This window comes from Carex rostrata, chromosome 14, assembly GCF_964058835.1.
Source record: "Carex rostrata chromosome 14, lpCarRost1.2, whole genome shotgun sequence".
NCBI lineage: Eukaryota > Viridiplantae > Streptophyta > Magnoliopsida > Poales > Cyperaceae > Carex > Carex rostrata.
Window position 1 is genome coordinate 3560932 of NC_135931.1, and position 57058 is coordinate 3617989.

At 35.1% G+C, this 57058-nt stretch overlaps 6 protein-coding genes and 1 long non-coding RNA gene across 13 annotated transcripts; 4 read left to right on the forward strand and 3 right to left on the reverse strand.

Moving 5' to 3' along the window:
* Positions 1 to 760: 760 nt before the first annotated feature.
* On the forward strand, positions 761 to 2459 carry LOC144565422 (putative B3 domain-containing protein Os04g0346900). The gene is made up of 4 exons (XM_078315175.1): positions 761 to 885; positions 1081 to 1420; positions 1511 to 1728; positions 2203 to 2459. The coding sequence occupies exons 1-4, from the start codon at positions 781 to 783 to the stop codon at positions 2428 to 2430; spliced, it is 891 nt and encodes a 296-aa protein (XP_078171301.1). The 5' UTR covers positions 761 to 780; the 3' UTR covers positions 2431 to 2459.
* A 4021-nt stretch (positions 2460 to 6480) lies between these two features.
* On the forward strand, positions 6481 to 7951 carry LOC144565550 (putative B3 domain-containing protein Os06g0632500). The gene is made up of 4 exons (XM_078315341.1): positions 6481 to 6576; positions 6744 to 7086; positions 7177 to 7388; positions 7709 to 7951. Exons 1-4 carry the CDS (start codon positions 6481 to 6483, stop codon positions 7949 to 7951), a joined length of 894 nt encoding a protein of 297 aa, XP_078171467.1.
* Positions 7952 to 13005: 5054 nt separating this feature from the next.
* Positions 13006 to 15081, reverse strand: LOC144565298 (E3 ubiquitin-protein ligase RZF1-like). 6 transcript variants are annotated; one of them, XM_078315011.1, is made up of 3 exons: positions 15000 to 15073; positions 14555 to 14636; positions 13006 to 14076 (listed from the first exon to the last, which is right to left on the reverse strand). In XM_078315011.1, exon 3 carries the CDS (start codon positions 13995 to 13997, stop codon positions 13185 to 13187), a length of 813 nt encoding a protein of 270 aa, XP_078171137.1. In that variant the 5' UTR covers positions 13998 to 14076; positions 14555 to 14636; positions 15000 to 15073; the 3' UTR covers positions 13006 to 13184. The 6 variants fall into 6 exon arrangements, with proteins under 6 accessions (XP_078171137.1, XP_078171138.1, XP_078171141.1 ...); XM_078315012.1 differs by having other exon boundaries at positions 14555 to 14629; positions 15000 to 15068; XM_078315015.1 differs by having other exon boundaries at positions 14342 to 14629; positions 15000 to 15048.
* Positions 15082 to 23222: 8141 nt separating this feature from the next.
* On the forward strand, positions 23223 to 28320 carry SAC3C (SAC3/GANP/Nin1/mts3/eIF-3 p25 family). 2 transcript variants are annotated; one of them, XM_078314507.1, is made up of 9 exons: positions 23223 to 23499; positions 23852 to 23952; positions 24115 to 24336; positions 24822 to 25043; positions 25628 to 25713; positions 26287 to 26383; positions 26500 to 26592; positions 27548 to 27692; positions 28077 to 28320. In XM_078314507.1, the coding sequence occupies exons 1-9, from the start codon at positions 23310 to 23312 to the stop codon at positions 28091 to 28093; spliced, it is 1173 nt and encodes a 390-aa protein (XP_078170633.1). In that variant the 5' UTR covers positions 23223 to 23309; the 3' UTR covers positions 28094 to 28320. The 2 variants fall into 2 exon arrangements, with proteins under 2 accessions (XP_078170633.1, XP_078170635.1); XM_078314509.1 differs by having other exon boundaries at positions 23225 to 23499; positions 27548 to 27702.
* A 1112-nt stretch (positions 28321 to 29432) lies between these two features.
* LOC144564924 (Translation elongation factor EF1B/ribosomal protein S6 family protein) lies at positions 29433 to 32063 on the reverse strand. The gene is made up of 6 exons (XM_078314510.1): positions 31853 to 32063; positions 31354 to 31470; positions 31003 to 31075; positions 30694 to 30808; positions 30287 to 30400; positions 29433 to 29846 (listed from the first exon to the last, which is right to left on the reverse strand). The coding sequence occupies exons 1-6, from the start codon at positions 31936 to 31938 to the stop codon at positions 29683 to 29685; spliced, it is 669 nt and encodes a 222-aa protein (XP_078170636.1). The 5' UTR covers positions 31939 to 32063; the 3' UTR covers positions 29433 to 29682.
* Positions 32064 to 44841: 12778 nt separating this feature from the next.
* On the forward strand, positions 44842 to 45988 carry LOC144565004 (uncharacterized). Its single transcript, XR_013514813.1, has 2 exons — positions 44842 to 45389; positions 45510 to 45988. It is a non-coding gene; the product is annotated as an uncharacterized LOC144565004 (long non-coding RNA).
* On the reverse strand, positions 45094 to 55285 carry LOC144565002 (PHD-finger and DNA binding domain-containing protein). Its single transcript, XM_078314615.1, has 10 exons — positions 54230 to 55285; positions 53401 to 53994; positions 51708 to 52569; positions 50636 to 50930; positions 50222 to 50349; positions 49496 to 50004; positions 49091 to 49119; positions 46460 to 47008; positions 45549 to 46366; positions 45094 to 45392 (listed from the first exon to the last, which is right to left on the reverse strand). The coding sequence occupies exons 1-10, from the start codon at positions 55012 to 55014 to the stop codon at positions 45336 to 45338; spliced, it is 4626 nt and encodes a 1541-aa protein (XP_078170741.1). The 5' UTR covers positions 55015 to 55285; the 3' UTR covers positions 45094 to 45335.
* Positions 55286 to 57058: the final 1773 nt, after the last annotated feature.

The window sequence follows — 57058 nt, forward strand, 5'->3', positions numbered from 1 at the left end:
AATATGTTATTAGTATTTGAAAAAAAATTAACTCTTGAATTTATTTTTTTCATTAAATAAATGTGTTATTGATACATGTAAAGTGCTTATGTGTTAAGAAAAAATAAGTATAGCGTCAAAAATTAAGTTAAATTAAGTTTATTTGATAAGTTTAATGAGTTAAATAAATTATTTTTAATAAATTATGATATATATACATAAATTTAATAAAAACATTAAAATGTCCGCATAATTCCGATTAATCGCTTCACGGTACCATATCCGTCCGAAGACCGCATACCGTTATTTACAACACTGCTTCGGATAGATTATTTCAGATTCATGAACGGTCCCGATTTAAAATCCAATCTTTAAGTTACTTAATTGTACTTGAACTCGACTCACCCTGTCCATCCGATGACATTACAGCCGGATTAAAGAGATATATACCGAATCCCCACTCGGTACTTGTCATTTTAATAAAGCCGTCTGTCATCAACCTCTTTGTCATAAATATTTTTAATTCCGAAATATCTTTTTTTATATATAAGCTGGAATTGGATAGCCTTGTCTGCAGCAGCAGAGTGAAAATCCATATGATCTCTTTGATTTCTTCTGAACGAATCACACTCAATTAATATTTACTACGGAAGACACGCAGTAAGCCAATTTATGACATTTACCTGCACAAGCTTTATTACTTGCTCCGAATTCGTAAACTTCTACCAACCCATTCACTCAGGTAGTGAGGCTGTCAGCTACTCATTTTCATCTTAAGCAAGCGGGAGAAGGAGAGAAATCATGCGATCGATGAAGCAAATGGAGCAACCAAAAACGAGCTCTTCCACCCCCAACCATAAGCCCCATTTCTTCAAGTTTCTCTTCCCTGATCCCTTCGCCAACCTGGTCTCTCTCCGACTCTCCCTCTCTCTTTCTTTGTGTGTGTTGCATAAAGTATTGGTGTTGTGTTGTGGTGTACTGTAACAGTTTACAAGTGATAGAGAACCTATCTAATGCAAAGCTAGATGCGCCATATATGAGATTCTCTCATCTAAACTTCTTTTTCCTTTTTCATTTTTTTTTTTTTTTATCATGGCGCAGCGTATTCCAAAGAAGTTTTACAAGCATCTCCCGGCATCACCTCCCAAACAGGCATGTCTTGTAACCCAAACTGACAAATTTTGGAGGGTAGATGTGTGTCATAACGAAGAAGGCATATGCTTCAGCAGAGGCTGGCCTGAATTTGCCAAGGCGCACCATTTGCAAATAGGATATCTTGTAGTATTTCGCTACGAGGGAAAGATGGTTTTTAGTGTTGAAGTGTTTGATACTACTAGTTGTCTCAAGAACTATTCTTTAACACCTTGCAAACCCCCAAACTTTAAATTTGAGTCTTCAAAGTTTGTCGATCTGACGTCTGATGTACAAGTAAAATCAGAGGGTAAGCTCTTTTGTTGATCCCTTATTAAATTTTTAGGAGCATATCTGGTAAATCTACTGAAACCGTGTTGTTTGTTTTTTTAATCATAAGGTGAGATACAAATTCCAGTTGCTTCTGGTAGAAAAAGAAACAATGCTACAGGCAGAGCTCAGTTAGTTGGCGAGGAAGACAGCATAGAGGAAAAGCCTATTATAAAAAACAGGGTACCAAAAAAACTGACCCAGAAAAGTAGGCTTAAAATGCCCACAGTTCCACAGTTTGAGAAGAAACTTGGTTGCACCAGCGCAACTAACCACAGACAACTTCTGGTAATTACACATCTTTTTTTTTAACTAGTACAAGAAACTGATACAACTTGCCAAAACTTTATGCTATTACTTGTGGGCATCAGTGATCAAATATGGAAATAAATCTGCTGCGATTGGGTCCCTGCTATTCCAAATCAAACCGTGCATTGGTTTGGGGATTCGTGCATTCCAAAAAGTTAACGGTTTGATTTGAAATAGCAGGGACCCTGCGATTCTATAGGATCGCAGCAGATTTATTTCCGATCAAATATATATTTTGGAAAGTATAGGCATCTTTATGGGGTTTAGGGTCACGTGTCAATGACTTCAGAGATTTTTGTCTACAGAGAAGCAGGTGATGCGGTTCTCTAAAGAAGTAGATATATCCAATACCTAATGCAAATTCCCGTCCATTAGTTCCAATTGAATAGTACTTAAAAGGCGTCGTATTCTTGTCTCCTTTTTAAATTATTTAACTTTGGGAGCTATGTGCAGTATATGCCAAAGAGGTTTTGCGTGGAGAATGGCCTTGTGTCGGAACGAACAATGTTTCTCAAGAACTCCAAGGGAAAGAAATGGCGAGTGAAATTCACGATTAGGCGAAAGGATAGAATGTTAACTGTGGGATGGCGTGTTTTTTCGACAGAAAATAGGCTAAGAAAAGGAGATAAATGCATCTTTAAGCTCATTGACAAAAAGACTTTTCTTGTCAATGTGGTATAATCAATGACTAATGATGTTTGGTGTTGTTGTTTTCAAGAATTATCTCGGCCTATCAATCTTGTTCTGCACCTAATTAGGGTACTACCAAATTCATTGCTCTCTTTGAATCATTTAGCTGAAACTAATATTTTGAATTATTTTGTTAATGCTTTCTATGCTTTTGTGAGAAACACACCAGGGAGTTGTTTCCGTGGTTGCCAACTGGTATCTGTATTTAATTGTTTCAGAAATGAAATGAACTTTCAGTCTCTTTTAGAAAAAAAAAATAACATTTTGAATCACCATTGACGGTCTTTCAAATGAGCAGAATTTTACAATTTAAAATAAAATGGGCTTTCAGCCTCTTTTAGAAAAGAAAAATTACCATTGACGGTCTTTCAAATGAGCAGAATTTTACGAGTTAAAATTCTAAAAAAACAAATTAAAATAAATTGCATTATAGATGAGTGAATTAAGTATGAGAAAAATTGAATTTAGTATGCTATGCAGTCAAGTCGTTGATTGTTCTAGAGATAGAATAGCATTCTTATCTGCTTCTGTTTTCAAAGCTCGCACCTTACCAAACGATATAATCATACCAACATCTCTACACAGCATAATTGTACGTCCAGCTATCTAAACTCTCTGCTCCCATACCAATTTGTCTCTCAACCCAACAAAATATCTTTACAAAAATCACAAATACTCAACCTTTTACAAACAGAGCACACTATCCCCTCTCCTTCTTCATACACACAAGCAGCCATGCCTAAGAAAAAACATACATATATGCATCCAAGTTGTCTGACAAATGTAAGAAAAAACATACATACATACATACATACATCCATTTTTTTTTTAAAATCTTTAACGAAAATATCCCTAATTTAATTAAGATGTCTGACAAATCTATATCTATTAATACATTCAAATGGCTAAACATGGTACTTCAAAAAATTAAGTAGTAAGTACAGAATACAGTAGAGTAAAGTGAATGCAGTGGATTGAACACAAGTTTTTATATTAAATTGTGAACATGAACAAATTACAAAAACGGAAGAAGACAGTATGGGGTTAATCACTCTCTTATTTTAATTTTTTATTTATGTATAATTTTGTATATAATTTAGAACAAAATATCATAAAACGGTAAAATTGACCTTCATTCTTCGTGGAATTTTTTTTAATATAGTTAGTTTTCATATATTTATTTGACTTTTATAGTTTGAAAGTCGGACTCCACTTCTAAACACATACATTCAATATCTACATTTAAGCTGCTTGTTATGTATTTGGAAACTTCTTCAAAAAAAAAATTCAACGGTCACTGCGTTTGAGAATTAGCTAGCATAGCTGCATAGGTCAAACATTTTAAATTAATTGTATTTTACTAATAATTTAAAAACGAGACAAAAAGTTTTATTAAAGCAAAATTAACTTTCCATAAAAAAAATATAGAATCATGTTGTACTTCTAGTTGGTGTTCTTCAGAAAACATGAATATTAGGGCTTGCACTTTATATAAACCCGGGATGGAAAGAGAATTCAAAGTTTTACTATGTTTCAGGGGTCTGACTACAGACAATGACATAACAATGTGGCAAAAAACTATCAGGATTTATTTATTTATTTTGGTAATTAAAATTAATAATAATAACAAAAGAGATTGATCACAGACAATTTTACAAAAATAACTAAAAAAATCGGTACCTCCTAGCTAGGTGTACCAAATCTTTGGTCCGGTATCTCTCCTTTCACGCGAAAACAAATCAAAACAAAAAATTTACTACATAAGATTCGGTACATGCATCTCCTTTTTTATTTTATTATTTCCAGGTGTAGTATAGAATTTTTTTTTTTAGAAAAAATGTAGCCTTGTGTACATAATATTTTCTCAGGTGTTCTACAGAATATTTTTATTTATTTTTTACAGGTGCGTATCGGATATTTGATTCCACATTTTTTACAAACTGTGTAACCTTATGTACAACCAGATGAATGAGATACACATATATCAGATCCCCACGAATTCAGATCTAGTGAACACAATTTTGGGTTTTAGTTCGGGACCATCCGATTCGAATTTGCGATAATTCATTCTGAAATGGAGCGCACACATCTTGAGCGACATATTTAAATCACTAGACAATCCCGAGCGACAAATTTGAATCAGACGGTCCTGATCTAAAACTCAAAAATCGGTACTTATAGGAGTGGACATACATGGTTTCAGGGGGTAGCCACCCTCCTTAATTTTGAGTTTTAGTGGTGATCTATCAGTTCCGATCAAGCTTCTAAATAGCGTTTATAGCGGTGTAGCGGGGAGACCAAAAAAAAAAGCTTTAGCGAATAGCGGAGCTATAGCGAAAGCTATTATAAATAGCGTTTTTTTATTTCAAAAATTATATTTTATATTTCTACTAATAGTAAAAAGAGTGATGCTTCTATGGACATAAGGGTCTATTTGTAAAATGAATATATTTTTATTTTCAAAGTTCAAACAGCCGATCCGAACCGTTCATCTTGTTCTCCATATTAATATGTGCTTGGAGACCAAATTTTACATTTTTTTGATTTTTTTTACTATTTATTAAGATGGGTATAAAAATTATCAAATTCAGACCATTGAATTTTGTACCCATCTTAATAAATAGTAAAAAAAATCAAAAAAATGTAAAATTTGGTCTCCAAGCACATATTAATATGGAGAACAAGATGAACGGTTCGGATCGACTGTTTGAACTTTAAAAATAAAAATATGTTCATTTTACAAATAGGTCCTTATGTCCATAGAAGGCTTTGCCTAGTAAAAATGTCTCATCAAGAAAAAAAATATCAAATTAATTAAGAAGTTCTAATATTATTCATATTAAACCAATACAAAGTTCAAATTGTCATTCAAAATATCCCTAATTCAAAAACTATCGATATATTTTATATTCAAAATATACCACTACCATATATTAATGCATGATACAAAATTTAATTGATATAGCGGTATAGCCCGCACATGTTCCATTGTATTGATATAGCTTAATAAAGTTAAAAAAAAATCAATCTAGATATTAAGGCCCATTAAAATTGCAAAATCATGTTTTCAGAAAAAAAAAAATTGCAAAATCATAACCCATTTAGCATAGCGGATCGCTATTACCGCTATAGCGGTCGTAGCTTGATTAGCGCAGTTTTAGCCCGTAGCTTAGCTTTCTGGGTCCAAAACCGCTATAGCGGCGCTATAGCTAGCTATTTAGAAGCTTGGTTCCGATCGATTTGACCCCTCTTTGAATTTTTTTTTGTCCCCTGTGGATGTTTGATTTGTAATTCAAGTTAATTTAGAGTTAAAATCAAAATAAATTTCTTAAATTATGATTGATAATTATAATTATAAGTTAGAGCAACATAAATTTACAAGTTAGAATATTAGAAAGTATAAATCAAAATATTATTCTTTTCTCGAGTATCTAATTAATTAATAAATTTAAATATGTTTAACTATTTGAATCTCATTCGACAATTTTGTCCCATCTCACAAAAATCTTGAATCCGCCCAATTTATTTATCATTTTGATAAAGCCGTCCCCGTCTGTCATGAATTCGTATCCTCTGAGATATCTCAAACTTTGCGTGATTTTATGGAAAATCTCAACCATTTAAATGCGCTCTGCACGAATCTCAAAGCACCCATAATGCTGACCCCTACAACGTCCCGAATAGGCACCGGACACGTCGGTCACGCAAAAGTTGAGATATCTCAGAGGATACGCACTCGTCTGTCATCAACCTCTTTGTTATAAATAATTTTTAATTCCGAAATTGTTTTTTTTTCTTTTCTTCATAAGCTGAATAGCCTTGTCTTGTCTGCAGCAGAGTGAAAATCCGTATGATCTCTTTGATTTCTTCTGAACGAATCACACTCAATTAATATCTACTACGGAAGACGTGTTGTACACGCAGTCAACCAATTTATGACATTTACCTGCACAAGCTTTATTACTTGCTCCAAATTCGTAAATTTCGACCAACCCATCACTCAGGTAGTCAGGCTGTCAGGTACTCATTTCATTTTGATCGATGAAGCAAATGGAGCAACCAAAAACGAGCTCTTCCACCTCTAACCATAAGCCCCATTTCTTCAAGTTTCTCTTCCCCGATCCCTTCGCCAACCTGGTCTGTCTCCCTCTCTCTTTCTTTGTGTGTGTTGCAGTATTGGTGCTGTGTTGTGGTGTGGTGTATAGAGAACCTATCTAATGCAAAGCTAGATGCACCATATATGAGATTCTCTCATCTAATTAGTTACTTCTTCTTATTTGTTCATTTTTTTTTTCATGGCTCAGAGCATTCCAAAGAAGTTTTACAAGCATCTTCCAGCATCACCTCCCAAACAGGCATCTCTTGTAACCCAAACTGACAAATTTTGGAGGGTAGATGTGTGTCAAAATGAAGAAGGCATCATATGCTTCAGCAGAGGCTGGCCTGAATTTGCAAAGGCACACCATTTGCAAATAGGATATCTTGCAGTATTTCGCTACGAGGGAAAGATGGTTTTTAATGTGGAAGTGTTTGATACTACTAGTTGTCTCAAGAATTATTCTTTATCACCTTGCAAACCCCCAAACTTTAAATTTGAGTCTTCAAAGTGTGTCGATCTGACGTCTGATGTACAAGTAAAATCAGAGGGTGAGCTCTTTTGTTGATCCCTTATTAAATTTTTAAGAGCATATCTGGTAAATCTACTGAAACCGTGTTGTTTGTTTTTTTAATCATAAGGTGAGATACAAACTCCAGTTGCTTCTGGTAGAAAAAGAAATAATGCTACAGGCAAAGCTCAGTTAGTTGGCGAGGAAGACAGCGAAGAGGAAAAGCCTATTATAAAAAACAGGGTCCAGAAAAAACTGACCCAGAAAAATAGCCTTAAAATGCCCACAGCTCCACAGTTTGAGAAGACACTTGGTTGCACCAGCACAACTAACAACAGACTGGTAATTACACATCTTTTTTAACTCGTACAAGAAACTGGAATAACTTGCCAAAACTTTCTGCTATTACTTGTGGGCATCAGTAATCAAATATATATTTTGGAAACTATATGCATCTTTATGTCAAAATCCAACCCAGACCCACATATCAGTGGCTTTAGAAACAGGAATTTCCTGCCTACCAGGGAGCAAGTGATCCGGTTCCAAAGGGAACCGATATATCCAGTACCTAATGCAAATTCCCATCCATTAATTCCAATTGAATAGTACTTAAAAGGGGTCGTCTTCTTTTTAAGTTATTTAACTTTGGGAGCTATGTGCAGTATATTCCAAAGAGGTTTTGCATGGAGAATGGCCTTGTGTCGGAACGAACAATGTTTCTCAAGAACTCCAAGGGAAAGAAATGGCGAGTGAAATTCATGATTAGGCGAAATGCTGGACTGTTAGCTCTGGGAATATTAACTGTGGGATGGCGTGTTTTTTCGATAGAAAACGGGCTAAAAAAAAGAGATGAATGCATCTTTAAACTCATTGACAAAAAGACTTTTCTTGTCAATGTGGTATAATCAATGACTAATGATGTTTGGTGTTTTTGTTTTCAAGAATTATCATGTTGGCCTATCAATCTTGTTGAGTAATTGAGTTTATTGTACTGCACAGTGTTGTAAAAAACATCTGTTTAGACTAATTAATCGTTTATGATAATCAAACTGTCACGGATTTTTCTGACTAATCGACCAATTATTTTTTATTATGACTGATTATTTTCGATTAAACACCTGGCGGTATCATGTCCGTTCGACGACCGCATACCGTTATTTACAACACTGATTCTACACCTAATTGGGGTGCTACCAAATTCATGGCTCTCTTTGAATCATTTGGCTGAAACTAATATTTTGAATTACCATTGACGGTCTTTCAAATGAGCAGAATTTTACAAGTTAAAATTCTAAAAAATCAAATTAAAATAAATTGCATTATAGATGAGTAAATCAAGTATGAGAAAAATTGAATTTTAGTATGCTATGCAGTCAAAGTCGTCGATTGTTCTAGAGATATATTAGCGTTCTCACGTATGGGGTTATCTGCTTGTCTGTTCTCAAAGTTCGCACCTTGGGCAAATATATCGTCCCCTCTTTAATTATACGGTGCGAATCACAAGGCATTTGTTTTGAATCCAAGTAAGTCTTGCACAAAATGAAGAGGAATTTTCTGTGGAAGGGGAACAAATATGTAAAGCAATTCATTATTTGGTTAACTAAGAGAGAGTGTGTACATTAAAGTCGAATGGAGGATTGAGAATAATTGACTTGACATGTGAGAATGATGCACTCTTGACCAAATGGATATGGGCACTTGAAAACATATCACAGTGCTTATGGGCAATGGCTATAAGGTCGTTGTATGGGCTAACCTTGGCTGGTCAGTTGAACAGAGAAGAGCCGAAACATCCTTATTCTTCGTTAACAATTTGGCCATTAACCGTTCCTTCTATCAATGCTCAGTAGAGATGGTGAACGGACAAAAGAAATGAAGATGGACACTGTCAGGTGATTTCTAGCTCATGTGCATCGCCATACAGGATGATGCATAATGGTGGTATTTTCTCTCACTCAAAAGCATCTCTGAAAAATTAAGGTACCACAAAAAGTGAGGGTTTTTATGTGGTTAATGTTGGACGAAAAAATCCTGACTAAACAGACATTGCTAACAAGAGGTGGTACAATACAAACAGGATGTCATTTATGCGAGACCGATCTAATAGAGACAAGGGATCATATTATGTGGGATGTATTCGGTCAGATTTTGATGGGACTTGTTGGTACATTACAACATCTCTAGGTGCGGTGGGAAGCATATATAACAGGTGTGGCTGGAAACAGGAAGACTAATGACCTCAAAATGAGATCCTCTGGAACGTTATTTGATAGGAGAGGAACAAAATATTTTTCTCTAATAAAAGGAGACCGGTTCATCGTCTCAAATTGATACACATTAGAAATTGAGTCTTGGAGAGCCAATTGTTAAACGAAATCAGACAAATCCAGGTTTATTGTTTTATGTTCTAAGAGATACTAACCTCATTGTATAAATAGGAGAGTTGAGCATGTTGTAGTATTTTAGGCGTTTGTAATTAATTTTTTTTGTATCAATATATCTATTGTCGGTAAATTATCTTCAACCATAAAAAAAAAAAACAAAATTGGAAAGATAAAGTTCTTTAGTTCTCTAATGATTTTTTTTGAAAATTAAAGACAAAATGTGAGAAGAGCCGTTGACAAGTCATGGACATAGTGTAATTTGAAGTGTATTAGTTCAACGAGTTATCTAACTTAATTCCAAAAACACATCTCGATCAGACTTAGTCGGAGTTCGAAACATAGAGTTTTTATCTTGATCAGAGCATGACGGTGAGTAAATCTGGTTGTCAAAATGTAGCGGCCAATCCCTATATAGAATAACATTTATGGTTGTCTGCCAATTGAAAAAAGATATAATGTGCTATCACATCAAGAATCGTGTTATCGCATCAAAAGCTGTGCGATCACATTGATATCCGTGTGGTTTGCATAGTCCTCTACAAAGGCAGTTTTCTAACATCTGAAAATGTACTTTTCTGAATTTCAAATTTCAGAATCAGTCTATCAATAATTTAAAATTTGTCTAAATTATTCTACACATTCATGAATCACACTCTATTAAATACATTGATTGTCTAATAACTTAATTGTGACAATCATGTATGACAACATACAATTCATAATTATATTACATATATGTTCAATATTAGATTAAGATCCAACAGTTTTTACCATCAAGTCCATCTTTTTTTTTTTTTTTTTTTTAGAAATGATGGCAGCTGCTTCCAGATATGTACTGAAACAGAATAATCAGAATATTTACAACTCCATAGGAGCACGCCTATCAGCATCACCATGCACACACTAATCACTATCAATCCAAACAGCAAAAACTGAAACGCTGAATTAAGCTAATTCAAAAGAAAGCAAATTCCTCCCAAACTACTCACAAGTCAGATCAGATCAACTGGTAATTCACTTATGAAACGGTAAAATGACACACATGACAACATTCTAATGGCTACCAATCGAGGAAAGTTCTTAAAATCTTTGGGTTTCGGAATTTCCCAAACAAAAAGAATCTCAGCTGCACGATATTAAAAGAATCCATAATGCGTTAATTGATTTTTTTGTACATTTTAGGAAATGCTGAAATGCTAAATCGATACCTGGATTAACTGACATGCACATGCCACATGGCCACATCACACATGGGGACTCCATGTGCTATTATTCTCTTTAAAGTTCAAACCATTAATGCTAAGTTGCTAACCTATTCAAAGGACGTAACGAAAAGCAAGCAATCAGCTATGCCACTTGCTGTATATATATATATATATCTCCAAAAGTACACAATATGAAACAAAATTACCGATTCAGATTTTTGAAAATTAATTTGAATTTTTTTTTTTTTTTTTGGTATGTAACGCATCACTCGTAAGATATAGATGAATTTCAACGATTCAGATTCGTTATTTAAAATCAATCCGATAAATTTTAAGTTGAGTTTACAAAGAAATTTAATGAACTTAGAAACACCTTAGTTCTACAGGTCTACTCCTTTATTATTATATTATGTTTGTTGGAGCTCAATCCAACATCTTTTGAAAATCATTATTTTCTATTAATTTAGGGATAACAAAGGCTGACCTGACCTAACGATAGAGGTGGAACTAGAATATTGATATTGAAAAGGTTAAATAAATAAGTATTTTGTAATTTTATTTAGTAAGGACAATAAAATAAAACAAAAAATTATTGGGGGGCTGTCCCTTTCTTCCTATTTCATTTTTTTTTTAAAATTTTTGCAGAAGTTGTGAAGTCGTAAAAAAAAATCGAACTCTCAATCTTTGCATAATCTACAATTTTAAAATAATTTTATAATCAACTGTACTACATCCTCTTTCCTTTCTTCCTATTTCTCTCTATCCTTCTTTGACGGATCAATCCGACCGACCTGACTCGATAGACAAATGGGTCACATAAAGATCTAGTATAAATGTATAATCCGAAATAAGTCAGGTTGAATCAGATTATGATTTATATAACCTGATCCGATATTTTTTCATCTGGAAGTTTTTAAATGAACTTGCATGGACAGATCCATTAGTTGGATGAACTAGAAAAGAGGAATAGTATTTGAAAATAGGAAGATACAAAAAGATACGAAGGAAGTATGCATGGGTAATGTGACATTGTGACTCATGCTTGAGTCTTTTCTGTATGAAGCTATCGACTAAACCATCCAGATTCCAGACAATTTATTTGTACCATCCTCTTTTTTTTTTAATAAATATAGAAACTAATGAGCATTAAATGTAGTGTCACATGTGAATTTAATTTGTCATGCATGAAATTAGAGGCAGAGGTAGTAGTGTGGAATGTGGTCAATTATGAATATGGAATACTCCATATTCAAAAAAGAAATTTTGAAATAGATTTCATTACTCATATCACTTAGGTTTTATTTCATTTTCTTTTTTGGATTTTATTATGCAATCAATAATACCATGATCTTGAGCTTTTGTTGCCGACATAAAATAGTCTCTTTTCAGATCCTTCTGTATAACATCTACAGGTTTACCTGTGTTTTATGCATAAATATCCGCAATTGTGTTACGAAGTTCAAGCATATTTTCTACTTTCATTTTTAAGGAATGTATATTTCTATTTTTCTTATCCTTAACACGGGCACTGCTTGACCCCCATTTTTTTTTTTTCAAAAACTAGTAATAAAGTAGATTTTTGTTCTGTAATTTATAGTAAAATGCTACATGTACAAGAAATTGACCCTCATATTTTTTTTTTTGTGAAATTTTATACTATCGATCTCCATTTTTATAAAAAAGAATGATTTGTGTATAATTTGAGAGATTTCTTTATTTTAGAACTTTTTTAATTAAATTTTTTTAATTAAAAAAAATCAGAAGATCGCATGTGACACTTCTTATTTTATATTATTTCTCTCTCACTCACCATTCTTATTTTAAAAAAAAATGACCCCCATTCAAAAAAATTCTATCCCTGCCCCTGCATGAAACTATTTATGAATTCACATTTTATTACACAAAAATAGGTGAATTCATCTATCCAAGTATTATTAATTAAAGATATGAAATTTACAAAAATCGACCTATGTTCTAGTAGCAAAGGATAATGTTTTTTTCTGTGTAGGAGGTCGCATTTTTAAAATCTGAATCAGAGTTTTTTAAAGATATTGAAATTTTAAAAGTTCAGAATTCTGTCTCTCACCAAAAAAAATAAGATAGCTGAAAGTATATAGCGCAACCAGCATCGGATAAAAATCACATAAGAGTGCTCCCACATTAAAATATTTGAAAAGGAAATACTGCAAAATCCAATGCTTTCAGTTCCAGGTAAGTAAATACTGGCAAGCATGGGATAAAATGATTTTAACACCAAGTTCTATATTGTTGTCATTTGCCAAAACTTGAGGCAAGATAATATTAACTGAAATAATATGGAACTCTTTAACTAGAGATTTTCAATAAGAATAAAGCAACCTGCCAATCAGCTACACCAACAGCAATATATATAGTTATCATAGTAATATCAACAGTAATTTTATGCAGCATTATAGAAATTACCACCTTAATTCACTGATAATAAGAGCTGAACCAAAAAAAGTACCCTGAGAAAACTACACGAAAACAAACATGTCATGCCATGATGCCCCTTCATTATACCATCAAATTCAACGTGATCTATTTGATCTGGACGAACGAAAAGGCCACAGGTAAGACAACAGATTCCTGCGCCTTGTTCGACCACTGCTACTATTACTCCTTCCACTACCCTCTGTCCTCGAACAACTGGCCGATGCAACTGATCCCTGAACTGGTAATTCAAATCTGCAGACTGGGCATGAGTTGTGCTGTTCCAGCCAAGGCACAATACACTCCGAATGGTACATATGCTTACATGGCATCTCTCTTGCTTCCATCTCCAGTTCAAATTTCTCTTTACAAACAGGACAATGCGAATCCCCATTTAAGTGCATCCGATTTATTTTCACACATGGCATTGCTTGAATTGAAGATTCTGAGGCTGGGGGTGGGCCACGTCTATCACTTTGCGACAGCTGTTCAATGAGGTCATCCAACCCAGGCCCCACAAAATAATCAGCTATGTCGGCTCGCTGCATCCAATGAGAATCGGGAATGTGGCGAGGGAGCTGGCCCCGAAAGAGGAGCCATGGGCCAGACCCAAACTCCATCTCCAAGTCTGAGAAGATTCTGGGTCGGGTTCTGAGATCAGTCTCACGGGAAATACCAATCATGCCCCCCTGGCGCATCATGGTGGAGATGGCCTCCATCAGGCCCAAACGTGGGTCAAGATGGAAATCAGGATCCATACCCGCACCAACAAAACGGCCCATGACAGAGTCGATGTCATCCAGCTCAAGAATGAAGCCAGAGTCACAGTTTGGGCACACCATGTCACGGCCACGTGGCCGAACACGTTGTCGACACTGGTAGCACCAGTGGGACTGATTGATGATTGACATAGTAAGTTATTTTGAAATTTGATTGTTTCTCTCTCCAATTTATTTTTTGTTCCAAATACAGGATGTGTTTTATCCCAATCTGCATATAAAAAAAAATAGTATATTACAAAGCATTGAAATATACTCAGTAGTATCCAGACGTTGAACCAGTAATGATGATTGATTTCATTTGCTGTTTAGGCAATTGATTCATTTTCTTATAGGTTTCAGTTTCTATTACAAAAAAACTGAAACACAATTGTCAGTTTGGTCAGGTACCACATACCAGGTTGTATGTTGCTAATGGATTTCTTCTACCTACTTTATTTGACTTTTCCATTTTGATTTAGTATATAAGCATATACCTTATTTTAACCAAGAAAAGCCATAATTAGTCATCAAGTATCATGAGAGAAGATACTGTCTGGTAAGGTACTGGTACAATCACGTGTCAGCACTGATACCGCAGTAGTTTTTAAGTGAAATGTTTATCCTATAATTTTTTTATTTAAAATGAAAAACAAAGATCGATTATTAAACTGTCCTGGTAGGGAACTAGGGATTAATAATTTGCTAACATTTAAAAAGAATCTCGGTTGCTTATATTCATGAATTGTAGGGATCCAGTTGTAATCTTCCAAGGCATAAATAAACTGTGAACTACCAAAATAACTTAATTAAGTCATCAGATAAAAAAATCCCGATTAACCAAACTAGGTAGCTCAAATTAGAAGCAAAATCTACTACTAGCATACCTCACTAACGAACTTTATTTAGCTAAATTAACAGAAAGCAAAAATCCTGAAATATTCCAAAACCAAAATACGAGCTCTTTCAATAAGGAAACAGAAATCTCCAAATGATCCAACTATTCTCTGATTCAAATCTCGAATCTTTCTAAAAGAGAATAAAATAAGAACCACCCCCCCCCCCTCCAAATAACCAATTAATAAAACGCATCTGAACCCAATTAAAAATGAAAAATTAAAGAATAGAAGCTGAATTAATTTTAAGAAAGATTACTTGAGTTGGGATGGGAGATGCCTTGGTTGAGGAGGAAGAGAGAGAGAGGAGGAGGAGGCTGGTTAGAGGAGAGATAAAAACTGGATCTGATAAGGTTTTATATGATTTATTTCCATATATAATAATTGACTTGAGTGGGTCCTACAGTTTACTCAGAGGACACAAATTCGTTGTTTAATGATTTAGCCGTGACTGAGAGGAACTGAAAATTGGGGATAGATTTAGTTTTGTTATGAAATAAAGATAAACAAGAATAAATAAGAAGGATATAATGTAAAGAATGACTATCTCTTATTCATATATTTCTCATGTGTACAATACAATATTGCAATGTCTCTATTTATAGGCTACTAATTGTAAATGAAAAGTCATTACAATAATAAATATGAAAATGAATTCTAAATAGTAGTGGGATATAAATTCCAATGGTAGTGGGGTAGTGGGGATTAATATTAGGAGTTACAAATGAATGGACTATCCACTATATTCATAACACTCCCCCTTAGATGTCCATTACATAAGAATATGCCTCATTAAAACCTTACTAGGAAAAACCCTATGGGATAAAAACCTAGTGAAGGAAAAAGAGTACATTATTCTTTTAATGCGTATTAACTCCCCCTCATGACAAGATCTTTAAGTCGGCGAACTCCAATATTATGAACTAGTTTTTTGAATATTGTAGTAGGGAGCGCCTTAGTGAATAAATCTGCTAGATTTTCACTTGAACGGGTTTGCTGAACATTAATAGTATTTTCCTTTTGGAGATCATATGTGAAAAAGAATTTTGATGAAATATGTTTCGTTCTATCTCCTTTAATGTATCATTCCTTTCATTGAGCAATACATATAATATTATATTCATATATGATCTTCGGGATCATTTCTTTAAAAGACAATCTACATGTCTGACGAATGTGTTGAATCACAGATCTTAACCAAACACATACTTGACTTGCTTTTGTGTATTGCTAAATTTTCTCATAGGTAGCGAAATATATTTTTATTTATATGTCAATATCTTTGTGTGATAGAAGAAATATATCTTGCTAATAAATTTGCTATAAATGATATATCATGTATTGTATGCCCATCAAGATAAGTGCTCATATTGCACTAAGATATGGTACTTCAGGACTAAATAGTTCTTCATCATTTTCTCGAGGTCTAAATGATCTTTATTCACATCTAATGATCTTACAACCATCATAGTGCTTAATGAATGTTATTTATCCATATAAAATTATTTCAGCACTCTTGCAATATAATTTTCTTGATGCATAAAAATATCATTTTTAAATGTTCAATTTGCAATCCAATGCAAAATTTTGTTCTTCCTAGATCTTTCATCTCAAATTCTTCATTTAAATAATTTATTATTTTGGAAGCTCTTCAGGAGTTCCAATGATACTTAGATCGTCAACATAAACTGCAATTATAACAAAATAATTTCTATATCTTTTTAAGAAAATACATGGATAGGTCGTATCATTCTTATATCCATGTTTCAATAAATATTCACTTAAACGATTATAGCATATGCGTCCATATTGCTTTAATCGATATAAATATTTATTCAATTTAACTAAATAATGTTCTCGAGAACCTAAATTACATGCTTCAGGCATCTTAAATCTTTCAGAGATTTTCATATAAATATCATTATCAAGCGAGCCATTTAAATAGGCTGTAACAACATCCATTAGGTGCAAATTAAGTCCTTCATGGACTGCCAGACTAATTATATATCAAAAAGTTGTTGCATCCACCACAGGTGAGTATATCTCAAAATTTCACCTTTTCCATTTTATTTTCTCATAAATATTCATTTATATCCTACTAGTTTTATACCTTGAGGTACAAGGACTACATGTCCAAAAAATTTTCATTTTTCAAGAGAGTTTAACTCTACCTCAATTGCACCATTATATTTGTGGCCAATCATTTCTTTGTCGACATTCTTTAATAGATTTCTAGTCATGATCCTCAATATTTATTATGTTTAGCGCTATATTATATACAAAAATATTATTGATATCAATTTCATCTCGGTTCCATCTTATTTCATTCATGATATAATTTATCGAGATCTCATTATTTTCATGAATTTCAGATACTTGAGTTTCTGCTGGAACTCCAATATTACTTATAATTTTATTCTCTTCTGGAGTTTTATTTGAAATTATCATATCCTCGACTTAACCATTTTCATTCTTTGCTCCTTTTATTTTTCGAGGATTTTTATATTTTTAATCTTTGGAACCGATTGCTTTTCCACGCTTTATGCGTGTTATAATTAGTCTGTCCAACAGGGACACCAACTTTAATTGGAGCATTAGCAGCTGGTACATGTGATTTGGTCACTTTCTTTGAGTCTGTGAATGTGTCTGGCAATTGATTCACTAACATTTTCAAATGAATTATCTTTGAACATTTAGTTCACATTCTTTAGTACGAGGATCAAAATAAAACAATAATAATTCATACTAATATATTTTTTTCAGCTGATAGTTTTCTCCCCCTAAGGTTGGGAATTTTTATTCATTAAAATCACAACCGGCAAAATTAGCCATTAATTAATCTCCCATCAATGGTTCTAGATACTCTATTATATATGGAGATTCAAATTCAATATAAATTCCCAACTTTCTTTGATATCCCATTTTAGTGCATTGTGGTGGAGCAATTATAACATATACCGCACATTCAAAAATTCTTATATGGAAAATATTAGGTATGTGACCAAAAACCAATTATAAGGGAAAGCTTTATAATAGCTAGTTGGCATGATGCGAATTAATTTTGTTGTATGTAAAATATTATATCTTCTTTTTATATACGAACATCTACAGGATGTTCAACATTAATTTCGATATTGTCTAGACGTATTTTCATAATTGAATAATCATAAAATTATGCTCTTTAATCAAATCTATTGAGCAAGTAATTTCGCAAACGCCAGGTTGCGATTTGATAATAAATATACATGTGACCATCTTGTTGATGCATCAATTAAAATCATAATATTTTCAAATGGTTCACATGTTGGATATAATGTTCCACAAATATCATATTGTATACGTTCTAGAAATAAAACCAACATAAAAAAAAATCATCAGATTAAAGAATCTTCTAGTTCTTTGATGAATGTTCTATTATTTTTCGCATCACTATTGATCCGGAATGGTCCAACCGGTCATGCCAAACTATAAATATATTCTTGTATGTAAACTTCTGGTTTACAATAACATGTGTTTCAATTGCACTAATATATGTGTAGTACAAGTCAGAGGAAAAGATATGCAATTTGTTTTCAATAAGCATATATTCAACTTTATTTGTCTCAGCATAATTTCCATTTCAGCGGATATTCTTAAATCTTAATAAATTTCTTTGAGACTTACAATAATATAATACATCATAAATATAAATTTGTATTCCTCCATGTAACAACAAAATAGCTCTTCTGGAAGTTTCAATCAATATTACAAAAATAATAATAACAATTGTAATTACCTTTTCTTTATTCTTACCCTCATTAATTTTTAAGGAATAAATTTAGAAAGAAAAAAAAAATTAAAATGACCTTGTCAAGTATAATGTGTGCATTTTAATGTACATCATGTTTGAAAACTGATGACTTTAAATGAGTTATTACTAAAAATTATTATCAAATCTTTCGAAGAACAACAAAATTTAACAAAATTAATTTGTAAGAGTAGTATTCTAGTATCAATTTGAGTATTTTTTTTATGCTTCATGAAAAGTATCTATGTGGCATACATAGCATGGTAATATATGTTGTATAATAATAATAACAATTGTGTTATTTGTGTGTGATGATATGGAACTAGCATTTATAGGGTGTATAACAATACGTGTCTTTTGATGGCCTCATATAACTGATTTTTTTTTTCAAAAGTACCCACATATTCATAAAACTAATAATTAAAGATAGATCAATTATCTTTCCAAATAAGTATATATAAGTGGTATCCTTTTAATAAAGAGAGATGGTTAAAAAAAATTACATGACCTTTGAAAGCAATTTGACTCAGAGGAGATAAAAAGATAATCTGAAAGAAGATTAATTTTAATGATCCTTGATAAAGATCAACATGATTTTATTTTTATTTTTATTTTTTGATGTATTACAGGTACGTTGACGTACGACAAGTACGTGACCAATGATAGCATGAATTCTCTTGTTTGCTATTTCATCACTTTTCTTTTTCTCATATTCTTTTTATTTTCATCATTATTTTTCCACTTCTGGTGAAAATATGTATTTTTGGAATAATCACCATGATAATAATCTCAATTTTGTCCACATGACTAGTTATCCATCATATTATTTTTCACTTCTGGTGGTAATACATTTTGTTGATTATTTTTTTCACTTCTAGTGGAATGATGCGTTTTTTTTCTTCATTACCATGTCTATATAACAATAATTTATATTCATATGGCTTCGGGCCATTAACAATATAATTAGATGGCTTCGGGCCATTTTATTAACATAATGTAATGTAAAAGATAGTATATGAACTCGGAATATTTCTTGAATCTTCTTCGGAAAGATTACATCATCATATAAACTTTATTGAAATCTTCTCATATTTTTTTTTTAGTCACATAAATCTTCTTCAGGAAGATTACTTGAAATTTTTTTTTTCTAAAATCTTATTCCTTGAAATTTTCTTCAGGAAAATTTCTTAAAATCTTCCTGAACAATTATATTTCTTGAAATCTTCTTCATAAAGATTAAAATTTTAAAAAAAATATGAACATCACATGAACTTTTATTTTAATTTTCTTCAGGAAAATTTCTTAAAATCTTATTCGGGAAGATCAAAATTATAGAATTGTTCTTAAAATCTTCTTCCGGAAAATTGAATTATTGAAAATTATATGAACATTTAAAAGTTGAATTATGGTGACAGAATGGCTTCGGGCCAATTTTTAATAAATTCAATTTCTTATTAATCAATTTAAAATTGAAATCAATACTATGATAGAATGGCTTTGGGCCAATTTTCAATAAATGTTAAAATTCAAAAATATGATATCAATTAAATTGAATTCCTTAGAGGTGAATTGGCTTCGGGCCAATAATATGAATTGAAAAAGTTGATAAATTGGCTACAATGGCTTCGGGCCAATTGCTCGGTGCATTTTATAAAATTGAGAATTTTCGTAATATCTCTTGAAATCCTCTTCAAGAAGATTCAATTATTGAAGAAAAAAAATATGAACCACTATACAATATTTATACATCATATAAATGTTCTTCAAGAAGATTTTTCTTTTAAATCTTCTTCGGGAAGATTAAAAAAAATGCACTTCATATAAAATTCTATGAATCATACTAAACATCTCAAAATAAATATAAATAAATTGATAACTTATTTCATTTAGCAATTACTAGGAAGTATTATTTATATAAATGAAATTAAAATAAAAGTTATTAAAATTACCTCAAATCTTTAACTAGTAGAGCTCTCGTGCTGATAACGTGTTATGAAATAAAGATAAACAAGCATAAACAAGAATAAACAAGAAGGAGATAATGTAAAGAATGACTATCTCTTATTCATATATTTCTCATGTGTACAATACAAGATTGCAATGCCTCTATTTATAGGCTACCAATTGTAAATGAAAAGCCATTATAATAATAAATATGAAAATGAATTCTAAATAGTAGTGGGATATAAATTCCAATGGTAGTGGGGTAGTGGGGATTAATATTGGGAGTTACAAATGAATGGACCATCCACTATATTCATAACAAGTTTAATATTTTAATTATTAATAATTCCAGAGCAACTACTAGTAAGCAAAGTAAGTGGGAGTAACTAATTACCGTCCATGTCATAATCAAACGGACTAAATTATAACTTATGGTATGGGGTAAGCGAAGCATCCCATGCGAGATAGATTGTCAGATAGCGTAGAATGTTAATTAAGCAAGGAAAGAGGAAGGAAACGAAGTGGTAAGATCGGATCCGTTCATTTGCTTCATCAGAGAGAAATCGGAGAAAAAGCAAGGAAAGCGGAAGGAAATAAACGTGAATATGCATATTACGATTTGATGTATAATACGGATTAATATTTTTATTTTTAAAATTATATCAGTTGATTTGAACTGTTCAACATTATATTCATATGAAAGAATTTTATATTTTTACATTTTTTTACTGTTTTTTAAGATAAGTAAAAAAAATCATTGTTTTTAGATGGTCTCAAATTTTTAGATCGAGTGATTTTCTATCTAGCTTAAAAAGTAGTAAAAGAAATTCTAAAAAAAAATATAAAATTCGGTTTGCAAATACATATTTACATGGAGATTATGTTGAACGGTTCGGATCCACCATTAAAATTTTAAGAACAAAAATATTAATCCGTATTACGAACCAACCCATAATATGCATCAGAATCCTAAACCCTAAACTAAATGGGGGTCAAATACATACTATACATACTAAAAAAATTCAATAACAATTTTTTTTTTATTTACATTAACAATTTTGAAAATCCATAAAATACCACTTGTACAATTTACTAATATATTTTTAAAAAGTATATAATATAAGATTAAGTGCAGTAAGAAAATTGAAGAATGGAAGTGAGAAATGTACTGTATCTATCGCTGGAAGAGAAGGAAATTGAGGTATATTTGCTGGGATAGAGAAGTTGAGAGTGGGAGAGAGTCCCACGTGAATAATTGGTCAGTTGCTCATTCTTTTTCAGAAAAAATTCTCTGAGTCCCCAAGTTACATACATAGAACAATAATCAGTTATTTTCTTAAAAAATAATGGAGGTCAAGCATGCAAAATGTTAACAAATATATGGGAGTCAAATTTAGATTACTCATAGCAGTTACTCTAAACTACACGACTTTTCCATATCTGTCTGATTTTGAAAAAAAAATGGGGGTGAATTAACCCCCCATTGTATTCATTTGCCTCCGCGGCTCCGCCCCTGGTACTGACAAAGATCGGTAGTTTTCAGCGATGTTGATCACATTCAAATTGGAGTGGTTATATTCAAATCGAAATGTGGATAGTAATTCAACGGTGGTTATTTTTTTTTTCTTTCGTTCATTGTTTCTCAGCAGTACAATTTTGAAATACAGTTTTAAAATCTACATCGAGAAAGCAACTAGATTGCTAGAGGATGGTTCATGAAGTTATCAAATCCAACAAGCTGACGTGGATGAATCAGGACTGAAAGTTTAACTCGGAATTTGTTCCATAATAGAGAAAGAGAAAAGAAGAAAACATTAAAAAAAAAGCCAATAAGATATAAAATTTCTTAAACTAGAAAAAAATATTTTATTAGAAATAAATTTAAGCATTCTATCTATTTTTTTATTTACCTCTTTTCATCTCATTTTTTTTAAAAATAATGATACTATCTATTTTGATCAAAGTTACCGTGTGATGTGCTCACCAAGAAAGATTAATGAGCACAACTCTAAAAGTTTATCAAAATGTCATTAAGCGACTAATTCAAGTTGTTAAAATTCATCTACTTCACGAGTAACGTATGTACATACAACTTTTTGAAATTTTTGAATTCATTTACTATAAAATCAAGTGGTAAAAAAATTGAACATTTAATAGGTTATTTTATAAGTTGTTTTATGTATTTGTTCTTTATTATTTTTTGACTGCTTGATAATGTACTAAATTAATTCGAATCTTTCAAAATTTTGTATGACTTATGAAATAGATAGATTTCAACGGTTTGAATTTGTCCTTTAGAGACAATTCAATAATTTTTTGGAGTTATGTTTACAAAATCTTCTTAATGAGCATATCATACCTTAACTTTGCTCATTTATTTTTATTTATTTTAAAAAACAGTAAGAAAGTATACAAAGATCAAGCCTTATTTCATCATGTATAATTAAACTCCTTTTGACATGGTGAATTTCATTTTTCTCTTGCTTCTCTCTTGTTTCCATTCATCTTCATTCTTCAATATTCAAAATTCGGAAGCATACTCTTAATTGTTTATGATTTGCTCATGTCCGATTTAAATCTAACTTTGATTGCGAATTTAATTTTAAAAATATTTGCTCAAAATTTGAGTTCAACCACAATTCACTTATTTCACAAAATAGTTGAAATGTTTTTAATTGTATCTTTTTAACTTGATTCGGAAAATGTTGTTTATTCGTGATAAATGAACTTCCAAATGGTCTTCGGGCAATCGCTATTCAACAAAAAAATCACTTGAACTTGATTCGAAATCGGCTATCGTTTCCGAGGATCTGAGGCCGAGAGAGGGTGGGAGAGGGAATGGAGAGGATGAAAAAGGGAAGAAGCGAGAGAAGCTTTGGAAGAGAAAGGAAAGATGAACCTTATTACAACCGCCATAACCGATTTAAAGAGGTTGCCTCTTCCTCTTCTAATTCTTCACCTGCTTCCGCCTCCGATTCTCCTACAAATCCCCAAAACCTAGTTGGAACCTGCCCTGACATGTGTCCAGGTACTAATTCTCGTTTGATCCTACTACTCGGAATCAAATTGGGACGACTTGAGGAATAATATATACATTATTTAGTGTAAATCATGTGATATTTGGGTTGTATTAGGATAATTTTACTTTAGTTAGTTCCTACTGTATCTCATCAAATCAAGATAGTAGAGTTAAGCAGAGATTGAGGTTCAAGGAAAACACTGGTCTGGCATAACACCATTCAGCCACAGATTATATATATGGCTGTATTTTGCACTGAAGAAGCAACCAATAAAGAAGTAAAATAGAAAACTCGGAATCGACTTGCTGCAGCACTTTAGCTATATTTTGCACTAACAAAGTTAACCATGTCTTATTTCAGCAAAAGAGAGAGCTCAGAGGGAGCGGCTAAGAGACCTGTCCATCTTAGAAAGGCTAAATGGAGATGCTTCTAAAACCTCTGCTGCTCTGGCTGTTAAAAAGGTGCTCACAAATAATTCACCTTTTCATTTTTGCACGTACCTCAGGAATTAGGAAACTACATGCTGAAGGATAATAACTGTACCATATGGTAAGTAAAGATAATACATGTGAATCCTTGATATATGAAGAATTTATCTGTATTTTTTTTTCCCTGGAAGCTAGTTTTGCAGAACAATTTCCAGTGCTGATTTAAATCTGGCAGATATACGGCCCCTTCCAGTCTTGAAACAGACACTGGACTATTTGATGAAGCTGTTGGATTCGACAAAATTTCCATTTGAAACCCTTCATGATTTCATATTTGATCGTACTCGATCAATCAGGCAGGACTTGACTCGGCAAAACCTAGTCAGTTTAGAAGCAGCTCAAATTTATGAGGATATTGTATGGTTTTTTCCTTTTGTTTACATCCTTATTATTAATTTTATCTTGCTTGATTTTTATTACTTAAAACTGTTTTGTTTTATATGATCAGATTAATGGAGCACCTAAGGTTTCTAGGACAATATTTGTTATGGTTCTACAATATTCGATATTGTTCTATAGAAGCCCTTTTTGTTAGGTTTAATCTGTGTCTATCAAAATTCTCTGGGGGGGTTTATTTGCAAGTTCCACTAAGTATTTTTATTGCCAATGTGGAGAAGACCTAACATGTCAAATGGTGGTTCTAACTTGAAACATCAGAAATGTTGTGCATCATTTGCAAATAACTAAACAATGGCTTTGTACTTGTACTTATTTTGATTTTATTTTTCCTTTGTTTGCGAAACACTAGCTGTAGTGTTTTTTTTTTTTTTTTTTTTTCTTTTTTTTGTAATTCAAGAGACTTCAAACTTTTCTTAACCTAATGCATGTGGAATCATTTTTAGGTAAAGTTTCATATAATATCTCATCGAAAACTCGCCAAGTGTCGGGAAAGGCCTGAAATATCTTCACTTTGTCATCTAAATGTAGAGCAATTGATCAAATGCTTGCTCTCCTTGTATGACATTTATCGATTAATTGGAAAAGGAAAAGGTATAAGCGATAATGAAGCTGAATTTTATTCGCTTTTTGTGCTTCTTCATTTGGGCAATAGTTTGCCTAATATGGTATGTCCTTGTCCTGTTTTGTGTTATCCTATTAAAATATTGGATTTGGTACACCATGAATCTGTTTTTTATGGTTAACTTTTAGCATACTTTGTTTGTTTTATGATTTTGCATGACTGAAATGTGTTTAATTGCACAACTTGTGGAGAAGGATTAGGAGTATTGAATGATGCAACATAGTGAAAGCTAGGGATGATCGAGTTAAATAAAGTTGAATTGAAAACTTAAATTGTGGAATTGAGGGGTCTGTTTTGAGTGCGTATCCTCTGAGATATCTCAACTTTTGCGTGACCGACATGTACAGTGCCTATTCGCGATAGCGCAGGGAGCCAGTATTATTTTTGCTTTAAGATTCAGGCATAACATATTTGAACGGTTGAGATTTTTTAGAAAAACACGCAAAAGTTGAGATATCTCAGAGGATGCAAATTCGTTTGTTTTAGCCTAGTTTAGAGGTTTGAAGTAAACTTATTTGATTTTGCCTTTATTTACTTCTAGTATTATACCAGCAAGGGCTTGACCTTTAAGTGGTTACTGTAATTATACTTATTATTCATTTAACCTTTATATATTTTATTTATTAGGGAGAAACACTCTCACTTTGGTACCGCCAATTAGCTTATTCAGTTCATATGACAAAGGAAGTACGAGTTGCTAAAAAAATATTGAGGTTTGTTTGTGAATTATTTTTATATTATTTGCTGCTCGAGTCTAGATAAAAAATGACAAGAACCCTTGCAATATTTGATAAGTGCATAATTGAATTTAACATAGTTAGTCCTATTTATTAATAAAGGTTTCTACAACATGAGAGAACAAATTTACCAAATCATAACGAGGCACCATCCATATTTTAATAAGGTATAAAGAGTCATATGTAAAGACTTAGCATTGGTGTGTAAGACTCATTTTGTAAGTGTCATGTAACTTATTGTTAAGCATACTACCTGAAGGTATTCAGATCCAGTCGCGTACCTGACCTGGTAGAATGAGATCTGGACCGTTTATTTTAATCTGGCATGAATCTCAAAGACCCCTGTTAATCTAAGGCAGGCCCGAAAAAAAAAAATTGCTCGGCTGGGATCTCCTCAGGTGGGGATACTCCTACCAAAAGTACAAAAAGATAACTCAAAATGGTGTAATTATTGTTCCCATAAAAGATAGTACAATTATATCAGTTCTCTAATAGCCTTATATATTTCTTAATTTCTCTTTTTCTTCTCATTTTTTAATTTTGTTGTAGGTATGCTGAGATGGGAAATTTTAAACTATTCTTTAGCACAGTAGCAATGGACTTGACTAATCTGCAAGTCAGCCTTATAGAACCTTTCCTTGATGAGGTTCTAGTCTACAACTAAATTTTGCTCCTATGTACTTCTTGAATTTCTCTACTTCCCTGCTTGTTGCGATATAATTATCCAGTTGAGACTTGATTGTTTTCTTTCCTTTTGTAAAGGTTCGTGCAAGAGCAATAGTGCAATTCAATCAGAGCTGTTACAAGCTTCAGCCTTTTCCACTTAGGCACTTGTCTGAACTTCTTATGGTAAAGGTATGCATATCCTTTTTCTCCTTTTTATAGCGTCTTTAATATAACTTGGGTGAGTAACGGTTGACGTTCTTTTGTAAATTGCACTCACTATTTTACAGATAGTTGTTGATTGAGGTCTTAAAGTAGCAGGGTTCGGTCAATGTGTGTTCTGGTCATTATACATTTATTTCAATTACTATCTTGGTCATTCAGCCTCTTAGGTAAATTTGAGTCGGTGCCATCTTCAGTTCAGTCATCTTGGGTGCCAATTGTTGCTTGATTCAGTTTGGATGCCATTTTCAGATCATGTGGGTGAGTTATTTTCGGGTTTGTACCAGTTCAGGTCTGGATCTTTGGGTACTGGTTTATATTGGTTCAATTCTGGGTTTGGTCTACAGGTTAATGCACACTGAATTTGTTTGGAGTTGTTTTTGAGCTTTTCTTGATATTAGACCAGTTTCTCTTTTGTAGTTTGAGAGTTTTGAGTTTTCAGGTAGCTTCAGATTATAACTGCCCACTCATATTCTAGGTTTGGCAGGTTTTTGGTTGTTCAGGCTATGGTCAGGTTGGCTTAGAATTATACCAATTGTTGGTTGATTCAGATTTGGGTCTGCTCTAGTTGAATTGTGGTGTTTTATAAGTTTTTTATCAAAAAAAAATTTTGGTTTGAGAAGCCTTGTGTTCAGTCAGATTTTGCCAGTTCAATCATTGACAACCAACACAGAATTCGTCAAAATTAGAAATTTAGGTGGTTTTTGAAATTGGTGCAATTTCAAAATTAATTGATCATCAATTGGGCAATTTGAAAAATTAATAATTTAGATTTATTGGCATTGGATTTGGATTTGGCAACCAAAATCAAATTGGATCATATTTCGATAGATGGTCTATACAAATTTTGAAGGACTCCTGTAACTTAGTTTTTCTATTTCGGTGAATTTTGATGCTGATATCTGTTCCCTCTTGTTTAATTTAGGAAGATGAACTGGAGCAGTTATGTAAAAGTTGTAGCCTTGAGACCAGCATGGATGTGACTGGCATCAAATATTTGCCATGTAAACAAGCTACCTTTTGTATTCCCAAAATAGGATTGCCGTTTAATGGTCTTTCAACTAATCAGAGTATGTAAAGGTTTTTACATTATTTTAATTTTCAACTCCATTTATAAATATAACAAATTTCATTATTTCATTTTTATTTGATTCAGTATCAGGTAGTAGGTATTGGAAATTTCTGATTTTGTACTGATAGTAAGAATAACTAAGAACACCCAAAATTGGATAGTTGATTTGTCTGAACTAGTATTGGTAGTGTATTGACTATTGAGTACTAAGTACTACATGCCAGTCAGTCAGTAGTTCAGGCACCTGCCTGAATATCAGTACTGCAATTCTGTTGGCAGAGGAAACCTAGTTTTTAGCTTGTATACATAATGATTGTGTTTTTAGAATTATTGTGTGCTCTCGAATGGGTTAAAAGTATTGCATACTATTATCCTTTTGCAGTTTGTTCTGATACATAATGGTTACAGATGGTAATCACGAAGACTTGCAGAATATTATTGGCTTACATTTCTTCTTTAGTACAAATACCATTTCATGTGCGCCTGTAAGAGGTAAATCATGGTAAAGTTTGTAAGGTTTTATCATATTATGTGGTTGATTTTTAAAAAATGTGTAGAATAATTGTGGAACTACAGTTGTAGGAACCAAGTTCTAGTTTTCTCATATATATTTTTGTGAATTCAAATAGTTTCTTTGTACTTAAAATGAAGACAGAAGGTGATTGTGACAATATAGGAACCAAACTGAAAAGTGTGAATTGCAGTATGAAGTGTGAATGCAAACCAAACGGAAAACAATATTAGGAACAAATATGTTCACAGTAGGAACATATTTAATTCGCAATATTCGTAAATGCATTGCACACTAAAATTTAAAATAGTCGTAAAAACTTTAAAAATTTGTAGGTATGCATTAAATTAATTAGATTTGTCAAGTTCAACATATAACCGTTGACACGGATTTTGCATTTTTTTTTTTACTATAACAACAACAAATGATGAATTCAACGCCGTCTCTTTTACAAAATAAAAGTGTTTCAAGTTTATGTTTACAAGTTCATACATTCACAAAAAGATTGAAAACAATATCATATCAACCGCTGCTGACGTAAATGTAATATCAAGCAGCTCTCTTGTTATAAAAAAGATGTCATTTCATTATTTGCCTTTTGGTTTCAATTTCATGACTTTCAGATCTAAATTCCTTGTAACTTGGCTTGTTAAAAATTGTCAAACGTTTGCAAAAAAATAACCAAAGCCAATAGATTAGGTGCGTGAACGCGCCAGTATAAAGTACTGCAATTGGCTCTCTAAGGAGTAAATAATTTGCAAGCTTAGCCAAGTAAAATGCAATTCATAAAATTCGCAACTAAAGCGACAGTCATTTTTTCTCGTTTGTAGGCTGTAGCTGAAGCAATTTGTGTAGCAGGAAATTCTCTCCCCAGAAGATCTCATGGCATTATTCGATGTCACTATATGGACATGCACAGTTCAACCATTCATGTAATACAATTCGAAGATATCCATCGGACCTGCACAGTTAAACCATTCATGTAATACAATTGGAACATAATCTTTGTTTGTTGCCAGTATTAGCCACGGCCAGTTAAGATTTTTTTTAAATCCTATAACGGAGGTAATTAATTAAGATTTTTTTAAATTCTCTCCCCAGAAGATCTCATGGCATTATTCGATGTCACTATATGGACATGCACAGTTCAACCATTCATGTAATACAATTCGAAGATATCCATCGGACCTGCACAGTTAAACCATTCATGTAATACAATTGGAACATAATCTTTGTTTGTTGCCAGTATTAGCCACGGCCAGTTAAGATTTTTTTTAAATCCTATAACGGAGGTAATTAATTAAGGTGAAGAAATTTAATGTTTATCAGACATGCAGTAACAACTCATTACAACAAAAATCAAACTCTTTCCCCAACACCAAACATTAAATAAGTCTAACAAAAAACACACTAGAAGGCTTTTCTTCGAGAAAAGCCCACTAAAACACCAAAGACTAGTGAATTTGCCTCTAGAAAATTAGATCTTGTTGAAGGCAGCGATGTCACAGCTCTGGACAAACTCGTTGATTGGCTCAACAGTAAGACGCTCCTCGATAAGTGTGTCAACTGACACAAGATCGTCTACAATTGTCATCATGATTTGAAGCTTTTTGATACCATAACCCACCGGTACAAGCTTAGCTGTAAAAATTTATCCATAAAAGCAGGAGATTAAACACAAGAGATATGTCAGAGGAAATTGCTCTTTTAACGAGCAATTGCTTGCAGTTGAGAAAGGTATTTTGGTGGTGAAACAAAATGAAGGCAGAAGAGAAGTGTCTCCAGCTTAATATTTGTAAAAGGAGTTGGCCTATTAGAAACTAACAAGAAGTAGGGTCTAACCACCAGTTCATTAAGATTGTTTCACCTATCCTATTGTAAACTTGTAATCCAACAAACACAAGTGACCGAAATAGTATCACCCATAAACAAATGCAGGTTTTTAGGACCAAGAGAGGGACGACAAGACTTGTTGCACAGGATCAGTGAACATATAAATAAGAGTACTGTTTTTTACTCTCATTGCAAATGTTCTAAATAATAGGAAAAAGAGGTGAAATTTAAAGAATAAGATTTATTACATGCACCCCAGTGAAGACCAGGCATCTCAATAGAACGCACAGCCTCCTCGAGCTTCTTCATGTCAGTTTCATCATCCCACGGCTTGATATCCAAGAGCACCGATGATTTCCCACCTAAATCATATTTGCTCGTGATTAACTACTACGAAGTTACAAAATACTTGTAATAAACATGTCACTACTGAATAGCAAAAGGGATAATCAGTAACCCTAGAAAAACACAAGTGATGAGACATGGGAGCAAAATACCAGAACCATTCCCAATTTCTTCAATTGCATAGTCAATATGCACACTTTCAATCCTGTGCCGCAGATGTGCATGATATTTACAATTTGCTATGAGTATCAGAGGTTCAATGGAGATCGATGCGAATATTGTAATAACAAAATTGTAAATTTTGACTTACTCTCTTTCTTCTTGGTAGAAGCTTTAGCAGCCTCTCTTTCAGCAGCTACCTTCTTGTCCTCCTCTGTCTCATCACCAAAGAGGTCCAAGTCATCATCATCATCATCGGCAGCTTCCTGTGTTGATCAATTAAGGAGAATTAAAAACATGTACAGAAATTAACACAGATTTCTCCAGTCACTGACTCCCTACATAAACTGGAGATATCCTTTGACAAAAAAAAGTGCACCATCCAGATTTCTGAACACAAATCTCAACAAATAACAATTTCTCTGAAAAGAAATAAAAAATACTTTATTGAGAAATAAACCTTTGCAGGCTCAGCAGGAGCAGGAGCAGCAGCTGGGCTACCGAATTTCACTCCAACAGCTTTACCAGGAAATCTGCATAGTTGTTATATATATAACAAGGTCAGAAAATATAATTTTAGTCAATATAAAAAGGATAAAAATCACATAATCTTAAAATAATTTCAAATTATCACAAACTAGTTGAAAGATTTCTGTCTAATGGCATTGATATTGATCAAATTTCCAACTAATTACAAAGTAGGCAATACTACATGCATTTTCTTTATAAGAATGTATTGTAATTGACAATCACCAACATCTCATCAATTAAATTAGCTACCAGAATTGATGAGAAAAAACGGAGAACAAACCTGGAAGCAAGCACAGCAGAAATGCTCTCATACCAGCAGCTTACATTTTGGAATTCAGATCCAGGCTTTGTTGGAACAGCACCAAACACCTTAACATCATCCTTGGAGATCACATCACTAAAGTAAAATATATTTAGTACAAATAATCTTGTCTTGTAGGCTTATATTTTTCATGAATTCAAAAAGAACTACATAATTGTAAACCTGGGAAGATTTTGTCAACTAATGGGATCCAAGATTATACTATCTGATTGAACCAGCATATGCTATGATATGATATAATTATCATAATCAACGTTGTTCTGGATACAAGCAGTGAAGAAATAAGCTACTAGTTTTAAGTTATTTCACTTATAGATGCAGAATAAGAATCGGAATTGTAGTTAATCGACCCATATGCAATGAAAAAATGTGCAAATCTTCGAGTTAAGCATTCAATACTGCACACTAGACAAATTCAATCCTTAGAGATGAACCAAATCGGTGAAAATTACAATACCCAGAGATGTAGGTCTTTCCGGAGAGGGCCTTCTCGAGGCATTTGAGGCCAGATTCGGTATGGAGATCGGTAAACACAGCTGCCATTGGAGAAATATAGAGAAAGAAGTGAAGGATTTACAGATACTCGGAAAACCCTAGATCAGGTACTGAAAACCCTAGCCTCAGAGAGAGGAGGCGCTGGAGCGGAAAGAGCCTATATATACCTGGAAGGAAAAAAAAAATCGTATCTTTTCTCTTAACAAGGGAATCACGAAAAATCCAACTCGGAAATGTAACTTTGTGTAATACGGTTACTAGTTACATTCAAAGTGACGAACTATTGAGGAGTTCGGATTCCATTGGCAAATAAAAAATTTGTGTTTCAGGTATAATTTGAAAATAATTCGGTAATATTCGGGTTTTATTTGCAAATAAAATGTATTATACGTTTTTTTTTTGCTTTATTCGGAATTCAGTTCGGTAACGTAAAAAAAAACGAATTATACATGAATAAAACGCAAATTTCTCATGAGTCTTGTCACTAAGGTTACATTAGGATCTTGTGTCGTATTATAACGTAATCAAGTTAAATTATGATGTGTTGTGGTTAAAATTATAGAAATGATCATGAAAATATAGGAGAGTTTTAATACCTCGTGTTTTTCATACTTCATTTTATTTTATATTATATATGTTCGTTTTTAAAGTCCAAACTGTCGATCTGAATCGCTCAACGTGATATTCATACTAAAATATTCTTTGGAATGAAATTTTATAAATTTTTTAAGATAGGTACAAAATTACTGTATCTAGACCGTTCAAAAATAGTGATTTTTTGCTTATCTAAAAAAATAGTAAATTTTTTTTCAAATATTATAAATTTTTATCACCTAGCATATTTTAGTATGAATATCATACTAACTTAGTATTACTAAGTGGTTCGAATCATTACATTGAACTTTAAAAATAAATATACAAAATATGAGGTATGATGATGTATGAAAGACATGAGATACTGAATCTCATCAATGACATATTAGTTGCATCTTCGTCAAATTATCAATGATTAAATGTGACATAAATTATCAAGTATGATCGTGTATATTATATTTGATCTGTTGAACTATATCTTTCTATGAATTTTGAGTTTGTCTGAGAAAAAAAATAACAAAAAAATATTGCAAAATTATAAAAGTTATAAAATATAGAAACAATGTGTTAAAAAAATTTATGTGGATAAAATATATTTAGAGTTCGGAATTTGAATTGTTGTTTGGATAAATAATAATTTAGATTTTACATTGTTTTGATAATGTGCCGTGCCACACTTTGTTGTAACCAGAGCAGTTTGTGTGTTATAATCACCATAGTAACATAATACGCGATAAATTCGCGAATAATTCATTTTTTATTCATTTTTTGATGTTTTCGAACCGAATTCCGAATTAAACGCAAAAAAACGTATAATACGTTTTATTCGCGTATAATTTTTTATATTTCTTAACTATTCTTTTCTCATTATTTTGTATTTAAATTATTTAAATAAATATTTAAAAATTTGGAAACTTTGCAACTAAATTCGATATTTATGGAATAATCATTGCAAATAGTTCCTACAATTTTTTTTCTATTTTCTATTTTCTATTTTTTTTTCGATTCTTTCGAATTTTCTTTTCCAGTTATAAAACATAAAATTAATATACTAACACATGTCATGTTGAATCGTGCTTTGACACGTAACTTGCCGTGTCAGAATGCACATCAAATTTGTTTGACACGGCATAACATATATTGATGTCTTGCTTTAATTTGTTACTTATAAATCTCTTACTTGTACTTCTTGCGAGCGTCATGTGCTAAAACTATTTAATTGAAAGTGGGATAAAGATATTGATAACGTTGTTTTGATTTTATACAGTGCACAGTTAAAAACAGTAAAGTTAAATAATATAACTCGTGTACTGCATAAATTCAAATCAGTGTTTGTCAATATTTTCACTCAAAAAACACTATGCCCCTTCATTCTATGTCCGGATATGAATGGATAGCTTTCTAATAAATTTCACACAAGTTAGAGCAAATTTTCATAACTCGTAAAAAGTTGCTAGGACACAGACCTATCAACATAAACACAGGAATTCGTATCCTCTGTATTAACTAAAAAAATAAAAAATCTTTTGAATTAATGCATCCGCTTTAAAATTCGTGTGGACTAGATCCATACTAATATTAAATATCTTATGAATTATAGATTGTGACTGAATTAGTTTCGTTTAAAATCAGACGGCTAAAATGCGTTAACTCAAAAGATGTTTTTGCGGACTCTAAACACAGTCCTGCAATAGAACTCCTTGAATTGAGTATCGTAGGTTGGTTCGGTCATGACTCGTTCGACTCGCTTTTTTGTCAATTTTTTTTCTGATGAAAATATGAGGTAATGGACGTATCCAGTTAACAAAAGAAACGGAGAAGAAGGTAAATACGCGAGTAAATCTATAAGATTTGGAATGATATTTTGGATCGTGTAACTTCATTTATGTTTTCCTTTATTTTATGGATTAATGAAATTTTCTTAGGATTGAGAACTAAATTCCTTTACATTTCCTCCTCTCCTCTCCTCTCCTCTCCTCTCCTCTCCTCCTCTCCTCTCCTTTTCCTCTCCTCCTCTCCTCTCCTCCTCTCCTCTCCTGCCCTTAGCCAATGATTCCATAATCATGGCAAACCAATTTCCTTACTCCACCCAACCAATCATGGCTGACGACCACCCACCCACACAGGTCTACTTTCCAGTGACCTCACACAGCACCTTGCTCCACCATGACAACCAACAAACCCTGCTCATATGCTACCAGCGATCAGCGACAAATCTCAACCCAATAATAGTCCAGAACAAGCTTGTGCAAAAGTATGAGGGGGTTTTAACCCACTACCCCCTCTACCGATTATCCACAACTATGTACCTGCTAAGGCTGCCAGAGCACCTCAATCGCCATCAGGTGCTTCACGATGCTGAGATGCTCACGTGGAATGTAGACAATCACCTATCACTCTGGCCTTGGGGAGAAGATAATAGCTGGCGCAACTCCCCGTCTACTTACCGAGTTTATCTCAAATTCCACCACTACCCCACATTTCTATGGCACCCGCACTACTTCCACCTCCTGACCTCCGGCTTTGGAGAATCACTTTATGTAGATGAGGCAAATCTCAGAAAATCAGATCGCTCCTCGCTGAGAATAACAATAGAATGCATTGATCCAAGTCTAATTCCACGTACTGTCTTGATTATCCATGACTCAAAGTGGACTACTTGCAAGGTCAGCATGCTGGGGTGGGCTTACAATGGTGGCAATCTACCACCTGACTACCAAGGACCGTCAATGGGAGGGCACCAAACTGAAGTAGACTGGACAACACAAGTCCCTCACTACCAGCCCCAGCCAGACCTAGCGCTTAGAAACGATCTACACAGTTTCCACTCGGCTCTTACTGGGCGGCCGGACAGGGGAGCACCGGAGCAGCCAAACCTAACCCTAAACATTGGTAATCAATTGCCAAGGCCCATAGCCCATTCCCATGAACCAAATCTATCAACAAATTCACACCAAAAACAAAACCACACCTCAGCCAAACTGACAATCCACAGCGTACCAACGGGAAAAGCAGCTCATCAAAAAGGCAGTATTAAAACCAAACCCAACACTATGTTGCCAACTATGTGTTTCCTCAAAAGCATGCCCAAAATAGCTATACGCAAAGACAACTCATCAAAACTGCCACGATGTATCCTACAACTATCTCTGAGAATGCAACGCCAATTTGCATGGCCTCCTGCAAAAAAGGACATCCTGCCACCTGTCCTTTGTCTTACAGGAAAGAAAATCAGAGGAACCTTCTATCCTATAACCCGAAATGAGGCAAAAAAACCAAACCCTAAAATCATTCCGCTCCCAAACAAAAAAATCAAGCACCTCACTGCACACGCTCAATGTGCACCGGCCCAATCCAAACACCAGGCCTCAATCCTTGGCCCATACCTTAATCCAAACCTCCATATAAACCCTGCCCTCCACATAACCGTGCCTCTACATAATTCACCTACACAACACAAACAAAAAACAACATTCAGTACCTCTCATATATCCAAAAAAGAAACCATGGACCCGGCAGATGAAGCTCTTATTCGCAAGTTCTCTCAACTGCAAACTAAATCAAACAAGGTCATAATCTCGGCAAGTGGAGCTAAATCAAAGAATTGGAATCTGTGTCTCAAGGTGACAGTTCATACAGACAAAATGGTCTTCTCAAACCAGTTTGAGAACCAAATGCGCAAGCTGTGGGATGTGCAACCAGAGACTGTTTTCAAGCAGACAGCAAAAGGTGTATATCTCATAGAGCTGGTTGATAAGGAGGAGTATTCAAGAGTGCTCAATGGTGGACCGTGGATCTATAGACAGGATCTTGTAGCAATAGAGCAGTGTGCCTCACCTGAAGCTGCGACTACCGAAATCACAAAAGGAGAACTCTGGGTGCAATACCATAACATACCTTATGATGAGCTTACGGAAGAAGGGCTGAAAACATTAACGGATCAAATAGGAATCCCCATATCGGATCCTATAACAGGCTTCATCAATAGTAAGCATTTTTTCAAAATTAAAATGCAAATCCAATTAAAAAACCCACTGAAAGATAAATTCGTTGTTGCGCATCCAAATCTGGGAGATGTCACGGTCTACACTGTGTATGAAAAAGTTGGTCGGGTGTGTCGATTTTGCAGCCTCCTGGGTCATGAGATGGATAACTGCCCAGATCGGATTGCTCTGACTAGGCTCAAAAACGCACTAGAAAACCAGGGTCGAGAAGATCTAAAAAACATTTTGAACCCAACTCTTGGGCCTTGGATTCTAAGCCCAACTATGATTCCAAAAGGAAACAGCCAGGAAGAAAAACAGACACAAGAAGAAGTATCTAGCGGGCCTCATGAAACGGGCTCGAAAGAAAAATCGGGCCTAAAAAGGCCCCTGGAATTCATAGATTATGCTCTCACAATCTTGTCTACAGATCAAAGAAATCAAAACGGTGACCCAAAAATTAAAAGATATACACGAACAACACCACAAAAGGGTGCTGTCAACAGCCACGCAACATCAGCCTCCAAAAGCAATAGAGTCATCCCAAATTCACAAGCACCATACTTCCCCTCAAATTACCACTCGCCGTCCCAAGAGATTAGCCATGGCAGCCACCTACCCTCCCGTGTACAAAATCCCACAGAAAACCCAGAATCAACTCATTTCCTCTCTCACCCACACAACTCCACAGATAGCACAGAACCGAATCCTTTCTTCCCAATTCCTGATGATCAGCACCAAGGTGAAATCCCTTACAAAAGAATCAAATCGGCGGCGAGCTCAGCCTCGCTGCCGGGACCGATATGAGTCTTCTCTCCTGGAATTGTCGAGGGAGCGGAGGTCTCTCGACAATTCCAACGCTCCGGCGCTACCTACAAAGCACCGGGGCAGATTTGGCGTTCATCTCCGAGACAAAGTGTTCGAAAGAGAAATCTGTAAATAGAATTTCGAAATTACAGCTACCGAATTTTGAGATTGTCCCCTCCAGAGGCAGAGGAGGGGGCCTTTGGTTACTATGGTCTGACAGTGTCTCAGTTTCAATCTTAGAGTCTTCTCAGTTTTTCATAGTCGCAAAAATTCAAATAAACCCAAGCTCTCCTGCTTGGATCCTCTTCGCAGTTTACGGCGACTGCGAGGATAGAGTAAACAGCTTCATCTGGGATCGGATTGAATACTATGCAACCGATCAAGCGCTACCGGTATGTACAATTGGAGATTTCAATTGCATATCAGACATCAGTGAGAAGGCCGGGGGGAATCAAAACCTCAAAACCAAGCACAAAAAATTCCGAGCTTTTGTCCAAAGATCAGGACTCATCGATCTAGGACACTCGGGACCTGCCTACACTTGGGCAAATAATCAGCAAGAGAGAAACCTCATCCTTGAGCGGCTGGACCGAGGGCTCTGTACAGCTGACTGGCTAGGCATCTTTCCAAACACAAAAATATTCCATCTCCCAAATTACTCCAGTGATCATCTACCGGTTTTACTCAGAACAGAACCGCGTCCAAGGAAAGGTGTTAGGCCATTCAGAATAGAGCAGTGGTGGTATCAGCACCCCCATTTCAAGCTGATTTGTGAAAAATCAGTGCAGGAAGGGCAGCAATCATGGCAGGCCTCTTATGCTGCACTCAGAAAAGAGATAAAAAATTGGTCAGAAGGAAATAAAGATCCCAACTGGGAACTAAAAAAGATAGAAAAAGAAATGGAAAAGCTAGTAATGGCTCCGCAAAACCAGCAAGTAAGAGATAGAATCGCTACTCTGCAAAGTGAATACCAAAAGTATATAGCTGCGCAGGAAACTTACTGGCTCCAGAGATCTAGACTGAACTGGAGCCTGATGGGAGACCAAAACACGCGGTTCTTTCACACTACTACGATGGTCAGGTGGAGAAGAAATAGGGTGAGTGCAATCCTCAATCAAGCTGGAGGATGGGCAGTAGAGGAGAAGGAGATACGAATGGAATTTATAAACCATTTCAAAGGGATATTTACCCAAAACCAATCGGAACCCGCTAGTGATTTTCATCTACCTGAAGAAATTCTCACAGAGATAGCCCAAATCCCAAATGAGGCTATAATGGGTCTTGAGCAAATGCCGACAGAAGCTGAAATTAAATGGGCAGTTTTTGCTTTGGGGCCCACAAAGGCACCCGGGCCTGATGGAATAACAGCATCATTAATTCAGGAAAACTGGGCGGTATTTGGGCCGGTGGTTAGCAGGGAGGTTCTAAACTTTTTCCAAACAGGGGTGCTGAATGAGAGTGCTGGCAACACAAATCTTGTACTTATTCCCAAAGTGAAAGCACCAACAATGGTGTCGGAGTTCCGACCCATTAGCATCTGCAACTTCATGTATAAAGTGATCTCAAAGATTATAGCAAAGAGAATGCAACCCTGGATGAATGGGATCATAGCTCAGAACCAAACTGCCTTCGTACCGGGCCGTGAAATTTCAGAAAATATCATACTCCTGCGAGAAATCATACACACCTTCAAGCAGCCGAATAGGGTGGAAAAACAGTTCGTATTAAAGGCAGATCTGGCAAAGGCTTTTGATATGCTACGATGGGACTATCTGTTTGCTCTACTGCCAGTTTATGGCTTCCCACCGAACATGTGCAGATGGATAGAAGCTTGCATCAGATCAGCAAAGTTCACAATACTTTTTAATGGAAGCGGGGATGGGTTTATAAGGCCGACAAGAGGACTAAAACAGGGCTGTGCAATGTCCCCTTACCTGTTTATCCTTGCGATGGACCCGTTGGCAAGATGGCTCAACCTAAGAATCAAACAAGGAGCTCTCAAAGGACTCAAAGTGGCACCAACCTCACAACCAATCTCTTGCTCCATGTTTGCCGATGACTTGCTATTGATGGGAAAGCTCACTGATAGTGAGGTGGAGACCGTTGCAGACACAATTCAATCATTCTGTCAAGTATCCGGAATGAGAATCAACAACTCCAAATCCAAGGTATGGTTTTCTAACGCTGTTCATGTGCAGGAACAATCAGTTTTCTACCAACAATTTGATGTTCAGCCAGCGGCAGCAGATGAAAACTACCTCGGCTGCCCGGTTGCCATAACGGGTAATGGATCGTTCGACTATCTCATCCAGAAGTTTGAAAATCGGCTAAACTCATGGAAGGCCAAATTCCTTACTCATGCTGGTAGACTGATTTTACTAAAAGCTGTGTTGGAAAGCATGCCCGTCTATGCGATGGGAACTGTCATCCTTCCAGCTAAGGTGATCAAAAAATTAACTACCATAATGAGGAATTTCTTTTGGGGTGGGAACGCTGAAAAGAGAAAGTTGCCGTATGTGGCATGGGATACAATCACAACTCCAAAAGGAATGGGAGGCCTTGGCTTGAGAAGTCTGACTGAGATGAACAAAGCCCTGGTACTTAAAACAGTGTGGAGGGTTGCAAATGAAGTGGAAGCCTTGTGGGTTCAGGCACTAAGGGCAAAGTATTTTCCAAGATCAACTTTCTGGAATACTAATAGAACATATAACTGCTCAAAGCTCTGGCGTGATATTGTGCATATCAAACCAGTCTTGCAGTTCAGTATGACATGGAAGGTGGGTAGTGGAGAGGGAATAAAAGCCTTTTCTCAGCCATGGTTCCCCAATTGGACTCAGCACAGGGCATCCTCAAACCGGCAAAGGGAGATACGGGTATCAGACCTGATCCAGCAGCAAACAAGAACCTTGGATTTCGAAGCTTTACAAGCACTCTTCGGATTCCAAGAAGCACTAAACATATCCATGTCAGAAGAACTCAAGCTAGGCCCTGAGGAAGCCCCAGATACCCTAATCTTTACCTTTGCTAGAAACGGCAAGTTCACGGTTACCAAAGCCTACCAGTTACTAAGAGGAGACATTGGGAATGCAGCTGACAAAGTTTTCTGGACATGGGTTTGGAAAAATGGGGGACTCATTCCGAAACTGAAGCTGTTCATTTGGCGATGTGTAAAGAATGCCCTACCTGTTAGAGCAATTCTAAGTGCTAGAATTTCAGCAATTGATCCGACTTGCCCAATTTGCAAAAACAAGCCTGAAACAGTCATGCATGCCCTCTTTGAATGTGATTTTGCAAGAGCATTTTGGTGGTCATCTAACTTGGGGATAAGATCTGACAGCTTCCAAGGAGACTGTCGATCCACAATCCAGGCAATGATAGAAGTAATGTCTGATAAGGAGGTCACACAATTTGTGTGTATCACATGGGCAATATGGAGATCGCGAAATGATGCAGTTATGGGGGGTAAACTGCAAAATTTGCCTCTATGCAACAGATATTACTCTGACACTGAGCAAGCATGCAATACACTAGCCTCAACAGGAAACACCGGCAAGGTAAGGACTGTTAACACGGTTCAACAAGTGCAGCAAACACGAAGGGATGAGAGAGCAGAGTATGAATGCTATGTAGATGGCTCTTGGTCAGAAGATGGTAAGGCGGGAGTTGGACTATATCTGACAAGGCATGGCATTGGGATAAAATGGCTTTTTAAGTCAATACAGGCACTGGGACCTACTCAGGCGGAAGCAAGGGGAATCTTAGAAGCTTATACACTAATGCAGAGCCTCAGGTGCACACATGGAATTGTATACTCAGATTGCATAGAAACTGTTGACTCTCTGTCACATAGCTCACCAAGGGTACATGACTGGAGGTCATATGACCACATTTGGAGTGCATGGCTGCTGCAATCTCGGGAAGAAAGAAATTTCAAGGTTGAGTATAGAAGCAGAGAAGATCAAGGGATCAAAATTGCACACAATTTGGCAAATCAAGGGAGAATTACAGAATGCAACATGGAAGGAGAGGATATGGAAGCATTACATACTGAAGAAACATCTCCAAGCAACATTTCAAGATCAGCATAGGAATAGAAGAATAGAAGGGTAGAAATAGAAAATGGAATGTAGACCTACGGGTCGTGTAAGAAACCAAAAAAAAAAAAAAAAAAAAAAAAAAAAAAATTTCTTAGGACTTGGATGTCAAAAAAATTCTTGCTTATATGATAATTTGCAAAATTTATCATAACTAAAGCGTAAAATGATTAATTTTCTTAGTTATAGATATGGCCTACAAGTTAATTTCTCCCCATTTTTAAAGTCAATCCAGCACTTCACCGCATTAAGCTTTTATTTGAGTTCCGTAAAACTAATTAAATAGAACATGAGAGAACTAATTAAACCGTTCATATGCTCAAAGCTTATCAAAACCAACCTCCAAAAGGAAACAATCGAGTACAAATGAACTTACAAATGAATCATCTCAGTATATATACACCCCTTTTTTTTAAGTTTAGATGGCTTGACACCACTAACAAATTGTATTAATAAAAAAGTTTATATACAAAAGGATTTGCAAGGTCACTCTGACCGATTCTATCCGATTCTACTGTCTCAGTATACACCCTTATTGATCAACTAATTAAATTGTTCTTCGTCTTCGATCCATCCATTCTTCGTCTTCAGTAGCGATATCTCGTCCAATATCATGTATGGCACTTGTTTATAGAGGTGGTAAAACATGCTCTGACCACTCATCTGCAAGATAATACCGCACGAGTAATTTGTGTTATTGTGCATATTAGACATGCATTTAATAGATTGGAAATGTAAACAAAACTTGTGTCTTTCTTAAATCCAAGTCTTTCTTAATTTATGGCATTGACAATGCTACTTACTAGCTCAAAAACAACCTGTACAGAATAAGGCACAAGAAAAAAAAACAACTGGTCCAATCAAATCTCAAGGAAACAACCCTAAAACCAACAGAACATTACAAATTACCAGTTAACTATGGAAAATATATATATATATATATATATATATACAAGAAATCTTGCAACAAGATAAAAGTCAATTCATTATAGTGCTTACCATACAAAATTAGGCCCGATGTCAGAGATGGCATTCTGCCATTAACCTTTTCTTTCGAAATTATGTTTCTGAAGACGAAGGCTAAGTTGGAAATCATGGTCCCCATTTTTTTTTTGAAAACTTGGTAGTAGCTACCAAGGTTCGTGAGGGGGAATCAAACTCTCAACCTTTGAATATAACAACTCTAGGACATTTTTCTAGCCAATTGTGCTACCTCCCCTTTCTCATCATGGTCCCCATTAACCCTGAAAATATTGCAAAACAGTTCATGGTTAATCGTCCTCCAGAAAATGAAAACATTACATGTAATTATATATCCTATAAACTTTGCAAGGTGAGTTTGGTGGCAAACCTGTTTGGAAGATCCATATGGGGCATTCGAGAATTTGGAAAGATGAGACCATTTGGGTAGAGTTGTGAAACTCTAATTTGTAAACACTAACATGTCCCAGTCCAGATATGACCTAACAAAAGAAAAAATAACAATTAGTCAGATGTCATGGTGCCTTTTAAACCCTCCTGCACGGAACCAACAACAAACTTAATTTACATGCTGGAATAGATATTTGACAAACAAAATCTTATTTAAAATATATATTAATATTGGCTAAATTTAATTCTATGAGCAAATTAAAAAAAAAAAAACATGTATAATGATTAGCTGCACCTACCAATGGATCAAATTTAATACTCTTTGTATGCTTACAAAAAATATTTCCACTTCATTAGTAATCAAATTAATGACCTCTTGCATGCCATCAAACACTTCTGAATATGTTCTATAAATTTTTGGTAATGGATACAGAAATTACTTTGAGAAAATTATAAAATTTCAGAATTGTCCTCTATTGGTAAATTTTCTCGAATGGCATTGCTTTGTGACATTTGTCGCATCAATAATGAATAAACATAGTCATGAACTCTAAAATTAGAAAAGAAATGAAAGAAAAAATAGATCATAGGAATATGAGTTTTAAGTTATGGGAAAATAAATTTTTCATAAACTTTGAAGATGGCTTATGCATTTGCATTGCCATGCATGGAGTCGAATATGGTAACCTGAAGGAACAGACAAATAGATCATAGGAATAAAAGCACAATCTCGACCTCTGGTAACCTATGGTAAACTGAAGGAGCATGTAGGTCAATGAACTTCTTAAAACTACAACATGACATGACATAAGGAGACGATTCACAAAAGCTATAGAACCAAACTACCAAACATTGATAGACCTTGCAGATACATGCAAATATTGCATGCTTCGTGGAAATTGATTGCGATACTCTTTTGTAGGAGACAAGCAAATATATGCAAGGCACAATAAAGAGTTCAAATTCAATTTCCTCCAGATGCGAGAAAATGTTGCCGGATTCCAATCGGCCCAAAATCCACCCCAACCCCAAATCCCATGGATTCCTTTTCGAGTGCCGAACAAAGGGAACTTATTGAATGAATTTTTTCTTTGAATTAGGATCCAAATCTTTTGTTGAGACTTAAGATAGTAACTCAAAGACAAGAAGCAAAGAAACAAGCAAATATTACCTTAAAATTTGTTATGTTCTGGAACGAAAGCAGCAGTTGTCACCTGAATAGAGAATTATATCGTACGACTTTGGGATGAAAGAAGAAAAAGGAAGATGAAATTAGGGGACTAGATAGGGGGGCAGGGTGATTTATATAAAGGGAAATTAGGGTTTATGCAGTGTCCCAAATCCAAATGTATTTACGACAACTGTAAAGTGTTAAGTGTCTGCTCTCTCGGAGTTAGGTAGAGAGAGTTCTGGTAGAAAGAGAAAAACAGAGGAGGAGACAAAAGAGGTTCAACTGTTACTACTTTTTAAATTCAGAGAATTTTAAATTTTGAAAAGAAAAAAAAAAAAACAAATTTTCAATTCAGAAGTCACGTTAATGTTCCAATTCATGTCACCTCTGGTAGATAGGCTGTGTATTCTTAGAGTCATCAGTCCTTAGTGTAGTTGGTACTTGGTAGTGGTATGAAATGAATTCTCCTACATAAGCACAAGAGTTCTGATATGCAAAAACGAAATGGATGGATAGAGTCCACCAAGGCACCAACTATTATGAAAAAAAAACTCAAATGAGGACTGAGGATATGGACTTTCTTTTTTTACTCCCCATTCACCTATTTCAAATCTGATGCACAACCTACATATGGTGTAATGAGAGCCCGCATCCTCCGCAAGTAGTTCAAATTTGAGTTTTAAATCCGGACTGTTCAATCAGAATTTTTAATTTTATGAAGTTTCTTTGATATTTGTGTCCATACGGATCGGATGGTTATAATTATTTTTACAGTAACTCAATTTTGATACTGTAGATCATACAAACGATGGATTCAAACCATAACCAATATACTTCACGAGTAATGTCTATACAAAATTTTAAAATTAAAGTATAAAATCAAGCAGTCGAAAAAAAAAAAAGTTAAAGTTAATTTTAGTTCGTGAATGAATGGCTGATGACATTACATTAAGATTGCATAATCAAAATAGAACACAATGCAAAGCTTGAGTCAGTAAAATTGTATTAAAAAACCAGATTATTAGTTGTACAAGCTCCAAATGTGGGCTCCTCATCTATTTTCCCTGAACAAATAGGAAAATTGATTTCTGGTCTATTAATAAGTCAATTTAAACACCTCTTCAGTACGATTGAATTCCGGGAGGTTATTTCCATCAGTGAACTTGAGAGTCTAAAGTTCAAATTGAGTCTTATAAATCTATACAGAACTAAAAAGAACCTTTAACACAATGTCGGCAACCTAATATCTGAAAACACCTTAATAAGCAATAGCCATCCAGCTGCAACATTGATGTAGAAATGCCTATAGCAGAACAATGCAAAGAAAAGTAAGACCTAAAATAATTGAATTTGACATGAGGTCGATGTCAATTCAAGCCTGACCTACAAAAGACCCAAGAAAATTTCACTCTCAGCCCAACCCCTCTAATTTCGAACTACCTCTTCTCCTCCATCGGAAGAATCCAAATTCTCTTCAAGGTGCTCATTCAATTGTTTGCTTCTAGTTGATGTGCCATCTCCTTGCTCATGAATAAAATCGTCAGTCCCAACACCAACTGTAGCAGCAGCCTGATAGGAAGAGTCCAAATTATCTTCAAGGTGACCCAGAGACGGGTTAACTGCAAACCTGTCAACCACCTCAGAATTCATTTGCTCATTCAATTGTTCGCTTCTAGTTGATGTGCCATCTCCTTGCTCCTCATGCATAAAATCATCAGTACCAACACCAACTGTAGCAGCAGCCTGATAGGAAGAGTTCAAATTCTCTTCAACGTGACCCAGAGACAGGCCAACTGCAAACCTGTCAACCACCTCAGAATTCATCTGCTCATTCAATTGGTTGGTTCTAGTTGACGTGCCATCTCCTTGCTCCTCATGCATAAAATCATCAGTACCAACACCAACTGTAGCAGCAGCCTGAAGACACGCTATTTCTGTGCATCTATTATCTGACAGCCCAATTTCAAATACAGGTACAAGCAGCTCATTTTCAAACAAGACAGTATTGTCATCACCTCTCCGCTCTGTATCAACAGAAGTACCACAGTGTGTCTCTTTCGGGCTGCTATCTCCGGTAAGGGCTTTCAAAAATCCTTCTATGTCCTTCTGTGCCATGTTGAGATGGTCATCAGTCGAGTCAATTTGTCCATTCAGGCCTGTTTGCACCTCACCAGAGAAAGTCTCAGCTGGCTCAGATGAAGAGGTTGTTAGGACCACATCTACATCCATCAGACCATCAACCTCAGAAAATCCATCAACTGTCCCAGTTATAGAGCCAGCTACCAGTAGCCCCTTGAGAAAACTACTGGTTGGCACATCTCCATTCAAGTCTGCTTGAGGCAACTCCGTATGCGGACATGCTAGAGTACCTCTCTTGCGGCATTTGTGACACTTGAAACCTATCAACATGTGAATGTTCTCAGGTGTTACCTGATAGGCATCTCCATGAAACCACTCTGTAAAGCCAAAAAATATATATATAATAAGTGAACAGAACTCACCATTGTGATATACTGAAAAATCAACAAAAGGGATTCAGTCTTCCTTACCCCCACACTTGTCACAGCCAATGTAAAGATGATCAGCTGTATCTTTGAAGCAGAGAGAACACACTGGACGTGAAGCACCCTCCTCTAAGTTTTGAGCCTGTAAGATGACTTTTGACCTCCTAAAATCATTTCCCAATTCACCATCTGGTTTTCTTGTCCATTGAAGACCATTGAGCCAGTAGGAATGTGGGGAAATAGTCCGTTTCCTCTTGGGCCATGTCAGGTCAGTTACAGATTCAGCCGAGCCCTTTGACTTCTCTTTTTTAGGTTTTGCTACAGCCTTTTTTGGACTTCTTGTTTTCTTCTTATATTTCTTCTTAGATTTCTTTGGCTGAGGTCTCAAGGAAAGCAGCCTCTCACTTCTTCTCAATTCAACCTTTTTCTTGAGGTTGACTCCTTTCTTCTTTTTCTTCTGCGGGGAAGCTTTTGGTTTTTTCTTCAGTGGGCTAGCCTTCTTTGATTTAGCAGCATCATCCTTGCATTTGGCACAGGTGAAGACTGCTGTAGTGGCACTTTTGGGCACTCTGAAATGCTTGCGGTGGAAAAAACCTGTTCAGAAATAGAGGAAATCAGATAATTAAAAGGCTAGACAATAGTAATATTCTTATGCAAGACCCATTCATTATATAAAGATTTCTTCAACTCTTTAAAGAAAAGGTTTATCTAGAGCTAAATTCAGGTTAGGAGGAGAGTTCAAGGAAGGACTAGTTTCATGTATTAGTTGCAGTCATGATACTAGTAGGATAACAGATATCTGAGATTTGAACAGTTTGTGGTGTAAAAAAAGTTACCAAGTTGCGTGATTATCAAACTAGGTGATCAATGTCACGACAAGATTTTGCTTGTCAAATTTAGCTCATCTAACTTGTTTCATAGTTTGCTATGATAATTTTGTGCTAAGAAAATGGTAAGAAAGAGTTGATGATTCTAATATTTTGAGCAAAGGTAAGTTCATTTAATTTTAAATTTTCATTTTCTTTAAATCAGTAAAAGTTGATGATTCTAATATTCAATCATTATTGGAAAAAACATTACATAGTGCATTGGTTTATTATCAGTTATTGACAAATAACTTTTAACTCTCAGGAGTTGAATATGTCGTGCATTTATGGTTTGGAAAGCTGATTTTGTAGGACATAATCAACAAATACTGGATGTGCCAAATTCACAAAAATTCTCTTACCACCTGAACGGTAATTTGGCAATTATTTTAATGATGCCACTGTCAACTATTTAAAAAAAAAAAACAATTATTTTAATGTTTTCCGCATCTTATCTGAGATTTTAGATTTCTTGTGAAAGAAATTGGAGAATTGGCACAACAGAAAAGACAAGGAAGTTTGCAGAAATGTCCATGGTAAGGTGCAAATCCAAATCAAAAGCTTTTACCCAGGTGCATTCCTTGTTAATTAAGAAATAAGAACTGATGTCTATGATTTAAGATTGGATTGGGTTGTTTACTTTTTTCTTTGCATGAACCGAGGGGGATTGGAAGAAAATAAATTGTAAAGGAACAGAACGAAGAATAGTTCGACCCTAATGGTCACAGCATAGCATGCCACTACCAAAAGATGTCCCGGTATAGCGTGATACATTGGGCGTCATGCACGGTTCTTTTTCTCTCTTCTCGTTATTGTTTAGAGGTTCAAGCTGATTGTTCAGGGATTTGATTTAAAACTTACATTATCTACCTCTGTATGGAACTTTATCCTTTTGTCTCCTTTTCACAAGGCTGTCTGTTATGTAGCTAAATTGACTTTGTAATTAACTCAGTATGAAAAGATACGGGTGGATTAATAAGTTCATTCCGTAATCTGATATTATAGTGCCGCTATAGACAGTAACTTGGTTACTTTGTGATTAGTCTGTGTTAGGAGAGAATAACAACTAAATGATTATGTCATTTACTATAGTTTGGTCTCTCCACCACAAGGCGTGGGCACTTGACTAGTCATCTGGGAAACATGCTTTATGCAAACATCTTCGATTTTGGTATTTCTGCTTCGACTCCCAGGTCGATTTGTGTTTTTCTCATCAGCACTTGTCTTTTTACTTGCTCTATGGGTGGGACTGGTTCTTTCAATTTCATAATGGTAATTTTGATTGTTTTAATATGAATGAGGGACTAAAGGTAAATTTCCACTGATGTCTCAGAATAGAATATTAGTGCTTTTCTTTGGGTAATCTGGATGGAAAGGAGTAGAATTTGCTTCATTCAGTTGATCTGAAGTGCGGAAGTATAGGAGTGGATCTCATACATATAGATAGAAATAAGGAATTGATACTTTTGAGAAAAAAAACTGACTCTTATCGCCCGCCATAGAACTCTTTCATCAGAGTGGTTTATGTCCTAATTACGTACCACCACCTTTTGGTCAATTTGGTAACTGAAACAGGATGATTTTGCAACAGAACTGGACAAAGCTTAAATGTATATAGATTATTCCTGGCTTAGCCAAAAAGGGAAAAGATCAGGACAACCATAAGAAGGTCGAGCATGAAAAGTAAATTAAGGGTGTTACTCAAAAACGTATAAAACTAATAAGAACGCACTCACAATTGCAATTGAGATGGATTAAAATTCGAACACATACGAAAGATAAAAAACTGGTCAAGTTTTTAGCAGCATACCTTTGCACAGTTGGCAGTTCACGGCTTCACTGCAGAAAAAATAATGGAAAATAAGGGCACTAACATGATTAAATAACAACAAAACTGCATAAGTAACCTTATTTCTGGATGGTTTTATTCAAGTCTTAGAATTTCAGTACATCCCAGTTAGATCTGGCACCAACCAGTAAATAGGGCACAAAAGGAAAACACTAGCCAACATAAAATGTTAGTAATCTCAGCCACCAGATATGGGGAAGAAAATATGGGTGGCAACAGGATATCTCCTATCAAACCCCATTTTTTTGCAACAACCCAACGCATCATTGGAAATATATTACATAAAACAACTATGGTATGAAACTGCTACTGAACCTGCCATGTGCAATGCACCCATGCACCGACCATAATTATTATTGGTAGTACCTGACAAGTACGTCCTGATTGCAGTGGCTACACTCCTTCATATTCTGTGCCTTTTCAAATAAGTAGTCAAGAACATCAGACTGCCTCCTTTTCTTTGGGCTTGGCTCGATCAGTTTGTCTAAAGCAGCAGCTCGTTTCTTCGGTTTGGATTCAGATTGCTTGCTTGAAGGGGAACCATCTTTCTTTTTGAGCTGCCGGATGAGTTTTCTTTCCTCAAAAGCTCTTACAAGGTTGAGAGGGACATGGTTTTCACCCAACCAATACTTGACTCTCTCACTGGTGGGTTCTTCATGCTTCGTTCCATATCTCACAACAATAGGTGGTATTTGCTCCTTTTTCCTCTTCCCAAAGTCAAGGAGGTACTTTGTGTTTGTCCCATCCATTTCCTTTCTGCGAACTATGACCTTCTTAAACTGCTTTGCAGTTTTCTTGGTTTCTTTGGTCACAGGAGAAAATGGTTCAGCAGTTGAAATCTCAGCCCACTTGATGTAAAATTCTAATTCTTTGATCTGAAAAGAAAAAATTATATACATATATATAGTAAGAATTTTCAATATTATGTGGAGGTCTTCTACTAAAAAAACCATTTATTTCTTGATAATGCTCCATAACTCGTGTTTTATTATATGATGCCAGTTGCAGTACACAATAGAAAAACATATATAAAATACAATATAAATGAAGTTTGCTTTGAGATGCATTATAATAGTCTTTACTTGATCTTACCAGAAATATAAGTTGAGAAACAGTTTTGGACATTTCAACAGTTGCACGCCAAGCAACACACTTGAGCCTCCTGGCAATGATGTCTGAACCATCAGGGTATACCACAGTTGGAATTCTCTTCCGTCCAGCTGAAGCAAAATTTTGAACATATACTTACGCATAAGTCTACAATTGAAGCTTAATTAATCTCAAAGCCACTCCGAAATTCATATACAGGCACCTCTACTGTGCATACTTTCTGAAACAAACGTATCTTTTTGGCTGAGTGGAAAGATTTTCATGGTACTGGACTACCAGTAATGAAATTGATACTCTTTTACCATTATTTTTTTTTTTAGGAAAGAGATAGGGGTCATGCCCCTCTTTTACCATTATAAATAAGTAACAATGCAATGAGTTAGATATTGTGCAAACCTTGTCGAGCAGCCTTGGATGCAAGTGTTTGAGGTAACATCTTCCAGTGAAAGACTTCACGTGACAGCCTTCCACCTCTCCACCAATTTATACCAACAGCTGATTCACCATTAGATTGAATCCTGGTAATAGATTTCCTACTCGGTCTCCCCGCCTTTCTTCCACCAACCATGCCTTTAGATATGTTATTTACTGGTCGAATTGAGATGTGAACTGCCGATCCAACGACTGCGGTAGAATCCACTGGCCGTGTCCATTCAGCCAACAGAGCAACACGGCGTAAGCTGCTCTCCAGCTAGAAGTTATATGAGGTACCAAATAATGAAAACATAAAGAGTCACAATGCCACCTACTGGGACAAATATAAACTACTCAAGTTCCAACTATAATTCCTCTAACCAAATAAAATGTCAATTTTGGAAAAAAGTTCTCAGACAAGGAATTTTTCCAAACATAAAGCTATCAAAATATAGAGTAGAACTAGGGTGTTCTTAAGCTCACCAAGTCCTTAGGTGAGCTTAACTCTAAAACCCATCGGATTAACTTCAAATGACGAATCCAAACAGTTGAAGCCGATCTACTTCACAAGTGAAGCGTTTACATGTCATGTCAAATTTATAGATTTTCAAACTAACTTAGTCTAAACTATATAGTCGAGCTGTATAAAAAATGAAAATTGAACGTATTAAAATTAACTTATAAACTTTCTTTTGTTGACGACTTGACTTTATGCTAAATTAAATTCAAAAATTTATAAATTTGACATGTAATTGCATCACTCGTGAAATAGATTGATTCAACGGTTTGTCTTCGTCATTTGAAGTCATTCCGATAGGTTTTTGAAATTACACTTACCAATCCTTTGGTGAGCTTAAGAACATCCTAGCTCTACTCCAGAGTATACCATCCAAATTTCTAAAAAGTAAATAATAAAATAAGTTGATTTTTATTATTATGTTTGCTTAGAGAAATTCACTTAAGCAGAAGTTTTTCTTAGAATAGAAGCATATAGGATTATAGGTTGCTAGAGAACTTTCCTAAAACTAATGTTAAGGCACAACTGACAAGTTACCTCCAAAAGAGATTTGCCCAGAGATGCCACATTTGAAGCGGTCAATACAGCCTTACGCCAAGACTCATTGTATTGCGGATCCTCCCAAGGACCTGAAAGTAGGCCCCGCACACGCTCCTCCAATGAAAGAATCTGTTGAATAGCCGATAATATATGACTCCTGTTCTTCTCAGACCTAAGCCCGATGCATTTCTTGCCCAAACTCTTTGCTTGTGTGTTATTCAATCCAGTTCTGAACACACAGTCAGTATTATCTGATTCACCATCTGAAGCCCGGCAAAGGTGGCACCAGCCACAACTTTCCTTTTGTACGGCAAGAGGCAGCTTCTGGTATGTGTACCAACAAAAGGAAGGTGCATTATTAGTGATGGCTTTCATCTGTAGGGGCCGAAGATCCTCAGTAGGCTTCTTAAGCTCTTTGTTTTCGGCCAATATATGCATAAACTCAACTGAAATCGCGGACGCTAGTCGACCAAAACTATAAGAATTGGTGTAGCAGATCACATCTGTATGCAGTTGAGCGTTACCTCCTTTCTTTCTTTCATTAACTGATGTAGCAGTACTGTCCCAACCAGGATCAACCACAATTTTATCACCCTCAGAGTTTGCAATAGTACCGTTTTCTGAAGAAGTGGCTTCCAAATCCAAGGATTTGGATAAACGTTGCTTATGTGATGAATTCAGGGTAGAATGATCAACATAATCAATATGAGATAATCCAGAAGAAGCACCAGAAAGGGCCGAAATTGCACCAACAATTGTGCAGTACGAAGGGTGAAATGAACTCAACATTCTGAGAACAGAAGGAAGGTCTTTTTTACAGTAATAGCGGCAAGAACTATCCGTCTCGTATGACTCGGCGCTGAATTGCAAGAACAATGAATTAATTTTTAGAAATAAAATTAAGAAAAGGAGAAATAGAACTATTTCAAATGTAAGTTCATAGATAGACATCTACAAATACAACCTACTATGGAAGCTGTTGGAAGTTTAAAACCCTTAATATATAGCCCATATTTATGCAGGGAACATACCAAGAATTTGAACCATAGCATACATCAGGGAACATACACGATTGGCAACTACCTTCCCTAATTAAATATTTGAAACAGCTCAACTTTATTGCACTTCCTAGTAGATGTTGTGAAAATAAAGCAGTAAATGAACATCTTTGGGTCAGAAAAAGGTATATCAGTAGCCATAAATATACTGATGGACCAAAGTCTGATTATGTGTGCATATAAGTGTTTTTTAACAACAGTGCATAATATGAAAAACAAGCACAGTTTTGTAAATATCCTCAGCAGCAACTAATTTGGTCAATTTTATTAAATATGTTATTTGCCACAATGGAAGTTAGCGGGACCCAGTTGCATTACTAGTCAATAAACTACTAATAGTAGTCTCAAGCACTATTTAAGTTAATATCATACGAGGTGACTAATTTGGACAAATAATTAAATATACCATTTTTGCCGCAATAGAAGTTAGCGGGATATCCTAGTCAATAAACTACTAATAGAAGATTTATTGCCTAGCATTCATGCAAACAAATCTAGTTGTTCAATGACCTAAAAATGCTCATGTCATCTGTAAGTCAGAAGATGCAAAGATCCTTAATGATGCACTGATTATAAAATTGATTGCATGATACCACATAAGATGAAAGACAAAGGAAAGACATATGACATACACAAGCAGATAATTGCAGCTCCAGAAATATGCGCGTCCATGTGGATCAATTCCCACAATCTCTCCACCCCTTGAAAGCTTTGTTGGCGGTTTTGCATCTCCTTCATTTGTCCTCACAGAGCACTCAGGACAATACCAATCTCCATCTGGCAATAAATCCTTCACAACACCAATACATTTGGAGTGGAACGCCTTTGGGCACCCGTCACAGCATATCAAACTACCATCGATCCCGCAAAGGTAACACTCGTCACTATTTCTATCCTCAACAGAACCAGCCTCAGCATTTGATGAAATGAATTTTCTTTTTCTGCCTCTTTTCTTGGGCTGACTAATCTCTTCAGTTGGTTCTGACTCAGCTTTCATCTCTCTTTGTTCAAGTTCGGCACGAATTGATCCGACATCCATGACATCATCACATAGGCAACGAAGGAGCTCAAGTTTTACCTCCACAGACTGCTTGTAATACTCCGTACTTAAGAGGCTCAACTGTGGTAGCTTGATAGTGGGTTTGGTTTCAGAGCCATGAATCAACAAATACTCAGCAAGAAATACCGGCCACGTGAATAGATCCAAGAGCTCCCAGTTTAGGTTCCTATATAAATATATTGTACATCGCAATGCAGGAAACATGTCAATGTAATTGCTTGATTGGAACCAAATAAGAAGTTGCTTGAATATGAAATACACATTTATTAAAATTTGAGCGTTCAACTGGTAAATTAAAATTTGGACATACTTGAGCAACCATAAATATAATTTATCTTTACTGGATCGACTTACATAACATGACCAGATTAAAACAGTATTGCAATTTTAACAGGAAATACCTGATACAATGAGCAGCTGATGGAGATCCTTCCTCTGACAAAACCTCCAAATGCCCCTTCAAAGCATGCAGCAACGTAAAGTGCACAGAATCAATCAAAGGATTCACAAAGGTGCACTGCAAGGCTGCCAAAAAGGTCTCTGGGTGAAAAGGCCTCAGAAAGAATTGCTTGCTCATTGATCTCAGAAAAGCATAAACTGTAAAAAAATCGAGAGCAGGAAGCCCCTCCAAATCGAGATTCGTGGAAGAAGGGGGTAACTCTACCTTAGGACCCAGATCAGGAACTTCCAAGCATTTCTTTCTAGATGCACTTTTGCGGGAATTTGAATAGGATCCCAATTTGGGTTTTCTCTCTGATATTTCACAGGTACTTTCATCAGGATCGGGAGTAGATAAAATTGCTGCTTTGGCAGCATAGGCAGCTTGACGGGTACTTCTTCTCAGAGGAGTAACTGGGCTTTCATTTCCCCCTTCACAAGATCGGCGCCTTTTTCTCAACTTTTTCTCAGAATCTCCTCCTATCCCCGAGTTACTGTCTACATGTCCATTCTGATTTGCATCAGAACCGCCATTTCCCACCACCAAATCCTCAGAAACCCCTGAAATTACCTCCTCCTTGGTCTCAGCCAGCATTGATCGAACTTCCTGTAAGTCAAGTTCCTCAGAATCGCTGTCCTCGTAAGAGACCTTAAAATAACCTGCCTCGGGATCAAACGAATCTACTACTCCTTTGTAAACGCCAAAACGAGGGAATTTTTTCCTTATTGGTTTTCCTACAAGGTCCATTCCCCCTTAAAGGGAGAATAAATTCGAAGAAAAAATCTAATAAAAGAAAATATATTATTTTCTAGGGTTTGGGAAAAGGGAGAGGTGCGAAAGGAGAACTAGATCTAAATTCAATTGAATGCGCGATCGAACTAAAACAAAATTTCAGTTGAAAGAGGGGATAGAACACGCATTTTCTCTGTTTCTCGGCTCTCACCCCCTCTTCGCTTTTCCCCAATTTCGTTTCTGAAGGGAAGGCAGTTTCGGTGAAAAATGCGAGGAGAATTAAATACGATGTTGGTTTCAGCCGTTTGGCGAGAAAAAGAAAAACGTGCTCTTTGATCTTCTGTATAATATTTACAGGAGAATATTGTGTAATGAATTCGATGAATGTCTCGAAGATTCGAATATCGATACCCTCGTTCAACTCGTTTTATACAAGAAGTGTAAGTTCATTACACAAAAAAACCCTACCGCGGGAAACTAAGCCAGAGGGTCATTGAATGATGAAATTTGGTTGGACTTGTTGCATTTTTGTACTAACTGTACACCGCTTGTAAACAAACAACTGACAGGAGTTGATTTTTACGGACTTTCCGGCGGAAAAACAAAGAAAGGACTTGATTTCAGCCTGAGTGCTCTCGGGTCTCGGGAATAGTTAATTTTGCACATAAACCCTATATATATACAAAATACGAAAACCCAAGATTTACTTTTCTCGTCCTCAATAACACAATGTAGTGTATTTTAAGAGTAGAACTAGAGTGTTCTTAAGTTTACCAAATCTCTTTATGAATAAAATTTTAAAATTTATTTGATTTGCTTTAAAAGACGAATCCAAACTATTGAAACTCATTTAACTTAGGAGCAATGCCTTTACATGTAAAAAATTTAAAATTTAAAATTTATTTTTTTAGAGTCAAGTGGTCAAAAAATGTTCTAAAAATAAATATATTAAAATTAATTTATAAGCATTTTATTTTGACCAATTAACTTTATACTAAATTAATTTGAAACTTTAGAAACGGATTGGCACCATTGCTTAGGATAGAAAATGAAGTTGTCTTCGGATCTACTTGAACACAGTGTACACACATTATTGTAGCTTGAATACTAAATAATTAAATATAGTGTAATAAACATATTTCTTTATGACAACTTATTACAAGAAAATAATTTAGTTAGATTATTGTAGTTTGAATATATAGTGCCCAACTTATTTGAAATTCGTATCCCCTCAGGTTACCTGACTGAGTAGAATTGAATCGAACGGTCTAAAAATAGAATTTTTAACTTGGCACGCATCTCAAAGCACATATAATAATGCCCCTATTGCAGTTCGGATCACCCACCGAATGAAATTAAATATGGGTCGTCCATTTCAATTGTGTTGAGTCAGGTACTTGGGAGGATACGGATCCACTTATTTGGGATTAAAGACTTAATTATTGTTGCGGTTGTTGTTATTATTACTGTTGTTGTTATATTGTAGTTGAATAATTCAATAATTTAACAAATATTAATTCTTAATTTTACACGTATATGAATCCAAAATAAGCACATCAATTATTTTGAACCACAATCAAGTTATTATATAGTTGCAGATAAGATAACATTTTTTTACCAAATTACAATAAAATTTCCCACTTAGGGACCACCAAATTAAACGTACCTTGTAACCAAAAAAGTTTTTTCTGGCAGGTACCAAGCGGTATTATCTAATTGTTTATGTACTTGTAAGAGATTATCCATCACCCTGTATGGTCTACAAGTAACCGAGCATGGACCAGGCATAGATCAAATGTGGGAAGTTAAGAGGGTAGAGGCACCTTGGTATTGATGGCCCGGCGGAACAACCTAAGCAAAAGAATAGAAGTAAATCAAGGAGGTTCACATGCACGGTATGGTCTCCAGCGTCTATTATACTGCTCAACACGGACGGTTCAGATCGATTGATGGCATTAGGTGAAATAGAGAATGAATGCATGGTGTGATGTACTTTTGGTTTATACGAGTACTATTTGTAAGCTGTAACGGTCGAATTTCGAGAAAAATTATCATCTTT

Coding starts and splice junctions, on each gene's coding strand:
- LOC144565422 (XM_078315175.1), top strand. CDS start 781: ATGCGATCGATGAAGCAAATGGAGCAACCAAAAACGAGCTCTTCCACC. Junction 886..1,080: donor CTGATCCCTTCGCCAACCTG/GTCTCTCTCCGA, acceptor ATCATGGCGCAG/CGTATTCCAAAGAAGTTTTA. Junction 1,421..1,510: donor TGTACAAGTAAAATCAGAGG/GTAAGCTCTTTT, acceptor TTTAATCATAAG/GTGAGATACAAATTCCAGTT.
- LOC144565002 (XM_078314615.1), bottom strand. CDS start 55,014: ATGGACCTTGTAGGAAAACCAATAAGGAAAAAATTCCCTCGTTTTGGC. Junction 49,120..49,495: donor AATCAGGACGTACTTGTCAG/GTACTACCAATA, acceptor TTTTTTCTGCAG/TGAAGCCGTGAACTGCCAAC. Junction 45,393..45,548: donor ATGAGCAAATGAATTCTGAG/GTGGTTGACAGG, acceptor CAATTGAATGAG/CACCTTGAAGAGAATTTGGA.
- LOC144564924 (XM_078314510.1), bottom strand. CDS start 31,938: ATGGCAGCTGTGTTTACCGATCTCCATACCGAATCTGGCCTCAAATGC. Junction 31,471..31,852: donor GGAAAGACCTACATCTCTGG/GTATTGTAATTT, acceptor ATTTTACTTTAG/TGATGTGATCTCCAAGGATG. Junction 29,847..30,286: donor TGGTCTTCACTGGGGTGCAT/GTAATAAATCTT, acceptor AAATTTTTACAG/CTAAGCTTGTACCGGTGGGT.
- LOC144565298 (XM_078315014.1), bottom strand. CDS start 13,997: ATGTCAATCATCAATCAGTCCCACTGGTGCTACCAGTGTCGACAACGT.
- LOC144565550 (XM_078315341.1), top strand. CDS start 6,481: ATGAAGCAAATGGAGCAACCAAAAACGAGCTCTTCCACCTCTAACCAT. Junction 6,577..6,743: donor CCGATCCCTTCGCCAACCTG/GTCTGTCTCCCT, acceptor TTCATGGCTCAG/AGCATTCCAAAGAAGTTTTA. Junction 7,389..7,708: donor GCACAACTAACAACAGACTG/GTAATTACACAT, acceptor AGCTATGTGCAG/TATATTCCAAAGAGGTTTTG.
- SAC3C (XM_078314507.1), top strand. CDS start 23,310: ATGGAGAGGATGAAAAAGGGAAGAAGCGAGAGAAGCTTTGGAAGAGAA. Junction 25,714..26,286: donor GTTGCTAAAAAAATATTGAG/GTTTGTTTGTGA, acceptor ATTTTGTTGTAG/GTATGCTGAGATGGGAAATT. Junction 26,384..26,499: donor TAGAACCTTTCCTTGATGAG/GTTCTAGTCTAC, acceptor CCTTTTGTAAAG/GTTCGTGCAAGAGCAATAGT.